Source organism: Bos taurus, chromosome 10 (assembly GCF_002263795.3).
Source record: "Bos taurus isolate L1 Dominette 01449 registration number 42190680 breed Hereford chromosome 10, ARS-UCD2.0, whole genome shotgun sequence".
In the NCBI taxonomy this organism is placed as follows: domain Eukaryota; kingdom Metazoa; phylum Chordata; class Mammalia; order Artiodactyla; family Bovidae; genus Bos; species Bos taurus.
The window spans coordinates 69,881,956-69,954,044 of record NC_037337.1 but is presented as its reverse complement, the minus strand read 5'-3'; the positions used below and the strand labels follow the sequence as shown (position 1 = coordinate 69,954,044).

Here is a 72,089-nt window from a genome sequence, read left to right as displayed (position 1 = left end):
GCCACTTCTATGAGATATAAAATCTCAGCCCCATATTTTACAAGGGATTTTTTTTTTTTTTTTTGCATTTAAGTCCTGTTCCTACCCTGATAGCTATATGGACATGTAAAATAAGGAAAGTATGTTTTGAGTCTGTATTTTTGTTGTTTAGTCACTAAATCATGTCCGACTCCTTGTGACCCCAAGGGCTACAGCACGCTAGACTTCCCTGTCCTTCACCATCTCTCAGAGTTTGCTCAAACTCATGTCCTTTGAGTCAGTGATGCCATCTAATCATCTCATCCTCTGTTGCCCACTTCTCCTCCTGCCCTCAGTCTTTCCCAGCATCAGGGTCTTTTCCAATGAGTTGGCTCTTCACATCAGATGGCCAAAGGATTGGAGCTTCAGCACCAATCCTTCCAATGAACATTCAAGGTTGATTTCGTTTAGAATTAACTGGTTGGATCTCCTTGCAGTCCAAGGGACTCTCAAGAGTCTTCTCCAACACCACAGTTCAAAAGCATCAATTCTTCCATGCTCAGCTTTCTTTATGGTTCAACTCTCACATCCATACATGACTACTGGAAAAACCCTAATTTTGACTAGACAGACCTTTTTCAGCAAAGTGATGTCTCTGCTTTTTAGTATGCTGTCTAGGTTTGTCATAGTTTTCCTTCCAAGGAGCAAGCATCTTTGAATTTCATGGCTGCAGTCACTATCAGCAGTGATTTTGGAACCCAAGAAAATGTAATCTGTCACTGCTTCCACTTTTTCCCTTCTATTTGCCACGAAGTGATGGGACTGGATGCCATGATCTTAGTTTTTGAATGCTGAGTTTTAAGCCAGCTTTTTCACTCTCCTCTCACCCTCATCAAGAGGCTCTTTAGCACCTCTTCACTTTCTTCCATGAGTCTATATATATATATATATATATATATTTATAATTTTCCTTTCCCTTAGATTAAGGCTAGAGCTGGGGCTATTAGCTCAGACTTCTGGGCCTATGGACCTCCCTGGTGGTTCAGATGGTAAAGCCTATAATGCAGGAGACCCAGGTTTGACCCCTGGGTGGGGAAGATGCCCTGGAGAAGGAAATGGCACCCCATTCCAGTACTCTTGCCTGGAAGATCCCATGGACGGAGGATCCTGGTAGGCTATAGTTCATGGGGTCACAAAGAGTCAGACACGACTGAGACTTCACTTCACTTCTGGGCTGAAGTAGCAAAAGCTTTGATTCTATAACACTATGAGCACACAGAGTAGCATATCCTGCCCTCCTGACTCCATCTTGAGCAAAACTACTGCCATCATTAAGCCATTCTTCCTCAGGGTTTTCTATGGCCTGTCTGTTAGATCAGGCCTCTAGGCATAAACCTGATCAAGGGTTTCAAGGTAGGAATGTGTTAAGTTAGTTCTGGGCCCTCCATAGGCTTTAGCATAACCTGCTGTGGGAAGTTTTGATTGTTTGGTTCTGGGGAGTCAAGGAGTAAAGCCTGGAGTAAAGGAGTAAAACCTTAGTAGGGTGGCCTTCAGTGAGCCAGTGATGGCCTTTCATCTCCAGGATCCCTTGTACTTGAAGAGGGGTCTGGATTTCCCGAGGCTGTCCAAAAATAAGCTTGTTAGCTTCTTCCTCCATACCTGGAGGGAACCAGGCCAACCACAGGTCATGGAATCTAGTTGGAAAACAGTCTATAGGCTGAGGAACTTCTCCCAGCTTTTGTATAAGGACCCCTACAGCTGGAGAAGGAAATGGGACCCCACTCCAGTACTCTTGCCTGGAGAATCCCATGGAGGGAAGAGCCTGGTAGGCTGCAGTCCATGGGGTTGCAGAGTTGGACACGACTGAGCAACTTCACTTTCACTTTCACAGGCTGTCCCAAGGGTTTCAGCTATGTAAAAGAAAAATGTTTGTTTTAAATCAGGGAGACTCAGAGCAGGAGCTCTGGTGAGGGCCTATTTGATATTACCAAAAGCTTTTTCTTGTTTTCTAGTCCAAAGTAATGGTCCTGTATCTGGACCTTTAGTTGCTTCATATAGAGGCTTAGCCATTAGTCCAAAACCTAGAATCCAAATTCGGCAAAATCCTGCTATGCCTAAGAAAGTATGAAAATGTTTTCTTGTCTTTGGGATGCTTAAACCTAATATAGCTTGTTTTCTTTCTAGAGATAACTGTCTGCTTCCAGAGTTTATACTATATCTCAGATATTTAATGACTGTTTTTAGATTTGTGCTTTTTTCTGGGAGATCCTGTAACTCTGGGCCCTAAGGAAATTAAGGACCAATGGTATTCTGCCCTGAGGCATCTATTTTGGGATTCAGTTCAGTTCAGTTGCTCAGTCATGTCCGACTCTTTGCAACCCCATGAATCGCAGCACGCCAGGCCCCCCTGTCCATCACCAACTCCCAGAGTTCACTCAGACTCACGTCCATCGAGTCAGTGATGCCATCCAGCCATCTCATCCTCTGTCGTCCCCTTCTCCTCCTGCCCCCAATCCCTCCCAGCATCAGAGTCTTTTCCAGTGAGTCAACTCTTCGCATGAGGTGGCCAAAGTACTGGAGTTTCAGCTTCAGCATCATTCCTTCCAAAGAAATCCCAGGGCTGATCTCCTTCAGAATGGACTGGTTGGATCTCCTTGCAGTCCAAGGGACTCTCAAGAGTCTTCTCCAACACCACAGTTCAAAAGCATCAATTCTTCGGCACTCAGCCTTCTTCACAGTCCAACTCTCACATCCATACATGACCACAGGAAAAACCATAGCCTTGACTAGACGGACCTTTGTTGGCAAAGTAATGTCTCTGCTTTTGAATATGCTATCTGGGTTGGTCATAACTTTCCTTCCAAGGAGTAAGCGTCTTTTAATTTCATGGCTGCAATCACCATCTGCAGTGATTTTGGAGCCCCAAAAAATAAAGTCAGCCACTGTTTCCACTGTTTCCCCATCTATTTCCCATGAAGTGATGGGACCAGATGCCATGATCTTCTTTTTCTAAATGTTGAGCTTTAAGCCAACTTTTTCACTCTCCTCTTTCACTTTCATCAAAAGGCTTTTGAGTTCCTCTTCACTGTCTGCCATAAGGGTGGTGTCATCTGCATATCTGAGGTTACTGATATTTCTCCCAGCAATCTTGATTCCAGCTTGTCCTTCTTCCAGCCCAGCGTTTCTCATGATGTACTCTGCATATAAGTTAAATGAGCAGGGTGATAATATACAGCCTTGATGTACTCCTTTTCCTATTTGGAACCAGTCTGTTGTTCCATGTCCAGTCCTAACTGTTGCTTCCTGACCTGCATACAAATTTCTCAAGAGTCAGGTCAGGTGGTCAGGTATTCCCATCTCCTTCAGAATTTTCCACAGTTTATTGTGATCCACACAGTCAAAGGCTTTGGCACAGTCAATAAAGCAGAAAGAGATGTTTTTCTGGAACTCTCTTGCTTTCTCCATGATCCAGCAGATGTTGGCAATTTGATCTCTGGTTCCTCTGCTTTTTCTAAAACCAGCTTGAACATCTGGAAGTTCACAGTTCACGTATTGCTGAAGCCTGGCTTGGAGAATTTTGAGCATTACTTGACTAGCATGTGAGATGAGTGCAATTGTGCGGTAGTTTGAGCATTCTTTGGCATTGCCTTTCTTTGGGATTGGAATGAAAACTGCCCTTTTCCAGTCCTGTGGCCACTGCTGAGTTTTCCAAATTTGCTGGCATATTGAGTGCAGCACTTTCACAGCATCATCTTTCAGGATTTGAAATAGCTCAACTGGAATTCCATCACCTCCACTAGCTTTGTATTACTATATCATCTACATAGTGTAGAATGGCCCCTTCTGTTAGGTGTATTTTCCGTGGTTATTTTCTGGACCTGGGTGAACAAATGTGGGCTGTCCCAAAACCCCTGAGGCAGTATCATCCAGGTATAATTTTTCATTTGGCCCAAGTGGAGGTTAGTCCACTCAAAAGCAAACAAGATAGATGAGGGATGAATTGGGATGCAAAAGAAGGCAGCCATCCTTGAGGTTAAGCACAGTCAACCATCTGGCATCTCCAGGAATCTGGACTAATATAAGGACCACTACATCATTTACTGCTCTAAGGTCTTGTACAACTGAGTATTCTCCATTTGGCTTAACAGCTGAAAGAATAAAGATATTGAATAGGCACTAAGAGGCTATGTTTTAAAATTTTATCTATGAGGAGTTGCAAACCATTTTTTGCTTTCAACTTTTTGGGGTATTGTCTCTTGTTAGGATAAACGACTTCTGACTTAAGGCTAATTTTTAGAGGTTGGGAAATCCCAACTGAGGCTTCCCAGGTGGCACTGGTGGTAAAGAACCTGCCTGCCAGTGCAGGGGACGTAAGAACCGTGGGCTTGATCCCTGGGTAGGGAAGACCCCCTGGAGCAGGTAATGGCAACCAACTCCAGTATTCTTGCCTGGAGAATCCCATAGACAAAGGAGCCTGGTGGGCTACAGTCCATGGGGTCACAAAGAGTAGGACACGACTGAAGCAATTTAGCAGCAGCAATCCCAACTGACCTTCCTCGGGAGTGGAAGGTTAAATGGTAGTAAATTTTCTAAAAGCTTCCACAAGCTGTGTCTGAAAGAGGGCTGGATTTTTTTGGGGGGGTCACTCCTTTAATCTTTCATAGTTAGCTTTTTGATACACATTAGATCATGTGCTTCCTGGTTTCTCCTCCCTCCCAGGAATTATAATTCCAAGGGAGCTCCTAATTTGGGACTGCATGTCAACCTATAACAAAATGTTTGAGTTGGTCCCTGGCAAGCTAGTTAGCATGCCCTTAGGCCGCTGTCCAAATTCTCTGTTTTTCCTCAGGGTGCAGTAAATAGGACTATTTGGACATCCTTCCAGATTAAATCAAAGGACAGAGTTAGGGTCTGAAACCCTTCAACAAACATTATTAGGGTCTTCAGCAAACTAACCCAGCCTCTGCATTGAGCTAAACTGGTTAAAGAGAAGGGCACATGTTCTCTGTCCACTTCCCTAAGAGGACACACTTTTCCCAATTTGGGGTGATTGGAAGCTGTGAATTACTCTAGAGGGACTAGTCTCTCCCTCCTGGAGTAATGGAGGGGATAAAGGGACTTAGGGAGGCAGAGCTTGGGATTGGTCAGAAGGATCTGAGGAAGTAGGTGGCTCTGGAGAAGCAGGGGAGATTTGGTCTCTCTCCTGAGGCCTGGTGAAGGTTAGAAGGGGGTCATCTTGAATGTCAGGAGTGCTTTCTGATTCCCTGGACTTTTGATTACAGGAGCTGCATAGAGTAGGGTTCTGATAAAGGACCACCAAGGCTTGAACATAAGGAACCTCAGTCCATTTTCCCATCTTGTGACAGTGAAGTTTCAATTGCAAGATGGTATTATAGAGACTTATTTTCAGGCCATTTTTCTTCATCTCTCCATCTTATATAAAGACCAGTGTTACAGCAGAGTTTTTCCCTTTTAAGCTCATCTATTTTTAAAAATTTCCAATTTTTAAGGATACATTCCAGAGGTGTTTCTTCTGGCTTAGAAGAAAGAACTTACCCTTGGTGAGTACCCTGTAACTGAGAGCGCTACTAGAAATGAAGTCCAGGATCCCTGAGACATTTACTAGGAAGCTTTTGTCAGAAAGGGATTTGAGTGTCTTCAACTCTCCCATCAATTCCTAACTAGACGTCTCTGGTTGACCTGGTCCCTCATTTGATGGGGCATGTTTGAACCAGTACCAGTGTGTTGCCAGAGCCCTCCTTGAGGGGAATCTGTTGTCTATATCATTTATATCCTTTGATAGCTTTTCCTACGTTGGGCTGTATTCCTCAAGATCAAGCATCTTTAAGACATAGGCTGTGAGGGGTTGCAAACCTGTGAACTGCTTAGAAGTGCCATTACAATAGGTAGTCTGCAACAAGATATGGGCTGTCAAAACCTGGAGTGAGGAAGCCCTAAAGGTGCAAAAAGAAACTCCTGGACGAATTGGAGTTTGTCGCAGTAGAAATGCCTCACGAACCGGAGAGCCTAGAGGTGGTAGGATACCTGTAGGGCATTTTTTTAGACATAGAGTAAGGTGAGAAACTAGACAGCGGCAGAACCCCCGACCCTCTCCCCCTTTGGTGGCTACCATAAAAGTGGGGAGAGCCTGCTGCTTCTCCCTGACACAGGCAGCAGTGAGTTTGGACAATGTTTACCAAGTAGTTTAATGTATAAATTAACCCAGTCAGTTTAGAATCTCTCTCTGGAATGCTCCAGGGGCCCTCTGAAGTGCCCTAAAGTTAGCTAGAGATCTCAAAAGAACTTTAGATTTTGATATTTGTAAAGTGTGTCAAAAATCTCAAACTTTTGAAACATATCTGGTCAGACAGAATCATAAGTTGCTGTGAAACAATTATTCCTTGAGCTAAGGTGAAAAAAAAAAATTTTCAAAAGTAAATAAACTCTGTGTTCTCTTATGAAAGAAACCAAATGCAGTCTTGCATCAGCCTATTCTTAATAAAATCGATTTACCTAATTGAATTTAATCCAACCTTAGAAAATCCTTAGCACATACAAAATTCTTTTCTCAAATGTTCCTTTTCCACAAACCTTCTGCAACTTTCCATAGCCATACTTTTGTCCATTATTTCCATTCAAAAATGGCCAGCTATTGGACAAAACCACCCCCTGTTCCTTTAACAAAATTTATTTCCATTCATTATATATCTTCTCTTCTGAAAACACTCATCCTGCTTTCCTTACACAACTATTGACTGTCTTTTACAGTAGCATTTTGTAAATTTGTAGAGAATATCTCAAGGCAGTAATCAGCTTTAGCTTCTCCTTCACAAGAAGATGAAATTAGGTAAATGTAGACCTGTTTAGCAATTACTGTTCCGATATTTTATCTTTGAAATGGCTTGGATATTCAATGAATTATCATTTAACTTAGTTCCAATTTACCAAAATTTTAGATCAATATTTCCAAAGTATAATTATTTCTATAGTTTACCAAAAAGTTCTTATCCCAGTTACATTTACTTAAAAATTCAATCATATCAGGTTATTTTCTCTTTGACAAATGTTACAACTGAACCAATATGCACTTACTGACTTTCAGTAACCCTGGGTACAAAAAGTTTTATATTTAATGTTGATACTCTAAAGACAGGTGTGTATTAATTAAACCCAGAAACTTAAGCTAACTTTAATACCAGGTATTCAATATTGACTATTTCCCTGATCATATGAACCTGAAATATATTCTGGCAAGCATCTTTTACATTTCTGAGAATGTGTATAGACAGTTTGCTTTAAACTAATTAAATACAGCTTATTTACAAGTTAGTTTTTACATAAGAACAGAACCAGAGATCTCATAGTTTTCTAAAATTTAAAATGGCCCTCTCCCCCTCTCAGTCTAGGGAACTACAGATGGATCAGGTAGTTCCTGAGGGCCAAGGCAAAATAGTTAAATTGCAAAGGCAGAGTAGGCAAAAATGCAAGCTCCTTTCTTTTCATTCTTTAAAATCCCACCAAGTATCCCAAAGCTGGAATCTCAGGCAATAAAGGCTTCACTATGCCCACAATTTTGGCAGAGACTTGCAGGAGCAGTTGGACAGCAAAACTACATTAAGAAAAGATACCAGTTCCAACAACTTAAAAAACAAGTGTTCAGGATAAAGTGCAGGTAAAAGGATCAAGGGAAAGGTAAAAGGAGGAGGGACAGAAAAGACTGAGAAAGAGAGCAGGAAAATACGGTGAAAATACTGGGAAGTTAGGACTGCCAGTCACCAGACGAGATGAGGTCGAAACCTTGATCACTCTCGTAAATCTCCCCTCAGGGTGAGTCTGCTGGACTAGGATGTGCATGGTGAGAGGTGAGCCTCTCCTAGCTCTGCTTGTTATCGTTTAAGGTGAGCTCTTGCCAACCAGTGGGAACGTGGTCTCACAAGCTGAGAGGACTGATGCTGTAGCTGCCCGGTGTCTAGGAAGGATAGGACCGACGTAGAAGAGGTCAGAGAGAAAAGTAGAGAAGAATCAGGAGAGGGGAAAAAAACAAAGCAAAGGGAGAAAGAGTTGCCTGAATGAGGGTACTGAGGCCCGCATGGGCCAGGAAGGAAGGCTTATCCATGCGGTGAGGCTGAAATGTTCCATGTGCACTCCTTATTAGTTTAATGTCTGGGTGATCTGTCCATTGATGTAAATGGGGTGTTAAAGTCCCCCACTATTATTTTGTTACTGTCGATTTCTCCTTTTAAGGCTCAAAGAGGTCATTTTAAAAGATACTTCTCTATGAAATGAATGTTAAAGATATAGTAAATAGTACTTGATAAGTTAAAGAATAAGGTGCTATAAATTGAAATGGAAAGTTAGTATATTGCCTATGCATTAACCATCCACGATGCTGCCCCTTTTAGTAATTCTAGGGTGAAATGTTTACCTAAGAAGAAAATAACTGATAAAATTGACAAGCCTCTTAGTCAAGCTCACCAAGGAGAGAGAGGATCCAAATAAACAGAATAAGAAATGAAGAGAGGAGAAAAATCAATACTACAGAAATAAAAATAATAAGAACTTTATGACCAGATATATGCCAACAAAATAGACAACCTAGAAGAATTGGACAAGATTCTAGAAACATATAGCCTGCCAAGACTGAGTCAAGAAGAAATAGACAAACTGATCACTAGAATTGAAATAGCATCTATAATAATAAAAACAAGGACTGAAAACTCCCTGCTAACAGAACTCCAAGACTGGATGGCTTCACTGAGGAATTCTATCAAACATACAAAGAAGAGCTTACACCTATCATTCTCAAAATATTCCACAAGTCATTCTAGGATACCAAACTTGACAAAGACACCACCAAAAAAAAAAAAAAAAGAAATTACAGGCCAGTATCTTTGAATATAGAAGCAAAAATCCTCAGCAACATATTAGCAAAACAAATCCAACAACACAGAGAGGTATCGTACACCATAATCAAGTGGGATTCACTCCAAGGTCATACACACAATGGATTATTATTCAGCCATAAAAAGAATGGAATATTGCCAGCAGATTACCTAGAGATTACCATTCTAAATGAAATCAAACCAAGACAAATTACTATCACTCATATATGGAATCTGAAAAAATAATAAAAATCAGCTTATTTACAAAATAGACTCACAGACATAGAAAACAAACTTACGGTTACCACAGCAGGGAAAGGGAGGGGAGTTTACTAGGAGTATGAGAATAACAGATACACACCACTGTATATTAGACAGACAACAAGGATTTCCTGTAAAGCACAGAGAACTATATTCAGCATCTTGTAATAACCTATAATGGAAAACAATCTGAAGCTGTACCCCTGAAACTAACACAATATTATAAATCCACTGATTAAAAAAGAAATTTCAGCAAATTCCATATGGTCTTCTATGAAAATCCAACTAATACTGATGCCATTAAGTACTCTTACTACAAGGAATATATTTACTGCCGTTGCAAAACAAGCTGAAATACAGCTTTTTACATAATCTTTTGTTGAATTATTGATGTTTTATTTTTATAAGTCAAAAATCTCACAGTGATAATGATGGCTTCCAACCAATTCTAAGTCAACTTTGGGATTACATTTTTGTCTTTGATATTTCAAGAGTGATTACAACAGCTTTACAGAAAATACACGGATGTTTAAAAGAAATGAACTAATAAAAAAGTTGAAAATTGCCAAAGCTAGTTTTATGTTTAAAATACAATTTGCAAGAGACTGATTGGAAGAATCATCAATTAAACAAGCTTAATGCTAGAAAATCACATGGTCCAACCCCCTGATTTTGTGATTATAATATTACTGTAGAAACGTGGGTATTGGATGCCTTCTCCTTGCCCCTCCTCCACCTTGCCTCTGAGAGTAGAACTCCAGGGACTACAGAAACAGATTTTCTTGCTCTCTGGCTTTTGATTTATTGATTTGATTTATCCCACCCCCTATAGGGCATCCCTATAGGATATCAAAGGAAGAGAGTATTTTTAGAATTTCTCCCGATGGATGCCTACCTTAATGAAAAGTCATAACTCATAACCCTCTCCTTCCAGAGTTTTCTAATCACTCACCCCCTCTTCATGTCCCTTCAGGCCCAAGTGTCATAAGAGCTGTTGTTAAACCTGGATACTGTCCTACTCACTCTGGTTTCTCACCCGCACTGGTTCTCACATTTAACTTGCATTGGAATCACCTGGAGGACTCCTTAAACCCAGGTTGCTAGTTACCACATGGCAAAGTTTCTAATTTCTATGTCTGAGTTGTGTGTTCGCATGCATGCTCAGTTGTGTCCAACTCTTTGCAACACTATGGACTGTAGCCTGCCAGGCACCACCGTCCATGGGATTTCCCAGGTAAAAATATTGGGAGGGGGTTGCCATTTCCTACTCCAGGGGGTCCTCCCGACCTAGGGACCCAACCCATGTCTCTTGCATTTGCAGGTGGAGCCTTTACCACTGTGCCACCTAGGAAGACCTGTGTCTGAGTCAGCTGCTGATAATTTGCATTTTTAACAAGCTCCCAGGCGATGCTAGAACCACGGCCCTGTAGCTCTCTACCTTGACCACCATTTTATAAATTATTCTAATCTGATTTGCTCTCTCTTCCTTCAAGACCTTGACTAATATAAATGGCTAAAAAAAAGTTGTTGACAATAGACAAAGTCTTATAATTAAACATGATTTTTAAGTGTTTATTTGAAAAATCTTTAAATCAAAGAAGAGAAAGCTGTAGGGATTTAGGAATTAATTTTGTCCAATTTAAATTTCAGAGCAGAAAAACTGTAGACAGAGATCAACCAGTTGATACCCTGCTTTTAAGGAAAGTCTTTCCAGGATACTGCTGTGTCTTATCAAATAGTGGCTCTCACTCCACCTCCCTCTCCCCTCCCTTACATTGTGTAATCCCCTTCTGTGTTTCTGTTATCTCTGTCTTTAGGTTTGGGCACCTGCAGTACATGTGATTTTCAGGTAAGCACGCACCATAGTTTGGGGCCTCTCAGAATAAGATCTCTAGCTCAGTTTTCAGCAGACGGCTTGGTAGAACCAAATATTTCATTGATGTTTTGTGCTAAAGGGAGATAAGAGTTAATGGCAGGATCTCTTGGTAATATCTGTGAGTCTGGTCTATCCATTATGTCCCATGTCATCTTGTAGTCAGTCACACAGAAACTCAGTCTGACACTTTGCTTCTCTCTCACCTACTTTCTAAAGACCTTTACCCAGTGAACCTCTTTCAAGTTGTTATCTGAGACTTCTGTACCTTATCCTCCATCTGCTGGGCAGCTGCTTTACTTAGCAGTTGTAGTTCTTCTTCGTCCTTTTCAAGTTTCTAAGTGGAAACCCAAGGCACTGTCTGCCCAGCACCACCCACACTTTTCTGAGAGCTGCACCCATTGCAGTATTCTCTGGCCACTGACATTAGACCAGGAATCAGTAAAAGACACAAGTTTCTTCAAGATTTTGTCTGTGGACAACTATATTTCTCCAAGGAGGCTAAAGCTGTAAGATTGGAAACTTGGGGGCCTTGAACAACAAATTTTCTGCAAAGAAAGACAGGCGGCTGCCACATGAGGAGAAATGAAACTGGCACTCAGCAGTAGGAAATGCAGATGTAAAGAAGGGACTTGTGGACATGAGCAGGAAGAGGAGGGTGGGGTAAATTGAGAGAATAGTACTGACATATATACACTATTATGTGTAAAATAGATGACTAGTGGGAACCTATTGTATAGCACAGGGAGCTCAGCTTGGTCCTCTGTGATAACCTAGAGGGCTGAGATAGAGCAGGAGGCTCAAGAGAGAGGGGGTTATATGTATACATATAGCCAATTAACACTGGATAGCAGAAACCAACACAACACTGTAAAGCTATTATGTTCCAATTAAAAATAAATAATTTTTTTAAAAAAAGAGATGTGGGTGCTCTGTTCAGCTACACCATGCCTTGGGTTCCAGCTGCTTCTAAGGATTAGGAACATCTCTGGTCATCCTACCCTTTGATTGCTAAGCTTTATGAAAACTCACCATTTTTGCTAAACCAGTTCAGTTTGTATTTCTATTTCATGAAGTCAAACACTGTGATTGATAAAGTAGTACAAATGTTCATTTCTGTTTACCTGGTCATTATTAGTTATGATATATGCATTTCTTGAGAATTTTCTATGGACCATTTAAGCCATACAATGCTCCTCAGATGTGAATAGAACAGAAGAACAAATTGAGATTGGATGGCCTTCTTCAGGCTCAACATTGTGCAGTTATACATAGCTGGACCCAGATTCCTACCATGTCTCCCAAAATTTAAACACCCTGTGTTTATAACCACTATATTCTGTCTGAATTTCAATTAGACCAAAGTTCCTTTTCAAGTAATAGGCAAGGGTAGAAGAATGGAATTTTCAGTGCTCTTTTGTACTCAGAATTTAGCATCTTAGAGTTGAGCATCTTACCATTAAGTTTCATAGCATACATTTTCCAGCACTATCTGTTCCTACAATTTTCTGACTCAGCATAAAATTCTGCCTGGCCAAGTCTTGCTCCTCCTTCACAGCCAACTCTGATGTAACCTCCCATAGAACCTTTCGCACTCCCGCTGAATAAACCACTCACTCCCTTTCTTCCTGCTCTCCTGTTCACATTATAGTTAACTGGTTACATACCTGACTCTAATATTATGTTGAGAGTTCCATGCTGTCATCATCTGTCTAACTCCTGTACCTGACAAAATATCTGCCTTAGAATAGGCGCTTAATAACTACTTGTTGAGTTACATTGATTTGGGGAGCATGTGGAGTCTAACCAGTACAGATGAAGAAATCATATTTTTATGCCTGGGCAATTATGAAAAATGGCACAAGGTGGCCAAACATTATGGCTCGGTTGAGCGGATGTCTTTACAAGGGGCAGAGGGACCGTCTAGTGTGATTAATGGGAGACTTCCAGTCCTTTGTTCCTAATGCAGTTTATCCTCAAAACCTGTCAAAGTCTGAAGACTGTTCATTAACTGTTTTTGCAACATCCAGGCTCTCACTGTGGCATATAAAACACAATATAAATGATTTATTTGTGATCCTTGATTGCATCCCAGGTGACATTCTGAATATTTATTTTTGTTGGGGCTGGCTTTATATTAATTGAATGGTACAAAACCATGTAGCATGGGCCAGCATCTGCCTTTCCAGGGCTGGAGATGACAGTTTTATGGACTAAGCTCTGAACATGCCTCTGGGCCTGGCTCTTAGTTTATATTTGCCTTTTTAGGACAATGGAATAAAGTGGGTCCAGTGGCTCAACTATTTTCAGGCCTCTTCCGTGAATCACCAAGTGGGAGGCAGCTGGCAGAAGGCAATGAGGTTTGAGCTATATTGCATAAGGACCACGAGGTACTGAAGCCAGGACATAACACTGCAGTGAAAATGCGGAAGCAAAAGAAATCACTAATTTGGCTTATAAATTCAACACTTGCTAGTTACACGTGATTCACAAACTTTTTAGTAACTACGGCCAATATTTTTATCTCAGCTCCATCTCAACTTGCTACTCAGTTTTTGGACTTCCTCCTTTCCACCTATAACTGCTGAGTAATCACAAAATGAAACCTGATACTCACCTAAGAAAACACGAGAAGGCACACCTCATGCAAACATAAATTATACAAGATACTTGAAAGATAAATTAAAAATTACTCTTGGCGTATCTGAAATGTCACATCCTTTGAAGAACATAGTAAATGAGAGTTTCCTGAATTTTAGACAGCCTCTCTTCATTGAATTTGAAACATTCAATTAGAAACAAACTGTTGGTCACAAGATGATATAGAAAGACCTTGAGCGCTTCTCTCACAGGCACACCAAAATCACAATTATTTACAGACAGCCATCGATGAAAAAGACGCAAACCTACCAGAAAAGATCTACAATGAGAATATAAAGAAGGAATCATAATGAGACAGCAGGAGGGGCTGAGTAGTGATAAAGTCAAATCCCATACCCCAGGCGGGTGATCCACAAACAGGAGAACAATTACAACTGCAGAGATTCTCCCAAAGGATTGAGAGGTCTGGATCCCACTTTGGGCTCCACAGCCCAGAGATCCAGCACTGGGAAGACACTCCCCCCACCCTACCCCCCACCCCCGCCCCTGGAAAATTTGGCTTTGAAGGCCACAGGCTTACTTCTGGGAGTTCCAGAAGGCTGATGGAAATAGAGACCTCACTTGTAAGGGATTCACACAAAGTCTACCCAGGGTAGAAGCAGTAATTTGGTAGTAGCCTGGGTTAGACCTACCCCCTCCTGGAGAGGTAGGAAATAACTCCATTTCACCCTGGGTACATAGATTCCTGAACCATTTTGGGGAGCTCCTTCTACGACATGGTAATACTATCCTGGAATTTTTCTTATAGCTTATTACCACAGAAAAATCCCACTGTAGCCCAACAGTCTGCAGGCTCAAGTACTGGGATGCCTCAGGCCAAGCAGTTAACTGGACACTGACACAGCCCCATCTACCAGCAGACAGGTTGCCTCAAGAACCCTGGGTCTGCAGCCACCTCTGGACATAGCCTTGCCCACCAGAGGACCCAGGACCTATCCCCACACACCAGTACACAGGCAATAGATCCAAGACTCCCAGGACCCTCCAAGCAGAGACCCCGGCCCAGGTCCCATCCATCAGTGAGCCTGCCCTAGTTTCAGATCCAACTCGACCCACCAGCAGGCAGGCACTAGACAGAAAAAACACCACCACAATTTGTAGACCAGGCCTGCCCTGGAACTGGCTGGGCCTGGTCTCCACCCACTAGTAGGCCAATACAAGCTTCAAGACACCAGCCCCCACAGTCAGCAATCTGACATTTGCTCTGGGACCCCTAAGTCCTGCAAGCAGGCCCCAGGACCTGGCTCTGTCCACCAGTAGGCTGGCACTAGCCCCAGGATCTGGCTTCATCCACCAGTAAGTAGACAACAGCCCCAGGTTCTCCTGGATCCTGACTCTGCCCATCAGTAATATAGCACTAGCCTAGGGCCTCCAGGTTTCTGCAATTAGCTGCCTCATGATCAGACCCCATAACCAGCAGATGGCAGCCTCTGCACCAGGCAGGACCTGGCAACCAACCCGACCACAGCCAAATAAACCTACCAGACCATTGACATAGTCTGCTCACCACAACAGAAATACCCACACAGCCCTCATAGAACATTTGGAGTGTATAGCTCTGGTGACAAGATGGGAGTGTGCTATTGGACTCATAGGATGTCTCACCAGGAAATATAACTAACTTACCAGATACATAAAAATAGCAAGTTAGGTAAAATGAAGTGATAGAAGAACATATACCAGATGAAGGAACAAGATAAACTCCAGAAGAACCAAGTGGAAATAGACATGCTACCTGAGAAAGAGTTCAAGGTAGTGATCATAAACAGGATCAAAGAAATTGGGAGAATAATGGATGTATAGAATGAGAAGTTGGAAGTTTTTAATGAAGAGTTAGAAGATAAAAATAATAAATATAAAAGAGATGAAGAATACAATAACTTAAATGAAATAATACACTAGAAGGGATCAACATTAGACTAAATGGTTCAGAGGAATAGAACAGCATGAGCTAGAAGATAGAGTAGTGGGAATCACTGATGCTGAACGGAAAAAGGAATAAGAAATGAGGATAATTCCCTCTGGGACAACATCAAATGTACTAATATTCACATTATACGGGTCCCACAAAGAGAAGGGGGAGGACTGAGAACATAATTGGAGAGAGAATAGCTGAAAACCTCCCTAACCTGGGAAAAGAAACAGACATCCAAATTCAGGAAGTACAGAGAGTCCCATACAGGATTAACACAAAGAGGAACACATCAAAACATTGTAATTAAAATGGCAAAAACAGAAGATAGAGAATATCAAAAGTTTCAAGAGAACAGCAACATTTTACATACAGGGGAACTCACAAGATTATCAGCTGACTTTTCTGCAGAAACTCTAAGCCAGAAGCGAGTGACACAATATATTTAAAGTAATGAAAGGGAAAAAACTACAACCAAGATTATTCTACCCAGCAAGGCTGTTGTTCAGATTTGATGGGGAGATCAAAAGCTTCACAGACAAGCAAAAGCTAAGAGAGTTCAGTACCACCAAACAAGCTTCCAAGGAATGTTAAAGTAACTTCTCTGAGCAAAAAAGGACACAATGAGAAGCATGAAAATCATACAAGGAGAAAGCTCATCAATAAAGGCAAATGCACAGTAAAGGTAGGAAATCATCCCCTCATAAAGTTAGTAAGAAGGTTAAAAGAAAAAAGTAGTAAAATTATCTATATTTACAGTAATTTTAAGGGGAGAAGAGCATAACGCAGGGTTGTTGAAATGCATTTGAAATTAAGAATCAGCAACTTAACCATTCATATGTACAGATTGCTATATAAAAACATCATAGTAACCTAAACCAAAAATCTGTGATACATACATAAAAAAGATAAAGGAATCCAAACATAACACTATAGATGATCATCAAATCCTAAGAGATGAGGACAAAAACAAAGGAATAAAAAAAAGACCTACCAAACCAACCCAGAAGCAATTAACAAAATGTCATATCAATAATTATTTTAAATGTAAATAGACTAAATGCTCTAATCAGAAGACATAGTGAAAAGAAATGAGAAAAAATTGATTACACGGGGTCTAAACAGCATGTACTAAAAAATCAATGAGTCAATGAAATCAAAATGGAAATTTAAAAATACCTTGAGACACATGACAATGAAAATACAACCATTCAAAATCCACTGGATGCAGCAAAATCAGTTCTTAGAGGGAAGTTAATAGCAATACAGGCCTTCCTCATAAAGCAGGAAAAATCTGAAATAAACAACCTAACCTACCACCTAAAATAATTAGAGAAGAACAAATGAAATCTAAATCTAAAGTCAGCAGAAGAAAAATAATAATAAGATATGGAGGATATAAATAAAATAGGGATTGAAAAAAGAAGGGAAAAAAAAGCAATAGAACCAAGAGCTGGTTATTTTAAAGGGTTAAGAAAATTGACAAACCTCTGGCCAGGCTCACCAAGAAGAGAAAGAACCCAAATAAACAAAATAAGAAATGAAAAAGGAAAAATCTCAACTGATAGTGCAGAAATACAAAAAAAGATGAGAATTCTATGAATAATTATATGCCAACAAATTTGACAACCTGGAAGAAACGGACAACTCTCTAGAAGCTTACAGCACTCCAAAATTGAATCAAGAAGAAATAGATGATTCATGCAACTGGCCACTAGAAGTGAAACAAAATCTGTAGTAAAAAAAATAAAAACTCCCTACAAATAAAAGTCTAGGATCAGACGGCTTCGTAGATAAATTTTACCAAATATATTAAGAGCTTACACCAATTCTTCTCGAACTCTTCCAAAAGATTGAAAAGAAAGGAACATTCCCAAAGACATTCTACGAAGCCACCATAATCCTGATACCAAAACAAGACAAAGCAAGACAAAGATAACCACCAAGAAAAAAAATTACAGGCCAACATCTTTGATAAACACAGATGCAAAAATTCTCAACAAAATACTAACAAACCAAATCCAAAACCAAATAATAAAGATCATATACCACAGTGATGGTCCGATATATGCAAATCAGTGTAAGCCAGCACACCAACAAAAGAAAATCTAAAAACCACAGGATTATCTCAATAGATGCAGAAAAAGCATCGGACAAAATTCAACATCCATTCATGATAAAAAGAAAAAAAGCTCTTACCAAAGTGAGTATACAGGGGACATATCTCAACAAAATAAAAGCTATTTATGACAAACCCAGAGCCAACATGATACTCAATAGTGAAAAGCTGAAAGCCTTTACACTAAAGACAAGGATGCCCACTCGCACCACATCTCTTCAACATAGTACTGGAAGTCCTAGCCACAGCAGTCAAACAAAAAAAACAAAAGGTATCCAAATTGTAAGGAAGAGGGAAAAGTGTCACTATATGTAGATGACCTGATACTATATCTAGAAAACCCTAGTGCTTAGTCACTCAGTTGTGTCCAACTCTGCAACCCCATGGACTACAGCCTGCCAGACACCTCTGTATGGGATTCTCTAGGCAAGAATACTGGAGTGTGTTGACATGACCTCCTCCAGGGGATCTTCCCAACCCAGGGATCAAACACAGGCCTCCCACATTGTAAGCAGTTTCTTTACCATCTGAGCCACCTGGGAAGCCCCTAGAAAACCCTAAGGACTCCACAAAAAAACTACTAGGTCTAATAAATTAATTCAGCAAAGTAGCAGGATACAAGATTAACATTCAGAAATCAGTTGCATTTCTTTGCTCTAACAATGAAATATCAGAAAGGGAATGCAAAAAAAAAAAAAAAAAAAAATCAAAAAACAAACAAAAAAAACAGTCCCTCTTAAAATTGCACCAAAAGAAAAACCCCAAAAACCTAACTGACGAAGTGAAAGACATATCCTGAGAACAATAAAACATTAATAAAGGAAATTAAAGAGGATTCAAAGAATGGAAAGATATACTCTTGGATTAGAAGAATTAATATGGCTAAAATGGCAATACTACCCAAAACAATCTAGAGATTTAATGTAATCCCTATCAAATTACACATGACATTTTTTACAGAACTAGAAAAAATAATCCAAAAATTTATGTAGATGTGTACTAAGTCATACCCCACTCTTTGAGACCCTGTGGACTATGGCCCACCAGGCTTCCCTGTTCATGGGATTCTCCAAAAACTTATAGATCCATGAAAGACCAGAATTGCCAAAGCAATCATGAGGGAAAAAAACAAAACAAAACAAAACAAAAAAGCTAAAACAAAGCAGGAGGTACAACCCTCCCAGACTTTAGCACATACTACAAAGCTACAGTAATCAAAACTGTGATATTGGTACAGAAACATACATATGGATCAATGGAACAGAATAGAAAACCCAGAAATCCACACACCTATGATCAATGACTCTTCAGCAAAGAAGGTAAAAATATAAAGTGGGAAAATGACAATCTCTTCAGCAAGTGGTGCTGGGAAAGTTGGACAGCTACATGTAAATCAACGAAGTTAGAACACATCCTCACACCATACACAAAAATAAACTCAAAATGGCTTGAAAACTTAAGTATAAGATATGACACCTCAAAACTCCTAGGAGACAGCATAGGCAAAACATTCTCTGACATAAGTCCAACCAGTGTTTTCTTAGGTCAGCCTCCCAAGGCAATAGGAAAAAAAAATACAAAAGTAAACAAACGGGACCTAATCAAACTTACAAGTCTTTGCACAGCAAAGGAAATCATTTTAAAAAAAAAGAAAAAAGACAACCTGCAGAAAGGGAGAAAATGATCACAAATGATGTGACAGATAAGGACTTAATCCTCAAAATATACAAACAGCTCATACAACTCAACAACAACAAAACAAACAACCCAATCAAAACATGGGCTGAAGACCTTAACAGACATTTCTCCAAAGACAATATACAGATGGACCTTAGGCAGGTGAAAAGATGCTCGACATTACTAAGTATTAGAGAAATGCAAATCAAAAGAAAAAGGAAGTACCACCTCACTCCAGTAAGAATGGCCATCATTAAAAAGTCATTAAAAATAACAAATGATGGAGAGGGTGTGGAGAAAATGGAACCATCCTACACGGTTGGTGGGATGTAAGTCGGTGCAGCCACTATAGAAAACAGTATGGATGTTCCTCAGAAAACTAAAAATAGAACTACTATATGACCCAGAAATCCTACTCCTGGGCATATATTCAGAGAAAACTAATTTAAAAAGATCCATGCACCCCTATGTTCATAGCAGCACTATTCACAAAAGCCAAAACATGGAGACAACCTAAATGTCCATCAGCAGATGAATGGATAAAGAAGTGGTACATATGTACAATGGAATACTACTTAGGCCATAAAAAAAAAGATAATGCCATTTGCAGCAACATTGATGTGACTAGAGATTATCATACTACTAAGTCAGAGAAAGACAAATACCATATGATATCACTTATATGCAGAATCCAAGGTATGGCACATGTGAACCCATCTATCTACAAGACAGAAACATACTCACAGACACAGATCAGACCTGTGGTTGCCAAGGGGAACGGGGGGAGGGAGAGAGGGACTGGGACTTTGGAACTGGTAGATGCAAACTCTCATATTTAGAATGGATAAACATGTTCCTATTGTACAGCACAGGGAACTATACCCAGTGTCCTAGGATAAACCATAATGGAAAAGAATATTTTTAAAAAAGTGTACATATGTGTATAACTCAGTTTGTTGTATAGCACAGATTGGCACAACATTTTAAATAAACTTTAATTCAATTTTTAAAAGTATTACTAAAACAAAAAAGGCTGAAGGGATATAAAAACAAGACCTACAGTAGACTTCATGTCCAAAGACACGTACAGACTGAAAGTGAGAAATAGAAAAAGGTATTCCATGCTAATGGAAATCAAAAGAAAGCCAGGGTCACAATACTTATATCAGATAAAATAGACTTAAAATAGTTAAAACAGAGACTGTTACAACAGACAAAAAAAAGGACATTACATAATGATCAAAGGATCAATCTAAGAAGATAACAGCAATTATAAATACACACCCAACATAGGAGCACCTAAATACATAAAAGCAAATATTAACAGACATAAATGGATATATCAACAGTAATGTAATACTAACAGAGGACTTGAACACCCCACTTACATCAATGGGCAGATCATTCAGACAGAAAATTAACAAGGAAACACTAGCCTGAAGTGACACATTGGACCAGATGGAGCTAGAAAGCAAAGAACAAACAAAACCCATTAGTAGAAGGAAATAAATGATAAAGATCAGAACAGAAATAAATTAAATAGAAAAAATAGAAGAGATCAACAAAACTAAGAGCAGTTTCTTTGAAAAGATAAAATTGATAAAACTTTAGCCAGACTCATCATGAAAAAGAGAAGGTCCAAATCAGCAATTTCAGAAATGAAAAAGAAGTTACATCCAACACCACGAAAATACAAAGGATCATAAGAGACTCCTAAGGGCAACTATATGCAAATAAAATGGACAGCCTAGAGAAATTCCTAATATGTACTATTTTCCAAGTCTGAACCAGGAAGACATACAAAATACAGACAGACTAATTATCAATGATGAAATTGAATCAGTAATAAAAGAAAAAGAAAAAAACTCCAGTAAACAAAAGTCCAGGACCAAATGGTGAAGGTGAATTGTACCCAACATTTAGAGAATAATTAATACCTATCTTTCTTAAATTATTCAAAAAAAATTGCAGCGGCACGAACACTTTCAAACTCATTCTGTGGTGCCACCATCACCCTGATACCAAAACCAGACAAAAAAAACTTCAGGCCAATATCACTGATGCAAAAATGTAGATGCAGAAGTCCTCAACAAAATATTAGCAAACCAAATCCAAAGATACATCAAAAGATAGTATACCATGATCAAATGGAATTTATCCCAGAGATGCAAGAGCTTTTTATTATCTGCTAAGCAATCAGTGCTATACACATTAACAAATTGAAGAATAAAAATCATATGATGCAGAAAACACTTCTGACAAAATCCAACTTCCATTCATCATTAAAAACTCCAGAAAGTGGGAATAGAGTGAATTTATCTCCACATAATAAAGGGCATATATGACAAACCTACAGCTAACATCATTCTCAACAGTGAAAAAAGTTGAAAGCATCCCAACTCTCACCACTTTTATTCAACGTATTGAATAAATCTAGCCAGAACAGAGGAGATACAACAAAGTTGGATTTCAGTGATCCAACTGATGGAAAAGTGTATAGAAGATTTAGTAGGAGAGCTAGTTGGCAGTTTTACCAGGTAGGAATTCAACAGTCAACCTCAGGAAGAAAAGGGAGAAAAAAAATAACACCATTTTGCTTTCCCTGAGGTAAACTATTCGACTTTAAGAACAGTTCTAATTCAGAACAGCTAAATCAACCCAAACACCATTTTCTAATGTTCATTTAGTCAATGGATTTGTCTAAAAGGACCCTTTATCTTAGGGAACAGACTTTACCAACATAGCATTTTCTTTTTGGAGGCCCTTTTGTAAAATTAGAAACAAACTCAATGAATGTGCCATATATTTTACTGCCACAACATTTAAAATATGTTTTTCCTCCAGGAAATTTTCAAACTGATCTCTTTCTTCCCAGATACCTCCAGATCATCAGTTACTCGATGTAAACCTGGAGCCAACTGCCCCAGTTCACACAGTAGCATCAGCAGACAACTGTCCCCTCTCTCTGTCACAGAAGATTCCTCTGCTCCTATTCTTGAACTTCAGAGTCGAGGATCCTCTGGAGTTTGTGGACACAGAGCTGAGAGGCAAAACAAATCAGGTATGTGAGTGACCTCCTCTTAAATAACAGTACATGGGGTAAGCTTCTAGCCAGCAGTGAAAGATCTCACCATTGGCACAGAATGTAGAGATGTGACACTGACTCTCAGGAGTACATGTGAGCAAAGTTTATCAAGTGGGAGGAGAAGGAAGAAGAGAAATGTATAGATATAATCCATTAATGATGGACAGTGTACAGTGTAGCAGAGAAACAATACCAAAACCTATAGTTGGAGGACTTAACACGTGGTTAAACAGTGACTTCTAATGAAGTTTATAAGGAAACTATTTTTCTTATCTTCAAGATGGCAAAAGCCAGCACCTTTTATCTCAGTCCTGGGATTTAGTAATAGCAAGCTGTACCCATTCTGAGAAGAATAAAAGCACCAGTAAAATCACAGACTCTGCTTTTATCTTTATTAGGACTCCAGTCCTTGGAGCCCTTCTAGTTTTCCCAATTTTATACCTCCTTCAGGACACTTCAGTTGCCTCCCTGATCAGCATTCACTATTAGATCAAGACCTTTAACCTTTCCTCACATCTGCCTGATCACTTACCAACCCCTGGAATACTTGGGTTACTGGATTCACTAGATAAATCTCTTAACTATATCCATGGGTTTCCCAGCGAATGTATCATTTTAAAACATAGCTGGAATATGCATGGGACTTCCCTAGTGGTTCAGACGGTAAAGAATCTGCCTGCAATGCAGGAGTATGCATAAAATCCTTAAAGGATGAAGAAGGACACAAGAGAGAGCTAAATAGAGACAGAACTCTGGAAAACTCTAAAATGATCAGAAGAGGACGAGGAACAGGACTCAGCAAAATAAACTGAAAAGGAGAGGTTAGTGATATAGAAGGTTGTTATTTCATCTAAAGGAAGTAGTGAAAAAGTATCCATTGAACTTCAAAAACAGGAGATTATTTATTATTATCTAGCAAGAGAAATTTCAAGAGAGTCATGGGGCAAAGGCCAAAATGTAGCAGTTGAGGAAGAATGGGTGGGAAAGAAGCAAAGATAGTTAAGTACAGTATACAGACAGACCTCAGAGATACTGTGGGTTTGTTTCTAGACTCTTGCGGTAAAACAAATATCACAATAAAACAAGTCATGTGAAAAAAATAAATGCAGCTGGGTCCACAAGGCTGCTGCCCAATACTGTTACATTTTGGTGATGGACATCATACTGCCTTCCCCAGAGATAATCTCAAGCTTCGAATCCATATTCACTTCCTCTCATCATATGACCACACTTTTACCTTCCTGAAAAGACTGAAACAATTGTGTGCTAACAGATGCTTTCCTCCCTGCCTCAAAAGTGTCTCAGTTCTCTTGCTTGCTAATTTGCTAATTATCATTATTGCAGGGGCTTCCCTGGTGGCTCAGATGGTAAAGAATCCACCTGCAATGCGGGAAACCTGGGTTCAATCCCTGGGTTGGGAAGATCCCCTGGAGAAGGGAACGGCTATCCACTCCAGTATCGTGGCCTGGAGAATTCCATGGACAGAGGGAGCCGTCAGGCTACAGTCCACGGGGTCGCAAAAAGTCAGACTTGACTGAGAGACTTTCACTGTCATCATTGCAGGGACCGCTTTTGACTTCTGTGTTTGCTACCATTCTGATGCCGACTCCTCCTACATCCATGATTACCTCCTCTCCATCTCTTCCACCTACATTTTCAATCTCCCCTTCTCCATTTATTCCTTCAGCTTGGCCAACAATAGATTAAAATCTCTTGCATCCTTAAAGTCAATAGTGACACCAGCAAAAACAACAAAATAACTCTATTCAAAACAAGTGGGTAGTGGAAAAAAATCAAAAACCAAAAACCTTATAACTTTGAGAACACTAGCTTTAAAAAATAAGCAAAAAAGAAATAATTCAGGGGACGCAGGTAAATGAAGGCATAGAGGAGGTGTGAAAGCCTCTTCTAGGGTCCTACTTATTTGATTAGGGGTTTTTATGAGAAAAGATTTTTTTCCCCAAAATGACAATATTTTAAAATGGAATCTCAGCAACTATGGACCCCAGGGCCAAAACTCCTTTGTAAAAAGTAAAGAAAATGACATTGTAAATCTTCAGAAAGTTTTAATTGGCTTTAATTAGTTGCAGTAATATTCTTATTATCCCAGTTATCTGCAGAACAGAATGTTGCAGTTAATTAAGTATGGTTAATAAATTTGCCCTCTCTATCATATACCAATTACAAATCTCAAAGACGGTACCACTGAAGACCACATGTGGCATAATTTACTCTTTCTGCAGTGATTCGGAAGCCACTTGGGGATATTCCTAGACACCAAAAAGAAAAAGAAAAGAAGAATCTAAACAGCAGCTCGATGCTCTCATGAATGTTATGGTACTTAACCTCAAAATGAATCCCATGAGCTAAGTATTATTGGTGTTTGACAGAGACGCTAAGACCAGAATTAAATATATACTCAGGGCCTTCTGGTGGCAGGGCTAGGACTTTCACTCATGCTTCCAAATTCCAGTGGCCTCTACCATCAATCTGTGTGACTCTAATCAAGATTCAGAGAGACGAATGGAATTACTGATAAATCAATTTTAATGATGTATACAAAACAATAAATCTAAGCAGGACTATAGAAACTCGTATTTAAATGATCAGAAAAATAAAAGAACCCTGGAGAGTGAATCTTCCTATGGTATCTACAGATAGTAAAATTAAAGAATTGTCAACAATTCAATCTAGTTCGCAGAAGATGAGCCAGTACTATGGGAGGATTTAGGTGACTATTGGTGTCATCAAAAGTACTCTGTATGTTCCGACAGTGGTACAGATGTCATCTTCAAAGGTGACAGTAAAGGCAGATGTCAAAGGAATACAAATAATCTTTGTATAATCATTCCTCCTTTATGAGCTAGTCCCTTAGAATAGTGTGATCTAAAGTGTAGTATACCTTTCTCTTCTATTAAACCTCATGCAAGGCTGCCATTCCTGCCAGGAAACTTTCCTCTAAACCATTTTTGAAGCTTCCAGTGCTTAAATGGGGAGCTCAAGCCTGAAACCTAGACCAAATGAATATTCAGAATAAAAAGTTTAGACCCTGGAGTCATACTGACTTGGGCTCAACCTTGAACAACCTTTAATACAAGTCTCAGTTTTTGCATCTGTAAAATGGGACTGGTAATAACCCACTTACTTGGGTAGGCTCATGTTCCCTTTCCAGCCTTCCAAGACAACAGCTCTTGTTCTGCCCTCTTATTCATTTTCGTTTTTTCCCCTCTACTCTCTGTATAAACCACATGTACATAGTGAATTCGAAGAGTGTTATCAGGTCTAGTCTATACACAGCCAAGGATTCTGGGTAGCATACTTTCAGCCTCATCTCAATGTTACTGCATCACGGAAGTTTCTCCTGGCGACTACACCTCATCTTAACAAGTGCTTCTTGTCTGCCTCCACATGGCCTTGTATCTGCCATACACGGCCCTTCTCCCACTGTTTTAGATGTGTTTCCTGACCTTCCTCTAGATTATGAGCTCAAGTCTTTCATTTTTGAACCCCTGGGACCTATTTAACTAGCTCCTGGTAGTCTCCACAGGACTTTGTTGAATAAATAAAAAGAATACCAGTTTTCATCTTCCAGAGACTAGGCTCTGAGAATTCTGTTTATAAGACTTGGAAGTCACGTAGTAATTGCCTGTTCATCCTGCTTGGTTTATACTCTCCAGTGAAAAATTCGCTTTCAAGGCTTGCTATCTGCTTTCCCCAAATAAATGGCTGGATGAAAGCCTTTGCCAAAGCGGGGCAGTCACGCCTGGGTCATTAAGCAATGGAAACATTCAGCAGAGAGCCGGCAGGTTCTGAAGAGGAATGTGAGAAACCCATCCACTATCACTCTCAGTCTGTGGGCTGTACGACTTGCGTAAGCCCAGGATAAACCTTATATGCTTAGAGGAGGTCCCTGGAAACACCATGGAATTTTACAGACAATTCTGTCTACCTTTCCCCGGATTCTACCATCTGGGGACTCAGGATGACCACTGCTCTCATTTAATGTCCTGATGGGTATATAAATTCATTGTGTTGAACTTGTTTTCACTCTTAGGGAGAAGGCCTTTATGATTGTTACTTTTGGAGAACTTCGGCTATTTCAGTGTGAAAAAAAATGCTACTAAATTTTCTTAGTAAATGTAAAAATGTAAAGCAGAACTCACTGTGCTCCCAGAAATATATTAAATAGTAATTTGTTCTGAGGTAGGTGGTGATTTTGTGCAGTCCAGACTTGCTCTATTTAATCTTTGCTGCAGTTTAAAAAAAAAAAAAAAAAAAACTCAGTGGGAAATAACAATAAGTACTTATTTCTCATTCACTTTTTATGTTGGTGAATACAGGGTTCTAACTAGGTCCTGCTCATTCTCCTACATAGACCAGCTTCTATTTGAGATTTTCCATTCTAGTGGCAGAAAGGAAGAGCTAGAGATAGGTAGTGGGACTGTGTGAAGCCTCTTAAAGCTTCTACAGAGAGCTGGCATACCATACCACAGATGGTGAACATACCATCTGTTCATGTTTGATTAGGCAAAGCAGATCATGTGGCCAAGGCCAAAGCCTTTGAAGCTGAAATGCTCTCACAAGGAGGTGGGTAGGGTTCCCCTGAGAACAGAGAGCATCCACCAAGTTCATCAGCATCATCATGGCCTGGATAAGGGTCCCAGATACACAGTATATCTTATAGAGCAGAGATTCCAGACAGAAAATGAGCCAGTGTTATTTGTCTCTTCAAATGATAGCAGGGAAAACAAAACACTGGTGATTCTACTGTCTGTCTCTTTGATTTCTGTTTTATAACTTGATTTCCACACATTTGTATTCCTTTCCTGTTTGCAGGGGATGATGGAACACAGACTCATCCTGAGAACAGCAGCCAAGAAAACAGAATCAAGGCTCGCTGCCTATCCTGCATGTCCATGGTTCTGAAGGCTGCCTGGGGACTTTTGATCATCTTGTCAGTGTCATCATCTTGGGTTGGAACCACACAGATTGTAAAAATTACTTATAAGAACTTCTACTGTCCATTTTTCATGACTTGGTTTTCAACGAACTGGAACATTATGTTTTTCCCAGTCTATTATTCTGGTCATCTGGCCACTGCTCAAGAAAAACAATCTCCAATGAAAAAATTCAGGTAGGTTTCATATTAAATGGCCAATAGGAGATGCTTTGAAATAATTTCATGCAAATATGCATGATTTCATCTCTTTGAAAGATGAGCTAAGTGTGGAGAGGCAGGATCTAAGGTCAGTAATGAACATATGAACATGAAGAAACAGAATCAGCTCGCTCCTCCCTCCAAAATTATTGTCTACAACATGCCAGGCACTGTGCTAGTGCTTTTGCAGATCTTATCTAATTATCATTGGTGGTAACAGCCACCTTTTAAGGTGGTGTTAATTATCCCTATTTTAGCACAAGAATAACAGGTTTGGAGAGATTCAGTGACTTGTCCAAGGTCACACATTTATAAATAATGGAACCCAGATTTTAATCCAGCTCAATCTCTCTATCATGTTTTCAAAGAACAACCCAGGGTCTCGAGCCCAGAAAGAAAAAAAAACACTGTATTAATAAGATTCTTACAAAAACACTTGCTCAGTATTCTGGACACAGTGGTATTATAGCAGATAAAATGACTTGGTCTCATGCAAATGGAAGTCTGGCCTTGGGATGGTTTAAAAGAAGCTGTTCTTTGCTGGCTAGGAACAGAGAGCTTTGTCTGTTGGTTTGCTGGCCATGAACTTGACTGCCATGGTTGTATTGGTTGCTCTGAGTTAGATCTGGCTTATGCAGCTCCATCTTGGAGAGATCGGAAAGTTGGCAGAGTCATGTCATCTAGTCCTGTGCAGCACTGAGGAAAGGCAAAAGTAGCATTTGGGTTAAAGGTCCTTTGCCAACAGACAGCTTCTTGAAAAGAAAAACCAGAATCAAGGAACAACTTCCAGGACAGTCACTCTGCTCACCAAGAGAAAACAGTGGTCTTGACTTCAGCAGATGGCAATGGGAGAGTGACAGCTTTTTTGCTTATTCCTCCTCAGCAGAATGGCAATAAATTTGTCTTACAGGAGCCCAAATAACCTTTCTACCTTGCCCTTTTACCTTATGATAACATGGTAAGACTGTCCTTAAAAACGTAAGACATTCTGAAGGCTTTATCTTCAACTTCCAATTTCTATCACCAGCTTGGAATTGCCCAGGAATCCTGAAGTCACACTGTGAGCTGACTTTCTCTGTGTGTGCATGAACATTCTGCTATCATTAAAGCAACAAAAACCAGTTCAAAGAGAAGTGTTTTCTTGTTTGGAGGAAAGAAAAAAGCCTTATATCTGTTAAGGATTGCTAAAACTAATTTCTTCCCATTAAAACAGACATGATCCTGGGGCATAAGATCTTTTTAGATAACAATACTTAATACATGATTGCAGGGGACATGATCATCAGAATAAAGTTCTCCCTGATTGCAGATACCTCCATTTACTTATAGGGTATGTGTTCTACTCAAAGGTTCCTATGGTTTAGACACATATGCAGATTAAAAACAGCAAAAGGTTAGTATGGGAAGTAATGCCTCAGAAGACCTCAAAGCAAGCCAGGTCAGTGTTACTTAAGAGAACACATTTACAACAAGAGGCTCCTGCTGACAGAAGTGGTGTTTGGGGAATGAGTTTCTCTCACACCGAACGAACTCTGAATTTAGTGAAATCTGTGACTTGACAGGACACCTCCACCTGTTAGTCCTAGCGTGAAGTTGACCATTTCTGAAACTGAATCAAAGAGCTTTTATTTTCAAGCAGAAAACATTGTCTTTGTAGGGAATATTCTCTAGTGGCCCCCTCCATATGAAAGGTAAACACTGCCAGAAAATTCTGAGATCCTTGATCTTTATTCCCTGTGGACTCTACCAAAGGAGAGTCTGCCAAGGGACTCTGCCATTAACACTGTCTGCCAAGAAGTCACCCCACGAAGCTCTCATGGCAGAACAAGGGGAGAATAGTTAGTGTCTATTGGATGTATCCCATAGCATCAAACCCTCTGTTTTCTCCCTTTCTCTTGAATGGTATGAAAGCATTTCCAGTTTTTTTCCGTATCACTAACATCAAAAGAATTTTCAACAAAGTATCAAAACTGGGTGGTAAGGATTGTTCATTTGGAAGTAGTTTTTGATATTTCAATCATGCCATTTATATACAGTTAAGAGAATTCAATTGCCTCAGGTGAATTTGAAATTTAAGAAAAAAATTATATACCAGTTTTGATGGTATATCAAAAGAATATCAAAGGGTCATTTCTTAAGGGAAAAAAATCTCTAGAAAGCCTGAAACTAGAGCCAAAGATACACCTGCCATATGTCAGGAAGCTAGGAAATGTGCTTAAGATGCCATCCAACATGCAGAAAGTGTTCCATAACTAGTAGCTGCTGGAACAGCGATGAGCATGATTACATTGTCAGTACCCCCAACTTCTAAGCTTCTTTCCAAATTTTGCCTCCTGTCAATGCTTCTTGTCTAGAAATTCTGATCTCTGATCTCATCATCCCAGGGAGAGACAGGCTGTTGTTATCTGTTTCTCCACAGAAATTCATCTTTTTAAAAGAAATTTTCACATTTCCTAGCACTTAATGCTTAAACAGCAAGAGGTTTTACGCAGGTGAACTGGTGTTTGGAGACCAATTTTAATTCTTGTAACAGCAGTGACAAGTGGGGAGAAGGTTGGCACTGAGAGGAAAGGGGAAGAAAGGGTAACAAGGAGGAAGCCAGTTCTTGGGGGACAGGATAAGCCAGGCCAAGAGCCTCTGCTAGGCAGCAGTGCTATACTGGGGGCACTCTCCTCAGCCCACCTGCCTCTGCTGGCTTCTCCACGGGGCAGGGTGTTTCCTTTCCTGAATCCAAAGTCTTTGAGTGCATTCTACCCAGCATGATGGTGGAGCCCTTGGTAAGAAGAACCATCACTGGCTAGGGCTTGTGATAGGAAAAGAAAGTCTTTAATCATAAATAGATTTGTTGTGGTTCTTAATGAATATGTATTTTAAAGGACGTTTGGAAGTTATAGATGTCAGGATAAATAAACCCATGACTCCCCACTCCAGCTCTCCCTGGCAGATTTCCTCAAGGACCAAATCTGTCTGTAAGAACAGAATACAAAGCATGTGCCTAGATGCTCCATAAAAACTGTTGCTTGCTCTGTGTGTGCCTCTGATTCTGAGTATCTCAACAGTAGGGCTTTAGAAAGGCCATCCATTTTATAATATTGTAAATCAATTACACCTCAGTAAAGCCAAACAAAGCAGAGACACCATCCATTTTCCTGTGTGTGTGAGCATGTGTAATTTCTGTTTACTTTGCAAAAGCTTTTGCCTCTGGCTTATTTAGTCCCTTCACTGAAGTTTTGTCTCCTTCAAGTTAAAATTTAGCTTTGGGAAATCCCATTTTGATTTTATGAAACCTTTCCATTTTGGTTGTCTCTCACATGAAAGTAAAACCACGGCATGCATGTCCATGTGTTCAAAATGGATTTTTAACCTTCTGAGAGTCACTGGCCTACAATTCCCTGTGTTCTCAGCTGCTTGGAAGCAACGTTTACTACGAGACTTGATATTGAAGCTCATCCCCCTGAGCCTGAAGCCTCACCACTTGGTCATGCCCTCCCCACATGCAGTCCTCCTGTGGGCTGAATCACTTCATACAGGGGAGGCAAACATTGCCTGGAGATTGCTTTGAGGCAAAGTAATACTTTGAGACACAATTATCTCTCTTCAGAAAGAGATAGAAGAGAAACCAGAAACTAGAGCTATCTAGAGCCATATAAATAGATTTATAAACATAAACATGCAACTGTGAATAACTTGTTGCTTTAAACGGGATATTTTTACTACTCTTGAAAAAAAACAATGCCTGACATGAGATAGTTGCCTAACAAAAGCTTGAATGTTCATGAACAACTCCCAGCCTGTTTTCAGTCCATAATCAAAAAGGCATTGTTATTCTATCACTATAAATATCACCTGTATATATTGCTAGCCTCAACAATTTGATTAAAACAACCCTCTGGACTAAATAATTAATTTAGTCAGAAACCATGCAAATCAAAGATTTAACTGAAATGACTATTTTTAAGCAGTATATTCAGACAACTCCTCCAGAATGGTCCAAGTTTGTATGTAAATGCAACTTGAATTTTATTTATTTTATGATTTGGGGGTTGTCACAGAAACTTCCTTCATTTTTTCTGCCTTAAAAATGCTATGCTGTGCTTAGTGGCTCAGCTCGTGTCCGACTCTTTGTGACCCCGTGGACCGTAGCCCACCAAGCTCCTCTGTTCATGGGGGATTCTCCAGGCAAGAATACTGGAGTGGGTTGCCATGGCCTTCTCCAGGGGATTTTCACAACCCAGCGATCGATCCCATATCTTCTGCATTGCAGGCAGATTCTTTACCATCTGAGCCACCAGGGAAGCCCAAGAATACTGGAGTGGGTAGCCTACCCCTTCTCTAGGGGATCTTCCTGACCCAGGGATTGAACTGGGGTCTCCTGGGTTGCAGGTGTATTCTTCACCAGCTGAGCTACCAGGGAAGGTGTAAAAGAAATTAGTTCAGTGGGCAGATATGTTAGAAAGAGGCATAATGTTTTAGGAATAATAAAATACCGAGCTGCGCTTGCCTTTGCATGCTGTGTGAGGTTGCACATTGTCTGTAGCCTATTCAATCTGTAGCAGGTGTCTTGACACTGTTGCATTTGTCCGTTGGGAAAGCATCTTCTATATCTTTGAATAGCTAGTGATTCCAGCAACCACTCATTTCTGGATTTCTCCAGGTTTCTCTAAGAATATTCAGCAAAAGCAGAATGGCTACCCCCAGAATCTTGCAGAATGGGTAGGGAAGGCCTGTGCTTGAGGAGATGGGAACTCCTCCATGCAACCCTTTCCACTCATGGCCTGAAGATGACAGCCCTGGGTTCAGTAGGTTCCACACATGAATAATGGGTCTTGAGGGTTTGTGCTCTTGCCTAAAAATGATTGTCAAGAGCTAGTCCACACAAGATGTGTTAACATCAATACCTATTAACCTCTCTTTCTTCCTTAGGGAATGCAGTCGAATTTTTGGTGAAGATGGTCTGACGTTGAAGCTCTTTCTTAAAAGAACTGCTCCCTTTTCTATTCTATGGACTTTGACTAATTACCTGTATTTACTGGCTTTAAAGAAGCTGACAGCCACGGATGTCTCTGCTCTGTTCTGTTGTAACAAAGCCTTTGTCTTCTTGCTGTCATGGATCGTGCTGAAAGACAGGTTCATGGGAGTGAGGGTAATAGCACACTTGATTCGATGCGTGAGGCTGCATTTAATCATAAATCCTTGGCATTGGGAGAGCTGCTTTGTTTTGTGGAGTTTCTGCAAAACTTATTTGGTTTTGAGTACAGATTGAAATTTGAAGATGCGCTAGAACACCCAGGCAGTTACAATGTCATGAGAGGATAAAAGATTTTTTCCATTGGGCAGTCAGCTGATGTCAACAGGAGGCACTCAGGGAAAATAAGTTCTTTTTTTAGAATTAATGGTATGATCAACTCCTTCTGTACTTGGGGAAGAAGGGTCTGAGAAAATTAGCCACAGTAAAGATTATGATTTGTTTTGTTTTGTTTTTCCCCAGTCAGCATGTTAGGACAACTCATGTTTTTTGCACCGCCCCTCCCCCATGAATTTAATTAATATTGGTGTAAGTAGTAAGATTACCAAACAGTAATTAAAGTCACCAGTAGCGGCACAATGCTGTTAAAAGTGGCTATATATCTAGTATGACTAATCTAGAAATGGAACTAAAAACAACTTGTACTTTGGGGTACATATCCTTAATTGGATAGCATTAAACTTCCACCAACCACTTCAGTTCTGAGTTTATTCCTTTCAGAGATATTCTGGATTTAAAAATAAAAAGTTTTTTGTATGTTTGACCTTTGTTACATTGATTGAGAGCTATGCAGGCATAAGGAGCCAGATCTCATTCATATAATCTGGCATGCCACCATGACGAAAATATTGAGTAAATAATTATTTAAAAGTAGATCCAAACAAAGAGCGTTTTTCCAGAAAATAAACATCACACAATTGCTGTTCTTCAAAAGAGATGTCCAAGACTGGGTTGAAACATTTTTTTTGCTATTGCAAACTTTTGCTCCTGTTGCAATGATTCCAGGGTCCTTGCCTCGCTAAATGCTGAAATTCACATCTATATTAGAGAGTTTGTGATAGCCATCATCCTGAAAACATTTTCTTAATAGCCAGTTAGCTAATTCTGGTTGTATCTTGGGGGATGCTGCTCAGAAATTCAGAACTGAAACTTGACACAGACAAGAAGTAGAAAGCTACCGCAGAAAACAAGATGAAAAATTCTCAATCAGTTCATGATACCATTTGACTATACCAGATACAGCCTCACACTCATTCTCCACTAGCTAATCTTAGATATCACACCCAAGAGGCTTAGCATAATGGCATTACTCATGAAGCACTGGCTGTCTAGTGTCAGGAACCCCGAGTCCTTGAGAACAAGAACCTTCTTCACACTGCTCACTGATCCATTCAGCTGGGGTTGACATAATTTGTGGGGCCCAGTGAAAAGTGAAAATGCAGAGCCCCTTGCTGAAAAACACTGTGAATAATTACAAGATGGAAACATTATGGGGCCCAGTGCATCTGTACAGGTCATATACCCATGAAACTGGCTCTGCCTCTATCTCTAACACCTAGAACAATACAAGGGACAAAGTAGGGACTGTACATATTTAGGGATATAGTGAATGAACTCATACTTACAAGATCTTTCTCATTTCTATCTATCACCACGAGAATCACCCATGAGAATTTGGAAATCTTTTCAGACAAGAGGGAAAGAAAGGAGATTTAGGGGCTTTTCTGGTTTTTCAGTGTAATGTGACTACCAGAAGGAAATCAACACACCCACTGTTAGATTTGCTGTTGTTGTTCAGTTGCTAAGTCATGTCCTAATTTTTGCAACCCCATGAATGGCAGCACACCAGGCCTTCTTGTCCCTCACCATCTCCTAGAGTTCATTCAGGTTCTTGCCTATTGTATCAGTGATGCCGTCCAACCATCTCATCCCACTTCAGTATTCTTGCCATGAGAACCCCATGAACAGTATAAAAAGGCAGTAAGATGCTGTTAGATTTACCAGTAAGGAAATCAGTTGTATTAGAATGAATGAATGAAACTTATGCAAAAGGTCGTATAAAAAAAGACAACGTTTATTTGAGGTCTTTTAGAAGAAAAAACTCAGCTGTGTAACTTATATTTAAATGGCAGATTTAGGAAATCTACCTAGAAGTTACAAAGCATGCTATTGGGCTAACAAAAAAGTCCATTAGAGTTTTTCCATAACGTTATGGAAAAACATCTTATGAACTTTTTGGCCAACTTAATATTTTAAAATTGGCATCTGTGGTGGGTGAAATGGTGGGCCTCAATAAGGTGTCCACATCCTAATCTCCAGAACCTATTAATGTGACCTTACTTGAAAAAATAGTCTTTGCAGACATATTTAACTTAAGGATTTTTACAAACAGGAGCTCATCCTAGTTGATCTGGGTGTCTGCTAAATCCAGTAACAAAGCGAAAATGAAAGTGAAGTCGTTCAGTCGTGTCCGACTCTTTGCAACCCTGTGGACTGTAGCCCACCAGGCTCCTCTGTCCATGGGATTCTCCAGGCAAGAATACTGGAGTGGATTGCTATTTCCTTCTCCAGGGGATCTTCCCGACCCCGGGATTGAACCCAGGTCTCCTGCATTGCAGGCAGACGCTTTACCCTCTGAGCCACCAGGGAAGCCCATCCAGTAACAAGGTGTCTGCTAAATCCAGTAACAAGTATCCTTAGAAGAGATACACACAGGAAAGACCCACAGAAGAGGAGGAGCGATGTACCCACAGAGACAGAGATTGGAGTGATGTGGTCACAAGCCTAGGAAAGCTGGGGCAGCAACGAGAAACTGGAAGAGGCAGGAATGTATTCTCTCCCAGAACTGCGGTGGTGAGCATGGCCCTGCCTGATTTTGAACTTCGGGCCTCCACAACTATGACAGAATAGATATTTGCTGTTTTCAGTCACCAAGTTTGTGGCCATTTGTTACAGCAGCCTCAAGAAACTAATACAGTATCTGTTAGTAATGAGAAGACCTGATAGAAAAATTAAGTAGCCAATAAGTAGTTGTTAATAAGTAAATACATAAACTAAGACATCATAGGTGATAAAATGGTGAGCATTAATGTCAGTCATGCTGGAGAAGTCAGAATTTTTCTTTTAAAATGATAGGGCACTTCACTTCTGACTGTTAAAGTGTTAGGAAGTTTTTAATGCCATATTCTAGAAGAATGTCAAGATGTAATTTTAATAATGCCCATAATCAGGCCATGGAATATAAGAAGCACCAAAACATACTCAGCATTTTGCCTTCTGACCATATCAGCAATTCTTTTCCTAATAAGACATATTGAGAACATGTATAATTAGGTCATTTGAGAAATCAGAGGAGGGCAAATAGAATACAGACAACAAAAATGCAGCTCTTATTGCCTATATCCATAAATAAGACACTGCCTGTACATGCCACCCCACTTGGACTACTCTTTTTAAAAACAGTTAAAGGATTGCTTTCAGTCATCAAATCAAAACATATTTCTGACTCATTCTAAGTCTTCAGTAGTTCAGAAAAATAGAATCTGGGGGTTATAATTCTCATTTGCATGACCCAAGAATCATCACCCTTAGGGTGAAACATGTGGCCTCAGTGTCAGTCACTCAGTTGTGTCCGACTTTTTGTGACCCCATGGACTGTAGCCCGCCAGGCTCCTCCCTCCATGGGATTCTCCAGGCAAGAATACTGGAGTGGGTTGCCATTTCCTTCTCCAGGGGATCTTCCTGACCCAGGGATCAAATCTGGGTCTCCTGCGTTGCAGGCAGATTCTTTACCATCTGAGCCACCAGGGAAGCCTTAACTTGTTAATATTTAGTTTCCTTGGAATATTGATTGAATTACAGATGAAAAGGTAATCACTCATACATTTAGTTTTCTATTATGAAATCCTTTCAACCAACTGGCTGGTAAGCTTTGGTGTGTTTAAAAAAAAAAAAAAAAACCCTTTCATAAGTACTTGCTTACAGCTGATGTATGGTTATCCTGTGGAAATTAGCAAATTTCTTTAAAAGACCTTTTCTAATTGCAAAAGTGTTTCTGAGAATCCAGCTCTTGCAGGATTGAAGATGGATGTTTTAACCATCTCCAAGATTCTGTTTTATTTAGCTAGCATTCTTAAATTCATCAGAACCAGAAAAATCACCTTAATAAAAAAAGTTCTCACCAAAAAAATAAAAATGAGGCACTGCTTCAGGTTTTCTTCTGTCATGAGTGTCCATTTCACTCTAAGGAAAAGTAAAAGTCAGACTAGAAAATTAACACACTTTCTTTCAGATATTGTTGCTCCCTTATTTTTCTATTATTAATTGAAATTTTTCTTTCCTTTTAAAATTTGCTTGAAAGTATGAAGGAAATTGGTGGGCAATGAATGGTTCAGTGGACCTCGACTTTTATAGCAGATTTAGGAAATGAATTTGTGTCCCTTCAGCTTGGCACCCACCTATTTTCTAGGTATAACTGGCTCCCTGTGTGTTTAGCTTCCCACGCTTTGGCTCTTTTGGAGACTTGTCGCCATCTGCCAAGAACCGACCAGGGTATGTCAGTTGAATGGAATCATTCATTGCTTAAACTGCTCGTCTCCGAATTCTAACTGGGCTCCAGGGCACTCTAAATCAGGGCTCTGAGCTTCTACTGATTTATGCCAGTATTACATATTTAGATGAAATTCAAGGCAACCTTTTGTTTCCATCTTGCCTTTGATTGACATTTATGCAGTAACTCTTTATTCATGTGCAGTGCAGGCTCCTCTGTCTGGAATCTTCATGCTTCTTGGAGGAGAGAGCAGAGGATGGGTAGTGGGACTCTTCCCCTTTCTTCCCCCTCTTGGCAGGAGAATAATTCACGAATACAAGGAAGTGAAAGTTGAACTGGAAAGGTTCTCTGATTTTATGCCCATAAGGAATCCATAAACCCTGTCAACAAGTTACAGTCAATAGGTCCCATCTACCTTCCACATCATTGCTGTGGACAGTGACTGCAGCCATGAAATTAAAAGACGCTTGGTCCTGGGAAAAAAATCTATGACAAACCTAGACAATGTATTGAAAAGCAGAGATGTTACTTTGCCAACAAAGGTCCATCTAGTCAAAGCTATGGTTTTTCCAGTAGTCATGTATGGATGTGAGAGTTGGACCATAAAGAAGGCTGAGCGCCGAAGTACTGATGCTTTCGAACTGTGGTGTTGGAGAAGACTCTTGAGAGTTCCTTGGACCATGAGGAGATCAAACCAGTCAACTCTAAAGGAAACCAACTCTGAATATTCATTATAAGGACTGATGTTGAAGCTGAAGCTCTAATACTTTGGCCACTTGATGTGAAAAGCCAGCATAATGGGAAAAACCTTGATGCTGAGAAAGATAAAAGGAGAAGGGGATGACAGGATGAGATGGTTGGATGGCATCACCAACTCAATGGACATGAGTTTGAGCAAGCTCTGGGAGATGGTGAAGGACAGGGAAGCCTGGTGTGCTGCAGTCCATGGGGTCACAAAGAGTTGGACACAACTGAGTGACTGAACAACACCAGCTTCCACACACTTTTGAGTCTTTCCTTCTGGGATTTCTTTCCTTCTTTTTTCCATCCTGGTCTCCCTTTGAGAGAGAGAGAGAGAGAGAGAGAGAGAGAGTGTGTGTGTGTGTGTGTGTGTGATGGGGATGGAGGGTGGGAATCTAGTTTGAGATGTAAACCCTGGGACCTCCTCACCCCGCTACCCCTGAACACACACATAATATCTGGACTGCTGCAGAATGCTTACCTCTTTTATTTCTCACACATTGACTCTTGTCCAATCTCACTGGCTTTGAGTAAATAGATGGCTCTTCTTTATGGAAGCTTAAACATAACATGTCTGGAGGAGGGCATGGCAACCCACTCCAGTATTCCTGCCTAGAGAATCCTCACGGACAAAGGAACCTAGCAGGCTATAGTTGATAGGATGGCAAAGAGTTGGACACGACTGAAGCGACTTAGCACGCACTCATGCAAACATAAAATGTGGACAAATTTAAGGATTCTGTGTAGCGATATTTCCCTGAAATGGACTCTACCTAGACACTCACAGGAAACAAGGATAATCATCAGTGCAGGTCTCATTGGCCAAGGTGTGTATCCACCTTCAACTGCTGACCTTGAGTCCTGACGAGTATAGTCTGGCCAGCAGTATAACTTTGAGGCCCTCAATTTCAGAGCCTGATGTAGGCTTAGGACTCAAGGCTCCAGTGTGAGTGAATCCATGCTCCACCCAGCTCCAGAAACAGGGTTAACCACATCACAAACTAAGCAATTACAATTAGAAAGAGAAGCAGTTAAAGGATCGTCTCAATACCCTGAATTGAGAAGAACTGGTATTGTTATGCAAATAATAGTTCTGGAAGTCATTTGTCAGTGGGAAACACAGTGACTATAATGAGGTTGGAGATCCAGAGAAGGGCTGGACTCTTGTGGTTTTTGAGGACCTGAGCCAAAAGAGGAGGGGAAATGAAGATAAAGGAAAACAGAAACAGGCAAAAGCCAGTTATCTGTACAAACTAATTCTTCGAGAGGGGAAAGAAACCTAGCTTTCAGGCAGGGACACAGGTGGTATGTAGATCTGTGCAATCCCCAAATGTTTATTGTTAACGCCCTCTTTGAGCTTTAAGAACAGGCTCAAACCAGGTCCCTCTGTGACTGGCCCTGAGAGCTGATACAGATTAAGATCTCAGGGGACTGAGCCTGCAGAGGAAGGAAGCTGCATCAGGTGGTGATGTCACTCAAGTAGCATGCAAGGGTAATGGGCTAAATAAATTATCTCCCTCCGGGTTCTCACCCCAGGTGGGCACACCATGATGGGAGGGAACCCAGAGGTTCAGAAGGTTAAAAATGAGGCATTGGAGCTTTATGGTCACTCTGGTTACTAACATTTTCACTGAAGTCAGATTCAAGTAATGGTAGTGGTGGGTGTCCATCTTGTGTAGACACCTCTGGTTGGTTACGGAGCTAGAACTGGAGTAGGTTGTCAGGAGAGCCGTGTTTTTCTGAAGCCAAGCAGGTGGCACCATGAGATGGCTCATTTTCAGCACAGGAGTCCCTCCTGTGGACACTAACATGCTCAGAAGCTTTTTTTGTGTGTTTGTCATCATGTAGATGTCACATATGAGCACTTCTGACACAGTATTTAAAGTGCTGGCTTTCTGCTGGCACATTTTCAACGTCCTGAGCTCAAAAAGAATCACTTTATGTTTTTTTGTTGAGAAGAAGATTCAGTTCAGTTCAGCCGCTCAGTCGTGTCCAACTCTTTGCGACCCCATGAATCGCAGCACACCAGGCCTCCTTGTCTATCACCAACTCCCGGAGTTCACCTAAACTCATGTCCATCAAGTCGGTGATGCCATCCAACCATCTCATCCTCTGTCGTCCCCTTCTCCTCCTGCCCCCAATCCCTCCCAACATCAGGGTCTTTTTCAGTGAGTCAGCTCTTCGCGTGAGGTGGCCAAAGTACTGGAGTTTCAGCTTCAGCATCAGTCCTTCCAATGAACACCCAGGACCTATCTCCTTTAGGATGGACTGGTTGGATCTCCTTGCAGTCCAAGGGACTCTCAAGAGTCTTCTCCAACACCACAGTTCAAAAACATCAATTCTTTGGTGCTCAGCTTTCTTCACAGTCCAACTCTCACATCCATACATGACCACTGGAAAAACCATAGCCTTGACTAGACAGACCTTTGTTGGCAAAGTAATGTCTCTGCTTTTGAATATGCTATCTAGGTTGGTCATAACTTTCCTTCCAAGGAGTAAGCGTCTTTTAATTTCATGGCTGCAGTCACCATCTGCAGTGATTTTGGAGCCCAGAAAACTAAAGTCTGACACTGTTTCCACTGTTTCCCCATCTATTTCCCATGAAGTGATGGGACCAGATGCCATGATCTTCATTTTCTGAATGTTGAGCTTTAAGCCAACTTTTTCACTCTCCTCCTTCACTTTCATCAAGAGGCTTTTTAGTTCCTCTTCACTTTCTGCCATAAGGGTGGTGTCATCTGCATATCTGAGGTTATTGATATTTCTCCCAGCAATCTTGATTCCAGCTTGTGCTTCTTCCAACCCAGCGTTTCTCATGATGTAAACTGCATATAAGTTAAATAAGCAGGGTGACAATATACAGCCTTGACATACTCCCTTTTCTATTTGCAACCAGTCTGTTGTTCCATGTCCAATTCTAACTGTTGCTTCCTGACCTGCATACAGGTTTCTCAAGAGGCAGGTCAGGTGGTCTGGTATTCCCATCTCTTTCAGAATTTTCCACAGTTTATTGTGATCCATACAGTCAAAGGCTTTGGCATAGTCAACAAAGCAGAAATAGATGTTTTTCTGGAACTCTCTTGCTTTTTCCATGATCCAGCGGATGTTGGCAATTTAATCTCTGGTTCTTCTGCCTTTTCTAAAACCAGCATCTGCAAGTTCACGGTTCACATATTACTGAAGCCTGGCTTGGAGAATTTTGAGCATTACTTTGCTAGTGTGTGAGATGAGTGCAATTGTGTGGTAGTTTGAGCATTCTTTGGCATTGCCTTTCTTTGGGATTGGAATGAAAACTGACCTTTTCCAGTCCTGTGGCCACTGCTGAGTTTTCCAAATTTGCTGGCATATCGAGTGCAGCACTTTCACAGCATCATCTTTCAGGATTTGAAATAGCTCAACTGGAATTTCATTACCTCCACTAGCTTTGTTCATAGTGATGCTTTCTAAGGCCCACTTGACTTCACATTCCAGGATGTCTGGCTCTAGATGAGTGATCACACCATCGTGAAGACAATTAATCCTGCCTTAATGATTGATTACTTCTGAAAATGCATGTGATTCAGACCTGTACTCAGGTCATCTGTTTTCCAGCAATCTCAAGAATATTTACTCTTGCAGTTAACCCATGGTAGGAGACAGAGCCACTCCGAGATCATCCAAGCCACCACTCCAAATGAGCCTGCCACCCAAAATTTCCCTGAATTTTCTAGATTAGCTGAGTTCCTTTCCCTTAGTTTCAACTATGTAGATAAGAAATATAATGAAAACATTTTGAAACATGGCCACAGAGAACTTGTTCTATCAGATAGTTGTGAAATGTAAATAGAAATGTGGAAAATAATTTAAATTATCTTTTATCCCCAGATAACCTACTAACCTATAAATAACTGTTCATACCATAGAGAATAATTTTTCTAACATCAAAAATATCAAATTTTCATGCTTTTGGAACTTAACTAATAGTGTTGTCTGGTCCCCGAAGTGAAAAATGCTTCTCTCCATGAACACAATTCAGAGAGATGCTAGTGTAATTGATATGTCAGTTTAAATGGTCTGAGCTAATAATTTCATAAGCACTTGAATATTAAATATAATGGAGATCTTTAAGAGGTTCATCATGGTTATAATTCTGAATTGCTATTAAGTTATGTAACCTTTGTCCATGTCTAATTCCTATATTGAGAAAACATATAACAGAAATATAGTGCATATGTATTTTTACTAATGGCTTACTCAGAAAAGGAAGAGTTCCCAGTTGGAGTCATATCCTGTGGCTAACTGTATTCCTTGTTCAACATTTTCCACAGTGTTTTTGGTTTTTTTCCCCTATTTTTGTAGGGACTGTTTATTTTCAGAATTCCCTAAATCAAGAATTATGTATTATACACAATTGCCTAAGCCTGAATATTGTATATTATAGAATAATTTTAATATTTTAAAGTTCAAAGCAGTATATCACATTAAAGTTCTTTAGGATTAACATTATATTCTATTATCCCTGTCTTGAAGATATCACCTGTTTATTTGACCAAGACAATACAACTGATGCTTGGTAGAAAGAAAACAAATATTAATTCAAATGTTTTATCCTACAAGTTCAATATTTTGAGGGAAATCTATCTGTGAACACACAAACACTCATGAAACACAAAAACAAATCAGAAACTGTCCATATCTAACATAACTTTTCATTTCTTTGACATCAGACTACCCAAACAAAGACTGCAATCCCTAGCTGAACTATAAATCCCCAAATCAAAGAAAATAATAACCTTCGCAGAGCTTCCAGGCCTAGGTAACCACCATGTTTATTTATGAGTCTATTACTTCCTGTTTGGAAAATGTCCTTGGCGCCTCATAGTGTGTGTATTAAATTCTGTTTCATACAGTCTAACTGGAACACATGCCTGATAGCTCTAGAGACTGTAATACTCACTCAGCATGAGCAACACCCCCCATCATGTAGCCTCCCGGATAACGGTTTATGAAGACAGTTTTTCACTGCTGACAAGTCGGCGTCTGTTCTCAAGTACTCCTGCTGTTTCTCATAAAAGACGCTTCAGTATGGAGCTGGCTCTGATACCAACTGTGCCCTGGCTTTGGGTGGTCATTAACAAAAGAAATGCTTTAACAGCATCTAAATTATACATGTCATCGTTATCATACTTCACACTGCCCTCTAGCAAGTTACATGTTAAAGATATACATTTGATTGTAATGAATAATTCACTAATAATATTTCAAAGGGTCGAAAAAAATCACATATGTGAGAAATCTATCTACAGAGGTAAGTTTACTTGGGAATACTCAGAACTGAAGCTTAACAAAATCAATCAGCAAGTATTTTTAAATTTCCCACAAAGTTGCATCGTGATCTTAAAGTCAGTGAGACTATTTCACAATGAAATAACATAGTGTTTCCTATTCCAGAGTTGTTACTTTACTTTTTACTGTATCTTTAAAATGTTTTCCAGTAAAAGCAGGTCGAGATAATGAAAGAAACAGATGTCAATGAGCATTTCACAAAGGAAGTGGACTTCTCTTCGGAATGTATCAAGGATCATATTAATTTACAGTAAACCATTATGATTTCAATCAATTATTAATATTTCACTTTATACAGCTAATGCTTTAGAATAGCTCAATGAAATTATCTTTCTGTGGCTTAGTTTACATGTAAACAAAAGGAAGAAGTAGCCTCCGCTTGACATTGGCAAGTGACAATGCAAACTCAACTCACTCCTTATAAATCATTCTGAAAGATTATTCTCATTTCTTTTTTTACTTTGGCCTAAAACTTGTCTCTTATTATGTCTCAATCAATATTACATCACCATAATCAAGTTCTGATTATGTGGAGATCTTCAGAAACATGCATTGATCCAAGGAGCTGATTGATATGTGCTGAATTATTTGAAGGAAAAGAACACAGTATAGATGAAAATGCTAAGAAGTGACTTCCTATTAAATTTATTTCATCAATATGGGTATTAATCTACAGGAAGCGGAGCTTAAAAATTAAACTAAAATTACTAGTCCTTAATTAGAATATGTGAGCAGCTTTTATATTCTCTGCCTGGATGTCTCATGAGTATATAGATTTCTTTCTAACACTGACCCTCCTACATTTAAACAGTGATGTACAAGAGGTAATTGGGTTTGAGGAAGCATGTAGCAACTCCCATGGGTTTTTCAAATGCTTGCTCTGGGATATGGAGGCATCAATGTAAACATTTTTTTCTTTGCATTCTTTGTGACAGATAGTCGCTGCAATAATGGCAATCACTGGCATCGTGATGATGGCGTATGCAGATAACTTCCATGCCGATTCCATCATAGGAGTGGCATTTGCAGTGGGCTCAGCCTCAACATCTGCACTGTATAAGGTATTTCGTGTACTTTCTTATGTGCCTATTATCTTTGTAGCTTATATTTTTATAAAGTAATAAGTAATATTTTATAAAGAAAGGACAAAGAAAATCTTGGCTAGCAAAAAAAAAAGACAGTTTAAATAATAATAATAAGTACCAATTATTGAGTACTTGCTACAGGCTGTATACTTGCCAGAATTTTCACCTGTTAACATACCTTTATGAGGCATAGGTACTTATTCCCACTCTGCAGATGAGGAAACTGAGACTTTGAAAGATTAGGTAACTTGTCCAATAACTTCCAACCAGGAAGTGATAGAGACAAGATTTAAACTCGGACTGGTCAACTCCAAGGGCTCCCCTGGTGGCCATGACTCCACCCCTCCCAAATCGCCAACCAGTTGTAGCACGAGCTGAGAAAGACTTCTCTATGTTTAACTACCTTCGGTCATTATTTTAACTACAATGAGGTGTTAAAAATCCTAAACCAACTATCACTCGAGAGTTTATTTGCTACATACTAACCCCAAGCTATGTTATTAGCTAGATGAAGAGCCTCTTTCCCTCTCTGATGCACACGCTGGGTCTAACTATGTCCTCACAGTTCTTTCTCCCCTGGAGCTACCTGTCATCAGTGAAAGCTCTATTCAGAGTCGCTGCCCCTGACTTCAGAAGCAAGAACTAAGAAAGCAGATCTAAAAGGTTATTCACCAACGTGCCGCTTTCCAGAGCCAACTTTCTGGATGTTGTGACTGTTCCACTTTCACCTTTCATGGTGTTTCAAGGAGAAAATCTTCTTTGAAAGGCAGAAAATGCCCTCTGCATCCCTCCCAGATTCCTGTTCTGCTTATTCACCAACTCTGCGGCTCAGAGGACGTTGTGTCTGTTTCCATATTGACATTTCCTGGGCCACTGATTCTCTGACAAGCTTGACAAGTGTTCACTCAGTCACCATTAGTGTTTAACTTGCCCCCAGCTGAGACTCCACTGAGATGTCTAATGTGAGCAAAGACCACCAGCATGTGCTCAAGTTCTAAGTCTCCCAAGAGAAAAAACAATATGTTTAGTTGAAAGTAAAAGAAATACCTGGATTTGCTGTATGCCTGGAATGTCTCTTTTATATAGAGAATTCTCCTGACCACATTACAGATGTATTCATTCTGGTAGCTGTAATATTTGCTGACACACACAGCATCATATATACACCACAGAAAAGATATATTCTGTGCTACATTGTTTGAGGATTAATAAAGGAAGCAGAGGGGTTAAGAAACCAAGAAATATGGACTAGAGACCTGTCTCCTCCCAAACTAAATGTATGATTTAGGTTAGCTATTTACATGTCTTTGTCATCTTTCTCTATACACAGATTTATAATCCAGAAAAGAAAAACATCTTTAAAATCTGGAGAATAAATACAGACCTTGTGAAAATATTTTAAACTCAGAGAGAAAAGTGCTTATAAATCCAAGGCATCACTATTGAAAACGAGAGTCACTCAGTCCTGTCCTACTCTTTGCAATCCCGTGGACTATACAGTCCATGGAATTCTCCAGGCCAGAATACTGGAGTGGGTAGTCTTTCCCTTTTCCAAGGAATCTTCCCAACTCAGGGATCAAACCCAGGTCTCATGCATTGCAGGCAGATTCTTTGCCAGCTGAGCCACAAGGGAAGCTATTACTTCTCTCAATAACATGACGACAGGTTTTCTCTGTCCAATTTAGTTTTCAGTAATTATCAAAATAAGGATGAAATTAACCCCATTCTCGAAGGAAAGAACTAATGGCATCTCAAAGCTAAATGCTTCTGGGCTGGTCTGCACTCTTCTTTATCATCTACCCTATACCTGTAACTGACGGTGGGTTTTTCCCAGTTACAGTATCCCTGTGGCATACCAAGTGGGATTTATTTTATGACAATTTCTGTTTTACATAAAGGCTAGAGTGTATTTGAATTCCTTAGCTCAGCAGCCCATTTAGTGTCATGGAAATGCTGGGATAAAATGACATAGAGCATAAGTTCTGGGCCAGTTAGCTCATGATGTAGACTTGCCTTTCTGATCCAACAACAGTCCCTGACCGAGTGGCTAACAAGTTCCTTTCCTGTTCTAGGTTTTGTTTAAGATGTTTCTTGGAAGTGCTAACTTTGGTGAGGCAGCACACTTTGTCTCCACGTTGGGTTTCTTCAATTTAATCTTCATCTCCTTCACCCCAATCATCCTGTATTTCACCAAGGTGGAGCACTGGTCCTCATTTGCAGCTCTGCCATGGGGCTGTCTCTGCGGGATGGCAGGGCTCTGGCTGGGTGAGTGGCCAAGTCTTGCCTTCCATTTCCTATGTCACTTGTCCTTTCCTTGGAGAGTTAAATTGTCATAACAGAAGCATTCCCTTCTTAGATGCCTATCAAAGATAGACATCCCTGTCTTCTATTTCCCAAACTCACCAAAGGTTGGGCAATGGCACCCCACTCCAGTACTTTTGCCTGGAAAATCCTGTGGATGGAGGAGCAGTCCATGGCGTCGCTAGAGTCAGACACGACTGAGTGACTTCACTTTCACTTTTCACTTTCATGCATTGGAGAAGGAAATGGCAACCCACTCCAGTGTTCTTGCTTGGAGAATCCCAGGGACGAGGAAGCCTGGTGGGCTGCCGTCTATGGGGTTGCACAGAGTCGGACACGACTGACGCGACTTAGCAGCAGCAGCAGCAATGGTTATAAAGTTCTTTGCAGGCTATTGCTTGATTAGGTCAGAGCAGTCCAACTGGCATGTCCATGGGTTAAGGGCTGCCCCACCTGGCCCATCCCCAGTGCACGGAGTTCTCTCTGTGTTAAGGTTGCCCTGAGACAAAATGAGGAGACAGCCTCTCTCCTGACTGTGTTACACACCCCAGGGTTTTATAGTCTTCAGTGCTTCTGCTCTCAAGTTTTTTTTTTTGCTACCTTCTCTTCTCCATAGGAATCAGATGATCTAGTCAGAGCCAGGCTGGGACACAGATCTGAGAGGTGAACAGTAGACAGTACTCTGTCCTGCCCCCACCCGATCACCTAGAACTATAGTTTTAATTTGCTTAGGTTCACCTGGCCTCGCTCCTGCCTTTGGTTTGGCCTGTCTTCAGGGAGTGCCTTAGTCCACATGCAGATTGGATCCATCCATTTACCTGATGTGTCTCAGGCAGGGCCCCGGGCTACAGATAACATATTGAACTATATATTCTTGTCCTTAGATTGTCAAAAGAGCTTGTAAGGGTTCTATGGAAAGTGCTAAGGAAAAGCAGTTACCCATTTTGATGAAGCTCAGTGAGAAAAGCTCAGTTCTCAACCAAAGACCAATACTTCTATCAATCTGCTAAAATACTCAGTCCAGCCAACAGAATGACAGTTGGGGACCTTAGCAGAGTCTATGCTATGCTTATTAAATTTCTGATTTATTAGGACTGGTTGTATTTGACTCCCCACATCTGAGGAGAGAGTTGAGATGCTGGAATATCCATTCCCATTGCATCTGTGTCTGAAAGAAGGAGTAGTTATTGATATTAACTTACAAAGGTCTTTGGCCTTGATTGCTACTGCTATTGTATGAAAATGATGAACAAGCCCAAGTCTTGTGGAAATCCAACCCATTGTCTCTAACAAGCACGAGGAACTCCAGATACCTAAATTTTGGAGCTTAACTAAAGCAAGAATTATAGAAAGCAGTAGAAGAATAAACACTGTCCTAACTGTAAAGGTTCTAGAACCATCTTTGGTTTTATAGAGAAATGGGCAAATGATTTGGGGTCATTTCCATAGAGATCTTTCCTGAATTGAGGACTTTTCATAGTTGTTATTTTTCATAGTTGTCATATTTCTCTAACCCCCAAAACAAACATTGGCTTGAAATCTATTAAAATAATGCTATATAATTTATAAATGTTTTTCTTTTTGAAAACAAGTACTTTTGATCACTGTTGGGTATGTGATTACTTGAATAACTTTATATTTAGTTTAAAGTGTCCAAAGATACAAATTAAAGGATATCAAGTTATACCTTCAGGTTTTTCTGTGGACCTGCCTTAAGGCTGCTGCTGCTGCTGCTGCTGCTAAGTCGCTTCAGTCTTGTCCGACTCTGTGTGACCCCATAGACGGCAGGCCATCAGGCACCTTAAGGTTGTCTGTATATAAAATCAGGATGTGGAAAAGCTCCCTGGTGTTCAGTGAATTATATGTACCTCTGTTGGTTCATGTGATGCACACCCCTAAAGAGAGGGACTAAAACAGCACAGGCCATCCTTGGACAGATCTTCTGTTAGGCAGTAACACTAGGACCTTTTAGTTATCCAGGAACATGGCATGATACAGCAAACTAGCAAGGGAGAAAGCCCCAGTCAGTCCTTAGCTCTCAACCTCTGGCTCAACTTTATAGTGCTAACAAGCAGTGTAGTGAACACATTATTTCACCTCTTTGCATGGCTCCCTACCCCTTTTGTGAGCCAACTGGTAAGAAATGAGGCAGCTAGTGTGGCAGAAGAGGAACAAGGAACATGACTTTTTCAGGTATGATACATATGAATCCATCTCCAAAATTAGAGGATTAATTGACCAATGTTACTCATTTGAAAAGACCCTGATGCTGGGAAAGATTGAGGGCAGGAGGAGAAGGGGATGACAGAGGATGAGACAGTTGGATGGCATTGCTGACTTGATGGACATGAGTCTGGTAACTGGAGTTGGTGATGGACATGGAGGCCTGGCATGCTGCGGTTCATGGGGTCGCAAAGAGTCGGACACGACTGAGCGACTGAACTGAACTGAACAGATAACTTAGAAGGCATGTTTAGCATAGACATTGATTCTTTTATGTTAAAAGAAGGAAAGAGACCAGCATCTCAGTTCCCCTTTATCCTATATGTGTGTGTTAGTCACTCAGTCATGTCCAACTGTTTGCAACCCAATAGACTGTAGCCCACCAGGTTCCTCTGTCCATGAAATTCTTGAGGCAAGAATACTGGAGTGGGTTGCCATTCCCTTCTCCAAGGGATCTTCCTGACCTAGGGATCAAACCCGGGGCTTCTGCATTGCTGGCAGGTTCTTTACCACCTGAGCCACCATCCTCCTCTATTTGACAGCCTTCAACATCCTGGTGAATGTTGGTGTGGTGCTGACATACCCAATCCTCATCTCCATCGGGACAGTGCTCAGCGTTCCTGGAAATGCAGGTACTGTACAAACTGAAATGTGCACAGGAAGTTCCCTGCTTGTGTTTGTTTTACACCCGGAGTTATTTCTTCAAGTAATTGTGAATTGTGTCCCTTGCCTGGGAACATGTTTTTAAATATCTTGAAGGTGGCAGACAACAGAATAACTGTGCAGCAGATTTAAAAATTGCAGCTACAAACACTGTTTTTACGTGGTCGTGCTTTTAGAATTAAATACCAAATGTATCATTTGGGTTTCATGTACTCTCCCTGACAACCTAATTTTGTGGTATTTTTAGAGGAAGTCCTATGGAAACAAAAGGCATCCCAGCACAGGACTCTTATGTCAACGTCACTAATGAAAGTGTAGGGAACGTACAGGGTGTTGGCTCCCCATCAGACTGCCCATGGGGAGCTGTGAAAGCTCCTCCCGGGGACATAGCAGATGGCCCTCTGGAATAGAGACAGGAAAAAAGCAATCTGACTGACTTCAGGGACAAGGGGAAAAGCTGTTTTTCCAGGAAAATCTTTCTAGTGAAAACTGTCAGTGGAACAAATAATGAAAGTGAATTATCTGGATGACTATATAGTCCTTCTAATTTTAAAATTCTATGTTTCCAAGTCTTTGATAGCCCTCTTTCTTTGTCCCAGGATAATCAGCAAATGTTTATTGAACACTTACTATGTGATCAGGATTATAGAAGAGACTGGGGCGTAGGGGGAGAAAAGATAGTATTGGTCCCATAATAAACTTTCACTGAATACTACAGTATTCAGACAGTATGATACTGGCACAAAAACAGAAGTATAGGTCAATGGAACAGAATAGAAAGCTGAGAGATAAACCCACCTACAGTCACCTAGTCTATGACAAAGAAGGCAAGAATATACAATGGAAAAAACAGTCTCTTCAATAAGTGGTGCTGGGAAAGCTAGACAACTACATGTAAAAGAATGAAATTAGAACACTCATTAACATCATACAAAAATAAACTTAAAATGGATCAAAGACCTAAATGTAAGACTAGACACTATAAAACTCTTAGGGGAAAACATAGGCAGAACACTCTTTGACATAAATCACAGCAAGATCTTTTTTGACCTATCTCCTAAAGTAATGAAAAGAAAAACAAAAATAAATAGACCTTATTGAACTTAAAAGCTTTTGCACAGCAAGAGAAATCATAAACAAGATGAAAAGACAACCCTCAGAATAGGAGAAAATATTTGCCAATGAAGCAACTGGCAAGGGATTAATCTCCAAGATATATAAACAGCTCATGTGGCTCAATTCCCTAAAAACAAACAACCCGATCAAAAAATGGGTAGAAGACCTAAATAGATATTTCTCCAAAGAAGACATTACAGATGGCTAAGAGACACATGAAAAGATGCTCAACATCACTAATTATTACAGAAATCCAAATCAAAACTAAAATGAGGCATCACCTCACACTGGTCAGAATGGGCATCATCAAAAAATCTATAAACAAATCCTGGAGAGGACGCGGAGAAAAGGGAATCCTCCTACACTATCAGTTGGAATGTAGACTGACACAGCCACTATAGAGAACAATATGGAGGCGCCCTAAAAACAGTGACCCAGCAATCCCACTCCTGGGCATATAGCCAAAGAAAACTGTAATTACAGAAGATACATGCATGCCTGTGTTCATGACAGTGGTATATAGAACCGCCAGGACAGGAATGGATAAAGAATATTTGGCACATACATATACTGGAATATTACTCAGCCATAAAAAGGAATGAAATAGTGCCGTTTGCAGAGATGTAAATGGACCTAGAGACTGTCATACAGAGTGAAGTCAGAAAGAAAAAAAACAAATATCATATATTAATGCATATGCATATATGTGGAATCTAGGAAAATGGTACAGATGAATCTATTTGCAAAGCAGAAATAGACACACAAATATAGAGAACAAATGTATGTACACCAAAGGGGGAAGTAGGGTGGGATGAATTGGGAGATTGGGATTAACACATACACTGCTAAGTGCTGCTAAGTCGCTTCAGTCGTGTCCGACTCTGTGCGACCCCATAGACGGCAGCCCACCAGGCTCCCCCGTCCCTGGAATTCTCCAGGCAAGAACACTGGAGGGGGTTGCCATTTCCTTCTCCATGCATGAAAGTGGAAAGTGAAAGTGAAGTCGCTCAGTTGTGTCTGACCCTTAGCAATCCCATGGACTGCAGCCCACCAGGCTCCTCCGTCCATGGGATTTTCCAGGCAAGAGTACTGGAGTGGGGTGCCATTGCCTTCTCTGAAACATATACACTATTATGTATAAAATAGATAACTAATGAGAACCTTCTGTACAGCACAGGGAACTCTACTTAATGCTCTGTGCTGAAGAAGAGGCGATATATGTATACATATAGCTAATTCACTTTTCTGTACAACAGAAACTAACACAATATTCTAAAACAACTAAACTCCGAAAAATAGGAGTGCTATGAGAAAAAAGGACTTCCCTGGTGGCTCAGACAGTAAAGCGTCTGCCTACAATGCTGGAGACCCGGGTTCAATCCCTGGGTCAGGAAGATCTCCTGGAGAAGGAAATGGCACCCTACTCCAGTATTCTTGCCTGGAAAATCCCATGGATGGAGGAACCTGGTAGACTACAGTCCATGGGGTTGCAAAGAGTCGGACACGACTGAGCAACTTCACTTTCTATGAGAAAAAAACAACTTACACTGAATATGGAAAACAAGACTGACTATATTAAATAACTTAGAGATCCACAAAGTAACTTATCATTAAATGCTAAATTGTGTAAAAGACTCCAAGGACTATAAGATATTTAGAGGAAAATATCAGGGAGGAGTGGGGTTGTCAAGGAATTCCATTCATTCATCCATTGATTCATTCATTTAATAAATAATTTCTGAGTACTTAGTATATGCTACCAACTGTGCTAACACTGATGATAAATCCTGAGTAAGACATGGTCCCTGCCCTCAGGATCATGTGATATAGAAGGGAGATAAAAGGAACTCAGTAATTACAATGTAGAGAGAGAAAGACTTTGACAAAGATATGTACTGAATGCTCTGAAAGCACACAGGAGGGGCACTGAAGGAAGCTTCTTGCAAGAAGAATAAAAGGAGGAATTTAACAGAGGGTTTAGCTGGATGAAGTGCATACAAGGAGGAAAGAACATTTCATACAAAGAGAAGAGCATGTATATGATTCTACTACTGATACATGCCTCCCAAAACTGAAAACAAGGACTCAAAAATATTCCTGTATGAGATGTTCACCACAGCACTATTCACAAAAGCCAATTGTGGAAACACCCAGATGTCCATCAAGAGATGAATCAATACACAAATTGTGATACAATGGGATATTATTCAGCCTTAAAAAGGAAGGAAGCACTAACACATGCTACGATGTGGCTGAACCTCAAAAACATTATGTGAATCAAAAGAAACCAGACATAAAATGTCGTATAGTGTATGTTCCAATTTATAAGAAATATCTAGAATAGATAAATCGGTAGACACACAGCAGACTGGTGGTTTCCAGATTTTTGGGGTGGCGGTAGGAGACTGGGGAGTAACTGCTTAATGGGTATGGGGTTTTATTTTGAAATGATGAAAACGTTTTACACCAGATGGAGAAGCTGGTACAAAATGCTATACAAATGAATGTACAAAATGCTAGTAAACTCACTTGAAAGTGGTTAATTTTAATTTGCATGAGTTTCACTGCAACTAAAAATTTTAAAAAGACTAGCATTTGCAAAGACCTAGACATTAATAATCTTGGTTCATTTAAAAAATCTTCAGTGGGCCAGTGAAACTGGAGAAGTATGAAGGAATACAGAGGAAAGATATTAAGAAACAAAACTGCATGTATACACTGCCATATTTAAAACAGATAATCAACAAGGACCGACTATTACAGCGCAGGGAACTCTGCTTGATATTCTGTAATAACCTAAATGGGACAAGAATTTGAAAAAGAATAGATACATGGATATGTGTGACTAAATCACCTTACTGTACACCTGAAACACTGTTAATCAACTGTGCTCCAATATAAAATAAAATTATTTTTTAAAATTGCAGAGGCTATTCAATCAGATGGTATTTGCCTGGCGGAGTGAGTATGATTTAGAGAAAAGAAATGGAAAGCAGATGTAGAGAGCCATGTCAATAACGACATAGAAAAAGGAAAGATAAGCTTGTGAGAACAAGAGAGACTTTTGGAAATCTCCTAGAAGTAGCACTGATTTGGGTCACTTGTTTTCAGAGGAGCTTAGAAACCGTCATAGGCTGACTGACTTGCTGTTGCTCCCCTAGCTGTGGATCTCCTGAAGCAGGAGGTAATATTCAATGTCGTCCGCCTGGCTGCTACCATCATCATCTGCATTGGGTTTCTGCTGATGCTGTTGCCTGAGGAGTGGGACGAAATTACCCTGAGATTCATCAACAGCCTGAAGGAAAAGAAGAGTGAGGAGCACGTGGATGACATCACTGATTCCAGTGTCCACCTGCGAAGCAGAAGCAGGGCCAATGGGACTGTGTCCATACCACTGGCTTAAGGAGGGACACATTTTGAATGCACGTGTATGTATATTCTGTGAATATAATAAAATTTTCTCACTACCTGTACACTCAAATGACAGTATTAACTCTGCATTTGGATAAATCATGTGTGAAATAATGCCAACATAAAAGTTTACATTTATATGCTTATCAAGGAACTGGTGTAAATAGTCATAATAAATTTTTTATTAAAACATATTCATCCTAGTTCTATTACTTCTGGCTTTTTTTTTTTTTGGTGGGGGGGAGGGATTTTCACCCTAATTCACAGAATTCCCTGAAAATATGAGATTCTTTTCAATATAGCAGTATATGCATGACCATCCCAAACTCTGCTATATTTAAAGGGATAACCAACAGGGATCTATTGCATAGCACATGGAAATCTGCTCAGTGTTGTGTGGCAGCCTGGATGGGAGGTGGGGCTGGGGGAGAGCCATGTGCATGTGTTAGTCACTTAGTCGTGTCCAACTTTTGCAGCCCCATACACTGGGGCCTACCAGGTTCCTCTATCCATGGACTTCTTTAGGCAAGAACATTGGAGTGGGTAGCCTTCCCTTCTCCAGGGGATCTTCCCAACCCAGGGATTGAACTCGGGTCTCCTGCACTGCAGGCATATTCTTTACCCTCTGAGCCACCAGGGAAGCCTGAAGGGGAGAATGGAGACATGTCTGTGTATGTCTGAGTCCCTTCCCTGTTCACCTGAAACTACCCATTGTTAATCAGCTGTACCCCAACACAAAATAAAAAGCTCAAAATAAATAAATAAAGATAACATTCATTCCTATTAGAAAAAAAAATGAGATTCTATTAAATTATGGGCTCGTCATGACCTTTTTCTCACCTGGAACTGAGACCTTTTCATTCAGTCAGAAAAAACTGCATACTTTTATATATATTTAAGGCCAATAAGAGCCTTTAATTTGAAATCTAGAAAGTAATGAAATACCAATAGAGCATCTTCCAAATGCAAGAACTCCTAGGAACTAATAGAGCTACTAGGAACAATGAAAATCTGAGGGTGCAGAAGTCTCCTCTAGACTTTCAACAAGCTTTCAGGAGCACCAAGCATAAAAGAAGTCACAAATGTCTCTAATATGAGCTAGACATTTGAAAATGGTACAGTGGTTATGGAGAAGACGTCTATTACGAGCCATCTCTAAATCTTTCACCGGTTTTAGACTTGTCTACGTTTGCTCTTACTTGTTCAACTCCAAGTCACTCTTCAGCCCACCTTCTGCCCCCATCATTCCCCTGGTGAAGTGCATTCACCAAAGTCACCAATGACCTTTTTCCTGCAAAACCATAACAACCCTGTTCAACTCCAATTACATTGTCCTCTGGGTAGCATTTGACATGATGACCACTCCTTTTTCCTACCATATTCTCTTCACCTAGATCCCCTTCTAGGTGAAGGAGATCTCCTGGTTCTCTTTCTGCCTGACTGGCTTCTCCTCTGGACTCCTCTTCCTAGGCTGGTCTCATCACTGTGAGTGTTCAGTCCTTGTCCTTCTTAGCATATCATTCCACACTCTCTTCCTCAGAGATCTCATTTGTTTCCATGGCTTTCAATTCATCCATGTGGTGATAGCTTTATAATATTTGTCTCCAGCCCAGATTTGTCTCCTGAGGGTCAGATCTGACTATCTAAATGCTTCCTGCAAGCTCACTTGGATGCCTCATTGTTCATTTTGCATTCAAGGACATAGTTGAATTTATCATCTCTCCTCCTCAGTTCTACCCCTTCTTCTTTCTTGTTTCCTGTCTAGGTCAATGGTACCATCATTCCCTGGCTGCCCAAGCCAGAGATCAAACTTCACATCTGCCTTCCTCAACCCTCCAGATCTAAACCATTAAGTCCTACTGATTGTTTTCCTTAATATTTCCTGAATCCATGCACTTCTCTATTATGCTACCTATCTAGGAGCCTATCATCTCTTTCCCTGATGAATGAAATATGCTTTTTACTGGTCTAATTCTCAGTGTTGCCTCTCTCTAAGCCTTTTTGTGCCCTGCAGAATGACTTTTCTAATATATAAACTTGATCACTCTACTTCCCTATATATAATACTTCAGTGGCATCTCATTGTCCTCGGAGTAAGGTCCAAACATCTTTGCAGGTCATTCAAAGTTCATCACTGATTGGCCCCTGCCTGCCTATAGAGAAGCACCATCCAGTAGAACTTTCTATGATGATGGAACTAGTTCAGATCTGCACTGTTCAACACTGTCCACAACTGACTATTGATCTCTTTAAATATGGCTAAGGCAATTGAGGAACTGCATTTCTAATTTTATTTACTTTTAATTAATTTTAAGTTAATGTTAATTAGCCACATGTTTCTCTTGGCTACCATATTGGACAGCATAGTTTCTACCACACCACCCTCTGTGGCCCTCTGAAATCTCTATGCTTTAAAGCAACCTTCCTTTTTATAGTTTTTTGGAGTTGGTGATGGACAGGGAGGCCTGGCGTGCTGTGATTCATGGGGTCGCAAAGAGCCGGACACGACTGAATGACTAAACTGAACTGAATCAAGACATATTCTCTTTCTTATAATTTCTTTTCCTCTCTCATCATCTGAATAACCCTTACCTAGGTTTCATGGTGCTTCCCTGATAGCTCAGTTGGTAAAGAACATTCCTGTAATGCAGGAGACCCCGGTTCAATTCCTGGGTCAGGAAGATGCCCTGGAGAAGTGATAGGCTACCCACTCCAGTATTCTTGGGCTTCTGTTGTGGCTCAGCTGGTAAAGAATCTACCTGCAATGTGGCAGATCCAGGTTTGATCCCTGGGTTGGGAAGATCCCCTGGAGAAGGGGCTTCATTACATGATTTCTTCCTATTTTCATGGAAGATCTTTTCTCATCCCCCAAACTAAACAGTGTGGCTTTCATAGACACTTCTGCTTACCCCATTATAGCACTGGTCGCTCTCTGTGGTTACTGTCAGTCTACACATCTGAGTTCCCAGTAGCCCAAGAGTTCCTTGAAGGACTTATGTGACATTCACCATTGGGTTTTGCCTGGCAGTTACAGATACACAGTAAATGAACGAATGGGCTGCTTTACCCTGGAGATATGGCCCTTCCCTGAACTTTATTAGATGAGTCTCAGTTAAGGACAGACATTCTCATAGACCAACAGAAGGCACTTCTTCCCTAAGAGGCTGAGTAGTTTAGCGCACCTAGAAATTTAAGATAATCTACACTTTCTGGCATCTGTTTTAGAATTCTTTTTTTTTTCCAAGTTGCTCCAACAGTGTAGGTTAAAGGGTCATGGGCAAGAAAAAGGAACTTGGGTTATCACACTTGCTGACTTAGTATGATAGTCAGTAAAAACCTCACCATTTTTTCATTTCTCTGTCATTTTTTGAAAAGGCAATGACAACCTCTGGGCACTGATAGATGACATGATATTAAAACAATAATCATGACATACTTCAAGCTGCATGAAAAATGATAGAAAATAAATGAAGTATTTTATCAGTAAATATGAATTAATTCATTATCTAAGTAGAGTCGGTTTTAACTATTTAAATGTCATAATAGTACAAACATTGCTGTTGCCTTGTTTTTAAATTGCTGTTAAATAGCAGTAATCACTGACTAACCCACTCCAGCACCTTCCCATTGCTTAGCATGGCATTTAAAGTTGCATTTTGACATCTTTAAGGAATGAGTTGTTTTTCTCTTTTTGATAATTCATTTTGAAAAATGGAATCAGCTGCCCTGGAAAGCCCAAATTCAACCTATAACTGATCAGTGTAATTAGCTTAGTCATATTACGAAAACACTTCCATATGGTATTCATTCATTTATTCATTAAAACATTATTAAATTCTACTTCTTGCTGTGAAGTAGGGCATTATGTCAGATTATCACCCACTGGCCTCTCCCTGCCTCTAGAGCAGCGCTGTCTGATAGAACTTTCTGTGCTTGTAGAAATGTCCTCTCTCTGCACTGTGGGGAAAAGGACACAAAATGAATAGAAAATGGTCCCTGCTTCCAGAAGTTTCAACCACTAAGTTATTACCATGGCAATTACAGTGAAAGTTTTAGTCATTCAGTCCAATTCGACTCTTTGTGATCCCAGGGACTGTAGCCTGCCAGGCTCCTCTGTCCATGGGATTCTCCAGGTAAGAATACTGGAGTGGATTGCATTCCTTTCTCCAGGGGATCTTCCCGACCCAGGGATTGAACACAGGTCTCCCACTGTGCAGGCAGATTTTTATTGTCTGAGCCATAAACAATCTGAGGCAATTAAAACAACCACAATTACAACTCAGACATTTATTTAAGTCATTTTGGGAATGTGAGATATTCCCTTTAACTCAGCTAAAGTATTCATAAATAAAGTGAAAGTGAAAGTCACTCAGTCATGTCCGACTCTTTGCGACCCCATGGACTATACAGTCCATGGAATTCTCCAGGCCAGAATACTGGAGCTGGTAGGCTTGCCCTTCTCCAGGGGGTCTTCCCAACCCAGGGATCGAACCATGGTCTCCCACATTGCAGGCGGATTCTTTACCAGCTGAGCCACAAGGGATTCATAAATAAAAGATAATACCTTTCCTTCCTACCTCCCATGGTCATTGTGAGTCAGAAGAGATAATGCATTTTAGTCGCTAAACAAACACAGGTGGGCCCCTATGTCCTTATGAGGTGACTTCCATGAGCCAGGTTCACTTTGGTTTAGAGGATACTGACAAAGTCCCTGTCCTCATGGTGGAAGTACTTAACTGAGGTTCCTATTATCCTGTCTCTTATTCAAACTTGGTTCCTCCCCAAAGTCCAGGAGGCAATGGCTCCTATGGGGATTGGACTAGATGGGCAGCACAGGGATTAAGAGCACCCCTGTTGTAGCCCCAGTTCTGAACTTCTAAGACATGGACTTTAGCTAATTACCAACATCTCTCTGCTCCTTGATTTCATGTTCAGTACAATGAGGATATTAATACTGATCATTTGAGGTTGTTGAGTATATTCAATAAAAACACACTGCCAGACAATCCAGAAGTAGCTACTGTTAGGATTTCCTCTGTTTACTCCCTCCAGGTCCTTTTTCAAAGCACTTATCCACAGCACTATGCCAAGCAGTCACAGAGCCTGGTGCCAAGCAGGGGATTTTACCCAAAATAAACCAGAGACAAAAGAAGTTTGGCATGAGGAACATGCGGAAGAAGCCAAAAAGGGGGTGCCATTCTCCTTGGTTGGCTCCTCTCAGCACTCTGCATCACAGCATTCTTGCCCAGCCAGTGGAACTAATTGCCTGACAAAAAGACAGACGGGCAACTTGGGCTTTGAAATTAAAATCACTTCAACCACGTCCTGAGTGCTTCACAAACAAATTATAGGCAAATTGATTTTGCTCATCCAGGCTTTGCATGCCTGTTAATTTTGTGCAGGCACTTTGTCAAGATCCACCAGAGGACAAATGATTTGGAGAAGGACACCACCAGTGATAGCGAACAGTATAACCAGCCAAGCATTTGAGTGTTTGGTATTTAAGTACAAATCCTTTTTCTTATCAATAAACCCTTGTCACAAGGACAAAGAACACTAGCACAGGCAATGCTAGTTTATCTGGCAGGCTAAGAAGTCTCCATTAATTCTAATTCATTTTGCATCTCCCACCCTCATAGATAGCAACTGGAGGCAAAGTAAGAACAGGAGGTGATGGTGTGCAGGTGCTAGCGCCAAGAACACAGAAAGAGCAGACACCCTGCGTTTCAAAGCTCTGATTAGCCAGGTCTTCCCACATGTGCCACAAAGGCAGAAATTGCTTTGTCATTGTTTGCAAGAGGCAGGAACCCAGGTCCTTTGGAAACTTGAGGGATCTTAAGAGCAAGAAATCTAACCTGAGCTCCAAAGATGGGCTTCAGGGGTTTGTTCCCAAAAGCCTTGACAGAGTTTTCAAAATGTGAACTTAGCTGCTTTATTCTGGAGGAATCAATCCAGAGAATTTAGAAGCACTAAATCCACGATTGTTTGATATACTAGCTACTAGTCACGTGTGGCTGTTGAGATACGGCTGGTCCAAATTGAGATGTGCAGTGTCAAATGCACTACAGTTTGAAGACTTGGGATGAAAAGAGAAAATAGGCTATCTCATTAATAGCTCTATATTCATTCCATATTGAAATGAGAGTATTTTGGATATGTTGAGTTAAATAAAAAATACTATCGGGACTTCCCTGGTGGTCCAGCGGCTAAGACTCTGCATTCCCAATGCAGGGGACCTCTGTTCAATTCCTGGTCAGGGAACTATATCCCACATGCCAAAACTAAAGATCTCACATGCCTCAACCAAAGCAGAAGATCCCATGTGCCACAACCAAGACTTGGCTCAGCCAAATAAATAAATAATAAATAAAATACTTTAAAAAGAAAGAAAAATTTTAAATATACATTATAAAATTCATTTCACTCATTTCTTTTCACTCTTTTAATGTACCTACTAGAAATCTTAAAATTGTACATAAGGCTTGTATTCGTGGCTCACATTTTATTTCTATTAGGCAGAAATTCTCTAAAAGGTTAAATATAACTTGCTTAGAGGGATCAAGAAGGAAATTTAGGAGAAAATAGCTTTGGAAAGAAACAATTATTTGGTGAGCTTCTGTCAGTCAAGACAAAATAGACTTGAGTGTTTTTCACGTCATGCAAGTTCAAACTGCCAGCAATGAGCAGAGAGAGACAGAAGCAAGGGCAACAGCTTGAAATTGCAGTCAACTGGAAGACTTTGTAAAGAACTGGAAGAACAGCTGGGTTGAAACCAGCAAGGAAACTCCATTTGATACTAGTTTTTACTGGTGCAGAAGTGACAGAAACTACTTTGAATTCTAGAGAGTCAGAAGATACTAATGACAAACATATTAACAGTAAAAAGGAAGAAGGTATTCTGGAAAAGACTACTTTGACTTTTAGATATTGTTATCAACTTGCAGAAAAGAAACCTGATTACATTATTTTTTTTTACATAAAATAATGATTTATTTTATGAAGTTAAAGATTAGTTACTATTAAGTATATTTTACTTATAAGATATTTCATTATTTTTAACATCTTTATTAAGGTATATTTGATTCACAATGCTGTGTTAGTGTTAGGTAGGTAGAATAGGGAAAAGGAGTCAAAATGGCAGTGGCTAAAAGACAAGGAAGGTCAAAGGAAGGTCCGAGGATCAGAGTGAAGACTTCAGGCAGAACAAACAGCACTCCTGGCTAAGCCCAATTTGCATAGGGCAGGCCCAGGTGGAGGGAAAAACATATAAGAGGAGGAGCCATAGCGCTTTCTCATACGGTGTCTCACTCCCTCTCCCACGTGCGTGCACTCTCTCTCTCTCTCTGTCTCTCTCTCTCTCCCTCCCTCCCTGCGCGCTCCTGCACTCTCTTCTTCAAGTCTTTGGGTTGGCATGCCCTCCCACATCGAGGATGGATTCTCCTTTCTAAATAAAATGGAGCTGTAACACTGATTTGCCTAAGAGCTGTAGCACCGTTTGTCCAAGACTCCAGAGCTGTGTCGCGCCAAGGGCTTTAATGTCCGTCGCTCCAAATCTTTGTTGTGATGAGACAAAGAACTGAGGAACATACACTCGCGTGACAGTTTCAAGTGTACAGCAAAGTGAATCTGTTATACAAATATATAGATCCATTCTAGATTCTCTTCCCATATAGGCTTCTACAGAGTATTGCGTAGAGTTCCCTATGCTATATAGTAGGTCCGTATTAGTTATCATTTCAGATTGCATTCTTTAGAAGGTAACAATAGAGCTGCCTGCTTTTTTGACACTTGTAAAGAGCAAGTAATCAAAGTGAAAATCAGGAATTCATTAAACAGTTCCTGATACAAATCATAAGATCAGGACAGATTTGACCTATAGGTCATATCAGTCAATCAAACCAGTCAATCCTAAAGGAAATCAGTCTTGAATATTCATTGGAAAGACTGATGATGAAACTCCAATACTTTGGCCAACTGATGCAAAGAACTGACTCACCAGAAAAAAACCCTGATGCTGGGAAATATTGGAGGAGGAGAAGAAAGGGATGACAGAGGATGAGATGGTTGGATGGCATCACGGACTCAATGGACATGAGTTTGAGCAAACTCCAGGAACTGGTAATGGACAAGGAAGCCTGGCATGCTGCAGTCCATGGGGTCGCAAAGAGTCAGACACGACTGAGTGACTTAACTGACTGATAGGCCATAACTCTGATCAATATTTAAGAGATACTTTCCAAGATAGGGTGGTTTCCAGGAACAGGAGATTCAGCTAGCCATCAAGAAACCTCATATGGCAGCATCTCCTAGAAGTCACCAATGTTTGGAGACTCATCCTCTGCATAGTGGACTCAGAAACTAAGTCTTGTCGATGCTCTAAAGACTAGCCCATTCATTCTCAAATGGTGATGCTTCTAGAGCAGCAGTGCACCTGAGACCTTGGTAGCAACATACATTCTTGTGCCTTATCACAGATCCAGTGGAGCAGAATCTCTGGGAGAATGGCCCAGGAATCTATATTTAATAAGTCCTGCTTGAAATTAACCAAGTACATGCTCAATGATGTTGGTGATTCCAATGCATGCTCAAGTTTAAGAACTCCTAGACTAATAACCACAGTACTACAAACCAAATGTATTCACTAATAATCATAAATTGAACTGTCATATGGAAAAAAATTCTCACATTAGTAACACTAGTTCTATCTTTCCCTAAGAGGCAAATCTATCTGAGATGCTTGTGCATTCATGAAAAGATTGCTTGGTTAGGCTGAAATCAAAGCAAAGAGATTCAGGTGTATGATTCAAACTCTTCCCTTTTGTTTTGTATTTCCATTTCAACTCCCCCTCCTTTGTAAAGATGGGTTCATCTCTGCTGGACAAGAGCATGTGGTGAGCAGAAGAATCTGAGGAACTGACTGCTACAATGGCTCCTACTCAAGCCAGTTACACAGCCCACTCGTAGGATGTGTTCTACCAAGTCACAGGATGAAGTCCCTTTTGGGTAATAATATTAACAAGCAGACATCATATATTGGCAACACTTGATTTACAGATACTGGCTATGACCAAAACAGTCAATGCAGGTACACACGGTACCCACAAGTGTCCAGCAGATAGACCATCCTCTCTAAGAGTTTATTCTTTGTTACACAAATCTTTTCTAAACTCCTTTTCCCTCAAGGGAAAAGCTAACAAGTCTGAAGTTAATCTTCCCTTATATATGGATTTTCTTGTTATAATTAGGGGTTCAATTTACCTAGGAAACTGAAAGTGATGCACTGAAATCCAACCTTTGCTAAGACCTCTGCTCTACTTTCATCAGTGTCCTTGTTTATCTGACCATTAAAGTCCCCAAAAGGCAGAAACAGGTTCTCTCCATCTTCTGTATCTTTTTGGTTATGTGATTTATCTGCCATAACAGCCAATTTTTCCATCCTTTACATTTGTAATTGCATTACTTAATCTTCATGTTAAAATACTTCCAATTTTCATCATCTTTCAGAAAGCCTTCTACAGAATCTAACTTTGACCTGTAATTTTTAAACTTCACCTATATTTTTACTTTTAATAATTCTAGTTCTACCCTAAAGGACAGAACTACATCATCATCATCATTATGTAGTTGCTCAGTCGTGTCTGACTCTTTGTGACCCCATGGACTGTAGCCCACCAGGCTCCTCTGTCCATTGGATTCTCCAGGGAAGAATACTGGAGTGGGTTGCCATTCCCTTCTCCAGAGGATCTTCCCAAACCAGGGATGGAACCCAGGTCTCCCACATTGCAGGCAGATTTTTTACCATCTGAGCCACCAGGGAAGCCCAGTTCTATCAGCTAAAGCAGTCCAATTCCCTCCTTTTACATAAAAATTTCCCCTTTCCTTCAGAAACACCTACACATGATCCTGTATCACCAATCAGTGCTAAATGGACACTGCAATGTTCTGTTTCATGCAGATCCCTACTTCTAGTTGATTGGTTTTCTTATCTTAGAAATGTTAATTTCTTTTTTTTTTTCATTTCACATGTGATAATTTACATGTTTCAATGCCATTCTCCCATATCATCCTGCCCTTGCCCTCTCCCACAGAGTCCAAAAGACTGTTCTATACATCTGCTATATTTGAGCTGGACTCAAGCTCTTCCTATTCCTGGCCTTAAAAGAGTGCTATTCAAGATATCATTGCTATTACCTAATTTTAATAATGGTGTTAACTTTTATCATTTAACTTTTAGTTTTCCAAGAGCCTCTCTGGCACATCTATGTCTCTCCTCTTCATCCTTATCTTCTTTCTTTAGATGTATGGTAAAATACAAGTCCACATTCATAATATTGATCCTGTGGTCCTACAGGTTCCAAAGTATCTTCCGAATCATCAATAAAAACTGTTCAAAAATAGCTTTCTGAGTTTATTTGAATGGACTATAATTCTTAGAGCACTGGCAGTCCATCTCTCCTAAATGAGAACCATATATTACCAGGAATATTCATTTAATGAAAACAATACATTCATGAACCATAAAAATGACAGCTTATATTGTAATTATAGAATATATCATGTGATGCCAAGATTCAGTCATCTATTTTGTCATATATTTATATCATCTGTTGACAATTAAGTAATTAAAATCTTACGGAACCAGGTACTTTAAGAAAGATTTGTGAGCTTTTGAAAACAGAGACTCTGTCCTACTATCTTTGTGTGCCTGGAAATAGCTCACAATAGGCACTCAGTAAGGAAGAAGGAAAGAATCTCAGTCCTGCCAAGACAAAGATTTATCCATTTAATGACAAACCCACAGCCAATGGTGAAAAACTGAAAACCTTCCTGATAAATTCTGAAAAAAGACAAAGATGCCCACTCTCACCACTTCTATTCAGCATAGTATTGGACGTCTTAGCCACCACAGCAGTCACACAAGAGATGCAAATAAAAGGTATCAAAATTTGGAAGGGAAGAGGTAAAACTGTCCCTATTTGCAGATAACATGACACTCTATATCAAAACCCTAAAGGTTCCACACAAAAACTATTAGAACTAATAAATGAATTCAACAAGTAGAAGGATACAAGGTTAGTATACAGAAATCTGCTGCATTTATTTACACTAACAATGAAATGTCAGAAAAAGAAAGTTTAAAAATATCTCTTTTACAATCATGTCAAAAAATGAAATACCTATGGGACTTCACTGGTGGTCCAGTGGCTAAGAGTCTACCCTCCCAATGCAGGGGGCCAGGGTTCGATCCCTGGTCAGGAAACTAGATCCCACATGCCACAACTAAGAGTTTGCATGCCATGACTAAGCAACTAAGAGCTGCAACAGCTAACGAAATATTTTTAAAAATATAAATAAAATACCTATGAATAAACCTAACCATGAGTTGAAAGCCTTATACACTGAAAACTATAAAATGCTGACAAAGGAAATTGAAGATGATTCCAAGAAATGGAAAGATAGCCCACACTCTTGGATTGGAAGAAATGGCTATACTACCTAAAGTAATCTACAGATTTAATGCAATCTATCAAATTACCCATGATATTCTTTACAAAAGTAGAACAAATAACCCTAAAATTTATATGGGACCACAGAAGACCCAGAAATTCTGGGGAAAAAAGCTGGAGGCATAACCCTCCCAGACTTCAGACAATACTACAAAGCCACAGTAATCAAAATAATATAGTCTTGGCACAAAAACATACATACAGATCAATGCAATAGAATAGAGCACCTAGAAACAAACCCACACACCTATGGACAATTAATCTTTAACACAGGAGGCAAGGATATACAATGCAGAAAGACATTCTTTTCAACAATCAGTGTTGGGAAAGCTGGACAGCCTCATTAAAATCAATGAAGTTAGAACACTCCCTCACACAATATACAAAAATAAACTCAAAATGATTTAAAGATCTAAATATAAGACATGACACCATAAAACTGCTAGAAGAGAACATAGGCAAAACATTCTCTAACGTAAATCATAGCAACCTTTTCACAGATCCATCTCCCAAGGCAAAAGAAATAAAAGCAAAAGTAAATGAATTGAGACATAATCAAACCTTAAAGCTTTTGCACAGCAGAGAACATCAACATCAACAAACATCAACAAAACGAAAAGATAACCCAAATCTCAGTGCCGGGCAATACCCATATCTCCGCTAGGCTGTCCCAGGGGAGTGGCCATCCAGCCTTCGCCTGAGCACCCAGGGGAAACGAGATGGTTCTAAGCAGCCCACCTATTTCAGACTCTCGTTATTGTTTAAGTTCCTCTCTGTAAGGAGCTGACATGTGCCTTCCTGAAGCCCCCACCTGACGATTCTCTGTTCCCCAGAGCCATAGAAAGAAATCAAATTTCTCTTACACAGAGGCAGGTCATTGCCCTCCTGGCTTTTTCCTTTAAGCTAAATAACCGCATCCCTGAGAGCATCCCACTTCAACATATAAAAATCCTTTTTGAGTTAATTAACACATATATCACATACATATTTACTTTTTTGGTGAGAACTTTTAAGTTCTACTCTTATAGCAAATTTCAATTATATAATAAAATACAGTGTTTTCAGCTACTGTCTCCATGTCATACATTAGATCCTCAGACCTTATTCATCTTATAACTAAAAGTTTGTGCACATCATCAGCCTCTTCCCATTTCCCCTGCCCCTACTCTGTCTCTATGAGCTTGATTTTTTTTTTTTTAACTTTCCACACATAAGTGATACCAAGCCATATTTGTCTTTGTCTGGCCTTTCTTACACCATACACAAAAAACAAAATGGATTGAAGACATGACTACAAGACCTGAAACTATAAAATCCTTAGAACAAAACATAGAGGGTAAGCTCATTGATGTTGGTCTTGGCATTGAGTTTTTGGATCTGACACCAAAGCAAAGGCAGCAAAAGCAAAAGAAACATGTGAAACTGTATCCGACTGAAAAAAAGAGAAACCAACAGCAAAATAAAAAGACAACTTAAGGAACAGAAGAAAATATCTGCAAACTACACATCTGATAAGAGATTAAGGAATTTATATAACTCAATGGGCTTTCCAGGTGGTGTCAATAGTAAAGAATCCTCCTGCCAATGCAGGAGACATAAGGGATGTGGGTTCAATCCCTGGGTCCGGGAAATCCCCTGAAGGAGGAAATGGCTACCCACTCTAGTATTCTTGACTGGAGAATTCCATAGACAGAGGATGCTGGTGGGCTACAGTCCATGGGGTTGCAAAGCATCCGACACGACTGAAGTGACTTGGCATTATCGTCATCATCATATAACTCAAGAGCAAAAAAAAAAAACAAACAAACCCAAATAACAATTAAAAAATGGACAAAGGACCTGAATAGACATTTTTCCAAAGAACACATACAAATGACCGATAGGGACATGAAAAGGTGCTCACCATCACTATTTATCAGGGAAATGAAAAACTACAGTGAAATCTCACACCCATTAGAATGACTATTATCAAAATGACAAAAGATAACAAATGCTGATGAGGATGTGGAGAAAAGTAAACCCTTGTACTCTGTTTGTGGGAATGTAAATTGGTACTGTCACTTTGCAAAACAGTATGGAAGCTCCTTTAAAAATAGAAATTCCATATGATCCAGAAACCCCACTTATGAGTACTTATCCAGAGGAAACAAAAGCATTGTCTTGAGAAGATACTGAAGTCAATGTTCAATGCAGTGTTATTCACAATAGCTAAGGTAATGAAACAACCGAAGTGTCCATCAATGAATGAATGAATCAAGAAAATATTTTATTACATATTTACAATAAAATAATACAATACAAAACATAGAAATTCTGCTGTTTGCAACAACATGGATGAGCCTGGATGGTGTTATGCTAAGTGATATAAAAATCCTTTTTAATGTGAGGTACCCCAACCTGAACTTGATATTCATTTTATAGTTTAACCAGCTTACAATGTTTCCTTTTCAACACCACTCTATATCCTCTACTCCTTTATTTTATATATTATTCACCTTATGTTAATTACCCTCTCCAAGTCTCAATTTCCATATCTATACAATGAGAACAATAGTATCAACCCTTAGAGAACTGCCATGGGCATTAGCGCCTAATGTTTAGTAGGAAGTACTCAACACAAATAAGGTCTTACTATTAGCATTAAAAATTTAGGGCAAAAAGGATGCTATTTCCCTTTCTAACAATGTCCCCAACTTCCAAATACACTCAGTTTGAAGACGGAGAATGAAATCTCAGTAATGGTAACGAAAGATGCTTCTCAGTTAGAAGGCAACACTTTTGATGAGTATATTAGTTAACTAATGATGCATAATAAATTAATTAAAATTTTAATGACTAAAAACAACACACATTTATCATATCAGAGTCTTAAGAGTGTCAGGAATCCAGGTGCGGCTTAGAGGACTGCAACAAACTCACTTGCCCAGTTGCTGGCAGGACTCAGTCCCTGCTGGTTGCTGGACAGACATCAATTCCTTGTCACAGACCTGATCCTCTCTTAGGGCAGCTCACAACACAACAGGGGCTTTTCTCAGCGCAAGTGAGCAAGATGGAAGCCACAGTCTTTTTGCAACCTAACCTCAGAAAAGATAGCCCATCACTTCTGCTGTTTTCTGTTTGTTAGAAATGAAATCATAAGCCCAGCCAGGGTTGGAGGGACTGCCCAAATACATGAAAAGCAGGAGGCAAAGATCACAGGGGCCACTGTGGAGGCCGCCTTTCACAATGAGGTCACGCTATCTTATAAAGAAGAGGCTGGCAAAGAGAACAATGCGCACACACACACACTAGCTTTCTATTCCTCGACTCAGAGCTGGGAGTGATGGGAAAGGCAGAGGAGCCACTAAGGCGCTCTAGATGCCAGAGCAGGAAAGGATCTCAGACCTTACCCAAGTTAGCCCCCTCGCTTGACACTGGAGAAAACCAAGACCCAGAGGAGAGAAGTAGCCTGACCAAGACTGCGTATTAGCTTGTGGTGGGTCTCTGCCCTAAACCCAGGCTGACTCCTGGTCCACAGCTCTTGTCATTAGACTTAACTTTCCATCTCAAATTGGTAAGCAGATATTTTTGGTTGTTTCCCCTCTAACCATTGTTTTTCTATTGTCTTTGTTCTTATTTGGATGAGAAAGTAGAACAAGATTCTGCTTTTACAGATAAACCAGGAAAGTTTCATGCCCAGAATATAAATAAAGCACCATTTCCCTAAAACAGCACATCACTTATAAAGTTAAAATGCAGAAAATTTGAAAATTAAGCTAGAACCCAGAACATCATTTTTAAAATACCCATTTGCACAACAGCAATTTATAAAGGTCTTGCAGTTTGTGAATTGAATGCTTTTCTTCCATCTGAATGGTTTGATTCGTAAAACCTTCCAATTTAATTTCATCATCAACTATCTTTTAACCCTGGTGCATGGTTAACTGAGGGGTCAATTAATCAAATAATAGCTGACTGGTCAAAAAGTCACTCTTAAATTTAGCTGATGAAAAATAACTTTACACTTCTTCCTCTGTGTGTTAAGTGCAACACAAAGCATTCATGATACTGCAAGAAGGTGCAGCAAGTTGACAAATCCTAAGAATGGTTCAATGCTACTGCTCATATCCATGAAATCTGACTTGCTATAGTTGATGGAGGGGCTAGAGAGATTGAGAGGACTTGATGTCAGAAGCAGTGTGATGAAATATGAATCCTCTAATTCCATGACTGTTTTTACTCTGACACATGACTTTTCTTTTTCTACTGTAATCCTGCCACTGTGGTTTTTATTGTAAAGGGATGGGTGGTTTAACACAGAACAAAGTGATCTTACTGTCGGCCAGTGAGGCACACACACACAGTTTGGTCAGTCTTTACTTCTAGCCAATGAAGAATTCGTAACCATGTCAGGTGACATCTCTCATCTGTTCAGTATGTCTCCAAGTACTCTCTCCTTGCTACTGGGTCTTGGTCCAGTCTCTTGAGCAGAACCTGCCAGCTAACCTCCCATCAGAAGATCCCTTCATTCCCCCTTCTTCACACCCTCAGTCTCTCTTACTACCCCCAGGTCCTTAGCCCTCTTCACCCTGCTCCCCACACAGCTTTTCCTGCATTCAAGTCCTGCCTTGCCTGTCTTTTACCTTCATTGTGAGGGATAAGTAATTCTATGTCTCTCTCTGATGCCCCTGAGTGGAAAGAACGGGGAGGGATCAATTCAAATCCTCACTGTAGTAAAGGAGAGGCAAGAGCCCTCAGATGAAATATCTGAAAGACAACTAGACTTTTCAGCTATAATGATTAAACCCCAGGCAGCACATCTTCTGCAAAGTATTCTGCTAAGAATACCCATCTCCTTCCTCGTGTTGTATCATATTCTAAGGGTTCCTATATCTCCATAGTCTTTATAAGTTACAGCCTCCATTTACAGAAAAACAGAAAGAATAAAAAATTTTAAGTCTCAAGGCTGTTGAGTCACATTTTGATGAGCCTCACTCAGCATGAGAGGATCTATGTTCAGGGAAGTAGGCAGAGTCTGAGTTTCAGGAGACAAGGAGGGGAAGGACCGGAAAGCTCCTCTCTCCGAACCTCTCATCTTTTCAACACCCCTGCCATCGCCTTTATAAACAAAGAGGAGAAGAAAAAAATTTGAGTCCAGGCTACTCAAAGAGTGAAACAGAATCAAGATATTTCTTCTAAGGATGAAATGAATCTTAAGTTCTTCAAATAACCAGAGCACTGCCTTCTCTCATTCCCAATTTTAGGGAAAGTGGCCACTACGGACAAGAGGAAGATTATACTCACGGCAGAAAGTAAATTATGTCCTTGCACATCTCAGGATAAGGAATGAGCTGTGGATGAAAATAGTTTGTATAAAAACAGAAAGGCAGACTCAGGAGAATGAGGTTTCTCCAAGGAGGATTCTGAAATGGTCTTTAAAGACACATGGAAAATTATTCTGAGACTTTGGACATAAAGAACACAAACTACACTAAGGAGGTATTGTAATTTTTCTCAAACTACATTCAGGGCCATTTCTAGTCAACGTGGTTGATGAAACTAGAGTGGGAAGTCTCCCTGTTCTTCAAATATTACATTACAATGGGCTTGAAACCAGGGAAAAGAAATCTTCCAGTGTCAGAAATAAAGAATGAACTAGAAGTCAGAGGTGTGAGAAGAAGCTGGATCCAGATAGCTGCCCAAGTTGCCAGGTGAGCCCATAACATCTTAGGTTAGGATTCTAGGACCCTGAGAAGGGGATTCTGGTCCCAGGTTCCAGGAACACTTGGACCTATAACCAAGCTATTGGAATAAAGCTGATTGTCACAGTGTGCATTTCCTACTCAGGACTGCCAAATAGAAATATTCTGACCACTAACTACAGATGGTGGGAGGAATCCTCCCATCTGCCCGGGACTCTGTGAGTGGGAAAAGAATCACCATAAATATTGGAAGCCAGGATGGTACCTTACATGGGTGAGGGATCTGAATTCATATTCCCTTCAAGGTGTACGCATTCAAGAGCATAAATTAGCATGAAAAATGGTCTGGAACTGGTGACAATCCACTGGGCCTCCAGTGAAATTTTACCACAGAGAGCATCCAACAAGAAGCTATTTCCATGACCCAAATCACACAGACCCCCATAGAGAACAACGACCGCTGCAGTGATGTTCACACTCAAAAGTTACACACCACCTGAATAAAGAGGTATCAACTCAGCATATGGGAGAGTTTGCAACCAAGAACTCAAAATAAGGAAATCATTTTTGAAAGGCTCCCAAATCAAAATTTTCCAAATATCCAAAGAGATCAATCAAGGAACAGGACAGAACCAGAAGGCAGGAGCAGAAAGAACTGAGAGAGGACACTTCGAAATCAGGAGACACATTGAACAATAGGGCTCAATCAGAGAAGTGAAGGAGGTAGGTGATAATGTATTAAGAGATTTATTGCAATGAATTGGCTTATATAATTGTAAGGGCTGGCTAAGCAAGTTCAAAATCCACAGGAAAAACAGGATGGGAGGATCAAGAGAAGCCTGGAACCCATGGGTATGGGCCAAAGTGGCTGTCCA

General features: G+C 40.1%; 1 protein-coding gene across 1 annotated transcript; it reads left to right on the top strand.

The window, feature by feature from the left end:
- The first annotated feature begins 22,221 nt into the window (after window positions 1-22,221).
- SLC35F4 (solute carrier family 35 member F4) lies at window positions 22,222-54,218 on the top strand. The gene is made up of 7 exons (XM_015473213.3): window positions 22,222-22,404; window positions 27,265-27,562; window positions 32,510-32,729; window positions 44,163-44,288; window positions 46,385-46,577; window positions 49,379-49,468; window positions 53,777-54,218. The coding sequence occupies exons 2-7, from the start codon at window positions 27,339-27,341 to the stop codon at window positions 54,016-54,018; spliced, it is 1,095 nt and encodes a 364-aa protein (XP_015328699.2). The 5' UTR covers window positions 22,222-22,404; window positions 27,265-27,338; the 3' UTR covers window positions 54,019-54,218.
- The last annotated feature ends 17,871 nt before the right edge of the window (window positions 54,219-72,089 follow it).

What these genes read in the sequence shown, in the direction of transcription:
- SLC35F4 (XM_015473213.3), top strand. Translation starts at nt 27,339, where the DNA reads ATGTCCATGGTTCTGAAGGCTGCCTGGGGACTTTTGATCATCTTGTCA. An exon ending in GATGGCAGGGCTCTGGCTGG is followed by an intron (nt 46,578 to 49,378) that starts GTGAGTGGCCAA and finishes TCTATTTGACAG; the next exon opens with CCTTCAACATCCTGGTGAAT. An exon ending in CAGCGTTCCTGGAAATGCAG is followed by an intron (nt 49,469 to 53,776) that starts GTACTGTACAAA and finishes TTGCTCCCCTAG; the next exon opens with CTGTGGATCTCCTGAAGCAG.